The following is a 69,786-nucleotide window of genomic DNA, read 5'->3' as shown; positions in this document are numbered from 1 at the left end:
TCTTTTCTTTTCTGACTCCCGACGCGAAGACAAAAACACGGCAAACACACAAGACACGTTTCCTACAGCGGTGAGCCCGACCTGCTCTCAGAAATCACCATCAGTCGGCTGCGGTGCACGTTGGAAATTCTAATCTTCCATCCATATCTGTTGCCTAATTTCAAAAATCCTCTGTGCATTTCCAGAACGTAGCACACTTAGCCCTCTGTTTGCGGCGGCCTGCGAAAACAGTTTGACATCTTCTTGCTAAAGCTGCCGCTTTTCCGGACCTTTGCCGGACGAAATGAATGAATGAATGAAAAATGATGTTTTTTTTTTTTTTTGGTGAACTGTCCCTTTAAATGTGGCCATGTGGCACTTTCTGAGAGCATGCCGGACGGACAGACGGGAGGCTCGTCTGCAGGGAGGTTAACGTGGTGGGAGGAGAGAGAGAGGAGGGTCTCTGGTCGTTAGTCTGGCGGGGTGGTGGGGAGCGGGGGGGGGCGGGGCACAAACAGCAAAACACACGGCCGCACGGCCGACACCTCGGTCGGGAGGAGGGTGGTCTCTACGGTTACTTGCAACAGCGGTGCAGGGGAGGGGCTCTGAGTCAGCGACTGGGGGTGGGGCTCGGGGGGCGGGGGGCTAGCGCGGTCCCGAGCGCGACTGTTCACGCTCCAGGTTACCTTCTTGTGAAGCGGTCTGTTGACCGACAACAGATTCCTGTTTAGAGCGCCCCCCTGAGGAGGCAGACACACAGGCCACGGGGCCGTTAGCTTGGCCGTTAGCCGTTCTGTCTCTTTAGCTCGGGGGTGTCAGACTCAAATACACAGTGGGGCCAACATGTAAAATTTGTATCAAAGTCGCGGGCTAACATTGATAGTTATTGAAAAAAAATCTTCCTCCAAATAGACCAGTGGACCTTTTTATATGGACCCAAGCAATGTTTGCTTCCACCTGAATATGGAACAAGCAAACCTTAATAATATACAATAAATAACTTCACGTTGCACACATGCAAAATCGAATTTCAAATTAAAATGTCTGCGGACAGACGACTCAAAAGCGCGACACCGTGGTTTGCGTCCGACGCTAACTGAGCAACGTGCTAAGTGCTAAACTTTACCTTTGCTGTGAAATATGTCAGACCACAGCGTTTTGTGAGCCACTGAGGCAAAGGCGGTAAGAGCTTCAATGGCGGATAAATCACAGCAGTTTAGAGCTGCGAACTGCAGCAAAGCAGTTTGCAAGATATACATTTACGCTGCCTGTTCCTGTTTGCTTTAAGGTGGGGATCACCTGACGGGACGGGAGGCTGAGAGTTCCAACCTGAGAGGGACTGCTGGTGAGCTCGATCTTCTCCTGAGACTTCTCTTTGGCTAACCGCGCCGCCTCCTTGAACTCTGCAAATTTCTCCGCAAACTGTGAATAGAAAGAGGAGGCGATGCAAGGGTGGAAAGTAAGAAAAGAAACAACAACTGCTTTTGTTTTTCCGAAATGCATTAGCACACATGTCAAGGCCTAATTATTAAAGGGCAAGTCCACTCTTTTTCATTTTTACCAACACAGCGATGATACAGTTTCACAACTACAACTCTGCGCTAAATTTGCTTTGTTTTATTTTCTTACGGCAAATGTGAGAATACACACTTAGTTTAAATTACAAGAAAAGCCCTAAAACTAAAGAGAAAAAAAAAAACAAACAACAGAAAGTCATTCATTATATATTCATTAAAATGTCCCGCGTGCGAGCGGCGGTCCTCACTTTGGACAGGTGGCTCTCGGACGAGAAGCCGAGGCCGTAGACGGTGTTGGCCCGGCTGTCGGCCCACTGGCCGAACTTGTGCGACGTCTTGGTGAACGTCATGTTGGGGGTGATGGTGCTGTTGATGATGGCCTGCGCAAGACACACAAAACGCCAAAACAGAAAACAAAACTGCGTTAGAACAAAGGCTGAGCTGCTCATAGAAGGTCATAATAATGCAATGATGATAATAATAATAGCAAAGGTAGGTGGAAACTCCTCCTGTGTGTGTGTGTGTGTGTGTGTGTGTGTGTGGAGGGAAGGAAGCGATCGTCGACGAGGACCTCTGACGCCAGTCGATTATTGCGGAACGTTATTGATCGGCTTGGGAGGACTCGCTGGCAGCGGGGAGGAAGGACGCTGATGGAAAATCTTTTCCCGCCTTTCATATCCCATAGTGCAGCGGTTCTCAGCTGGTGGAGTCCCAGCACCCACATCATTTTTTTTTATTTTTTTATTTTTTATTTTTTTTGTTTCCTTCAAAATAAATGGCCAACATTTTCTCTCTCTGTCTCGTTGTATCTATAATGTATGTACATATATATATATATATATATATATGAATGCTGCAACAGTTGTTCAAAAAGGTACCAGATGAGAAAAATGAAAAGGCAGCGTTAATCTAATCAATACAACGTTTAAATAGGTTAAAAATAATTTGGTACTTTCAATTTTTTCAATAAGTTTCAATTTGGACGAAATTTTAGACCAGTCGATGTTTCGGTGTCGGCAACTCTCCGCGCATTGGAACCCATTTTGCTTGACTATTTGGACCCGACGCCATCGATGCATTATAAGAACTGGATGCCGGACTGGTAATATGGCGACGTAAGGATTTTTCCCAGTGGCCACTCGAGGTACTGCAGCAAATAAAATCCCATGGGCCCAAAAATCATTTTCCCCATAGATTGCAATACAATGACTTCATAACGGCTGACATGACGGCTGTGACCTGAAATGCGATTTACAGCAAATCTTTGTATTGTAGATTTTTCAGTTATGGTCTTTTAGTCGTTAAAAAAAATGATTCTCCAGAATCGTTCTGATTGGCCAAATAGATCATGTGAGTTACAGAGGCATGATGGGAAGTGACACTTCTGCGCAGGCTCTACGGGCCCATTAATGCGGAAGTCAAAGACTTGAAATGAATGGGGCCGCCGTCTCGGACTCTCGGCTCGCACCTTAGATCCGTCCAGGCTGATGATCCGATATACATTCCTGGTGCTGTCGAAGAAGTAGGAGACGGTGACAGCGTGCTTACTGGTGGGGACCCAGTTCTTCTTGGTGCTGGGGTCAATCTGGAAGACGTGGGCCCGCGTGCTGAAGATGGGCTGCTCTCTGTGCAGGGGGAGGGGGAGGGGTGGGAGGAGAGAAAGAAGCAATCAGGAAGTGTCTGAGGTGACGCTGCCTTCAAGGTCAGATTGCAGAAGAGGGAGAAACAAGGACAACAAACAGGATTTTGTCGCAGCGTGCGACCACAGTTTCTTTTAATGAGGACAACTTATCTATTGACGCAAAACTATGCTGAAAAAAAAATTAAAGTGAAGAAGTTAATGGGAAAGAAAAATTTGGAGAAAAAAAAAAATCCCAAAAACACAGCCGTCTCATTTTTCTCGGACGAGCGAGCCGAGTCTAATGCTTCGGGCGAATGACGCAACAAGAATATTTAGATTTGTGTGCGAAATAAAAAAAAGCTTGGCGCGATGACGTCAGGCGTGATTAAACACCGCTGACGAGATCGAGAGGCGACGTTTTGTCGTTTCAGTCGACGGGAAACCTGCGTCTCAGCTGCGTCGGCAAGACAGAGACTCCAGCCTCGAAGGTCTGTAAAAACTGTGTTTTTGTCCTTGCTTTTCTTGTCCTGAAACGTCCGCCAGAGGGCAGCAGTTTGGAAAGTGAGTGATCTGGGTGGGAATGATTAAACCCGGCGACAGACGCCCGAACTAAAGGCGACCTGGAAGCGTCACCGGGCTCAGAAAGCACAGGAAACCATTGGCGAATGAAGTCTTTTCTATAGACCGGAGCTTCCCAATTTCCCAAATTCACTGGACTTATTTGGCGCATCCATCGGCTAAACAGGCTGAAGATAATGTTCGTTAAAGCGTCACTTCCACCCATTTCAAAGACAAAACTGCTTCTTCTGTGATTCTTCAAGGGCTTGAGATTGAAAGTTTGTAAAAAAAAAACAACTATAGGCTGGCTACTCGACTCTCCGGTCGAAGCAGAAGAATCTTTTGTCAGTCTTGTTTCTCCCAAGGGCGCCGTCAGTCGATGCAAATGCCTTTAATATCCTTCAGGTGCAACCGGCGGCTGCTGCTGCTTAGATCATCTTTGCCTCAGTGACCTTGAGGAAACTGTTCTCGTGTTGGTCTTGACAGGCCGGAACACTCTGATCTTCGTTATTCAGCTCGGTAAAAATCCAGACCTTAACACGTTCACACAAAACACTGAGTCCGAAATGCAAAGCGCGATCACTGACTGACCTCGGGACTATATAACTGTGCTATATAACGTCCAGGTGGTGTTGTAGTACTCGAGACTGGTCTTGGTCTCAAGTCGAAACCACTTTCTAAGGGTCTTGGTCTCATCTCGGACTCGGAGGCATTTTTACTTGGTCCTGTCTCAGTCTCGGACTGACCCTTTATTTCCAGTTAACTTGTTTTTTTAATTTTATGAAGCAAAGTTTTTTTTTCTTGATAATGTCTTGGGTCTCGGTTGGTGCGGTCTTGACTACAACACTACGTCCAGGCGAGCTTGAACGACGGCTACGCAAAGGATTTTGTTCCCTTTCGCAGCCGATCGATTCAACGCAGATCTGCCGAGATCTTTTTCTCAAGTCCCTCTCGCCTGGTTTTCCAAGGAGCAGCAGTTTTAACCGCTCCGCTCGTGGCTGACCAGTCTTCGGTCTCTTCTGGGACATAGCGATTGTCTCCAGGAAACCCTCTCGTCTCGCCACAGCCTGTTAATTAAGTCGGAGCGGAGGCCGTCGATGCCGTTTAAAGATAGACGCTCTCCAAGCGGGAGGCCGTGGGCGCAGGATTCACACAGTCCGCTACGTACAGTGCGATGTGAGCTGGAAGATATCTGGCTTTTATTTATCTTAGATATAGATTTTTTTTTTTTTGGACAGGGCTGCTTGAAGAACCACCCTTCAGTTTTAAAATTAAACCTAGCGCCTCAGCAGCCGATTAACAGCCGATTAAGACACGCGATTTGACCTTTTCAGTTTATCTCTGCACAACCACTGAGATGTCATTCAAGTCTCTCAAATGACAAGCTGCGTGCGTTTCCATTACTCCTAGAATTACGCAAAACCTAAATATCGCAATAAAAAAAAATGGTAATGGAAACGGCTAAACTTCGAAAAACCTCTAAAATATCGCTTGAAGGTTTTTCACGCTCTCATGGGGTGGTTTGTACGGGGTCGCGAGCCCAGTTCACTTAAAGTGAAAATGACGCGTTAAGTTTGGACGGAGGAGGAGACGGAATATTTTTCACGAGTAATCAAAGGGAAAAACATAAGAACCATTCTTGACGGCAAACAACGTGGAAAAACTGAATTAGCTGCTCCAAAACGCAAAATGTTTTGTACCTCCATCCTCCTCAAAGTGTGGTCTCGCGGGACGAGATCGTACCGGAATTACAGCTTATGCGCTTCACACCAGTCAATGGAAACACCAGCAAATTATACTTTGTAGAAATCTTTAGAAATATCGCTTTTATTTTGCGAAAAACTGCAACGGAAACGCAGCCAGTTGATGTGAAAAATGATTAAAGATGCTGTGCAAAGTTATGACCTTGTTGGGGTGATTTACTTTCCAAACGACTTCAGTGCTGTTTTTTTTATGTCTCTTTTATCACTGAAATGTTGTCAAGTTGCAGTCAGACCGACGATCGCAGCGCCCTCTTGTGGGCACCCATATTAACAAGCGTCGAGCCCCTTGAGTCGACTTGAGATTTGAGTGGTTCGGCTGCCTCGCGAGCTCCCGAACGAGCTCTTCTTTTAAAAAAAAAGAAAAATCAAAAAGGCCGTAGCCAAGATCAAGTGAGTCATTTCTTGATTAAATGTGAGATGAACATGAGTCCTGATTAACGCCGTCAAGTCCTTCACCGACTGATTTTTTTTCCGAGGGGGTCTCACTGGTCAACAGTATGGCCTCTGTCACAATCTGCTACTGTGTGTGTGTGCGTGTGGGTGTGTGTGTGTGTGTGTGTGTGTGTGTGTGAGAGGCAACTGTTGCCCGCTAATCCCCCGTCACAATGAAGCGAAACGCTGCATTCAAGTGTCAATGACGAGCGCCGGGACAGAGGAATCTGCCCCACAGATGTCATTGGATCAGCAGTTCCACGCTTCCAATGAGCACAGCACAAACGCACACACGCTCAGACACACTAATGTTCCGAGCGCAGATGATGGAAGATGTGAACTGTGTGCGAACATGTCCAGATAACCTTCTAACTGTGCTACTAATGCACAACAGCGCCAGAGGACAGTGAGTGAAAGATCTAATCTCCACTAAGCCACAGCCACTAAGATTCTGAAGAACCATCGCTAACATTATGACAGTAACTTCAGTTATTAATGTTTTTCTTCCATTCACTTGATCATTTTGCCAGCTACCGAGCGCACACACACACACACACACACGCGCGAATGTGTGAATTTTGCCGGCAGCCTACTTATCCATATGTGTTGAAGCTACATCTCGACTGCACGGCAGCACTTAAGCGGAGCCTTTTCATTTACATGGCGCACCGACAACAGGCTGTTGACGTCGTAACAGCAGTTGCCTGACGCACACTCCAGCGCTTCAGTGTGTTCCCAACGCTGTGCAGGTCTCAGCTTGCCTTCAGACACGAGAGAACGCAAATCAGGGTCAGATTCAGGCTCTCACCAACTTCACTTTGGCGCTGGATAGAAACATTCAACCCGAGCCACTCACTAATCTCACAACGAAGTTCTGTTACGTCGTCATTTTTTTTTATCTCGTGACAATAAAGCAATAACAATTGCAATGGAAGTCGGTCATTTTTTTGTCAACTTGGGTTTTTACCTGTGCCGCGCACCTGCCCAGTGGTCAGGTGACCGCGCGTGCTTCCTCCCCTCGACGCAGCCCGATTGGTTAATGGTGACTGCGCGGTTGCGGAGAATAAAAAGCAACACATTTGCCACAATTGCAAACGGGCTATTTTTCCTCATGTAACGTCCTGCTCCCAAGTATTAGGGGTGGATGACTTTTCCATGTGTGTTAAACTACAGCAGTCATTCAGTGCCACCGCCCTGCCTGTCTGCCTGTCTGCCTGCTGCGGTGGGTTTCCAGTAAACACGTGTTGACTCCAAGTTTCCTTCTACCCGCCTGGGTGGAGGAACAGGTCTGGGCTTAATTTAGCCACGGTGCGAGCGAGGCTTTAGGGCAGGACGGCTAGTTTGCTAGCATGAATTATCCAGGGACAGAAGCCGGTGAGGCGGCTGAAATCTGACTTGCTAATGAGGGGGAAGAGGGCAAGTGCAGGGCAACGCTCTCCTGTCCCCGTCTGGGATATCGATTGTTTCGACCGGGACTCCAGAACCATTGAGAACTGCGCAGCGCGCGAGGACAAACGTACACACACACACACACACACACACACACACACACACACACACACACACACACACACACACACACACACACACACACACACACACACGCACGCACGCCCTCCAACCCCCCACTTACTACGACCACAATATGACAACCAACCAATCCCGTGCCTCATCATCATCATCATCATCATCTGCCTTCATCTGGAATAAGAAGTAGGTCGCCCGTGATCGGGAGAATCGCATCTGCAGGTTCATGCACGCTTTGCACTACACCCTCGGCCAAGTGAGATCCTCATTTACTGGCGGGGATTTACAGTAAGTAGGCAGTGCTGAAGAAATTATTACGGCCCGGTTTAAGACATATCTTCCTAAGGAAAGATTCTTATAGATTCAATTTAAAACAAATTACAAATACACTACAATTACACTAATAATAATAACAATTATAAAAAAAACTGTAATTATACTGTAACTCTCAATGTTCAGGACTCCAGAATTCAGAGACAATAGGCTTTCCCAAAAGCAATTAAACTGCCACTGCCAGAGTCCAAATGAATTCTTGAAAATTCTATTTAATTCTAGAATTCAAGAAACTTGTATCGGTGTGCTTTCCATTCCGAGCTACACTGAGCAAATTTCACTCGCTTCTTCCGACACTTTTCACAAAGTGTGTGCTAAAGTAGTTTTGTGACCATGTTGGGCAAACAGCTCCACATAAATAAAGGTTGTTTTCACCACAGCTGTTCACAATAAACACGTAATTGAGTTGACCCTTGACCTCCTCGCCGGCATTAATTCAAAAGCCCCCTATCTCTTATTTGCCAACTCACAATAACAGTTATTACTGCGTTCATTTGTCCAGCTTGACAGCTTGTGTAGCTGGCGAGGGGCAACGTCCATGCCGGCTTCAACTTTGCATTTTCCGGCTTCTTTTGACAGCAGGCTGTCACCAAATGCCAGCAGCGCCGCTGTCAGTTAGCCGAGGGAAAGCTAGCCTAGCAGCAGCTGGAACTCTGCTGTCCCACCGAGACATGCCCGAGGTGGGGAGGCGGAGAGGGGACTGGTGAAAGCCACCGGCAAAATAACAAAAACCGAGCTTGACCTACAACACGAGACTCCAGTGCTCGCCAGTCGGTCGGGAGCGGGCTTTTTTGTGTCTACGTACCCCATTTCTGCTGGTATTTGGAGTCCCGAGGAAAAAAAAGAAAGAAAGAAAAAAAAAAAAGATCCCGCGTCTCTGTTGATGTGTGTCGGGAGCGCGGCGCGAGGCTGGAGGTTAGCTTCAAGCGCTTGATCCCCTGCCTCTCTCTCTCTCTCTCTGTGCTCCCGGGGGTTGTAGTGACTTCACAGCCGGCGGGGCCACCGCACTGCCCTCAGTCCGACATGACCTGGTGTTGTCACGGCCCTGTTCATTATTTTTTCCCGCCCCCCCCCTCCTCTCCTCTCACTTCATCAAAGCCAGAGTGTCGGCGACTGCATGCTGATGAACGGTGGTGGGGGGGCAGCGACGATGCTAATGTTGCTACTCTTAGCTAGGAGCAGGAGGGGAAGGAGGAGGAGGAGGACGAGGACACATCTGCTGGCCACAAAACCGGGATTATCGAGCTGAACTCGGGGCGCCGAGAAGACGTTTTTTTAGTCATCAAACCAAGCTTGTGAAGTTTTCTTTCTTAATGCTAAAGTCTTGGAAAGAACCATCCGAGTCTAAAAAAAAGAAAAATAATTAAAAGAGTGACTTAAAATAAGTGAGTTTTTAAGTCGTCCGTCCGTCCGTTGTTAGCTCGACGCGAGTTCTCTGGAGCTGGAGGAGGTGTGTTTGTGTATTTGCGATCTCCACTGTGGACTCTACGCTGAAATATTACCACAGTCAGTTATCCCCCAGACGGGAAGAGCAACAAGACGGTCGATAAATCCCACTTGTCGCCTGCGGCCGCTCCATCAAAATTCCTTCAAGCCAGAGTTGTTCCCCCGAGAGCCTGAACGCCGCTGGCCGACGATGGGAGACATCTTCCTTCTTCCACGGAAAGCCCCATCTCTGGGTTTTTTTTTGTGTTTTTTTTTTGGGGGGGGGATCAGACACAAGCCGCTCGGTGCACACTCCAGCCTTCCCCCGTCATTCCCGACCCCAGTTTGACGGATTATGGTCGGTAACCGACGAATTGCGGGCTAATGAGGCGCCGGCCCCGAGCTGCTGCGTTGGAGTTATCTCATCGATTCCATCCAGCGCGGCGCGACGGTGATGATTCGGGTGGTGTCAAAAGTGCGACGCTTAAAGCCCCTCCAGCCGCCTCATCCTCTCATCAGCCCGCCGCGTCTCTCATTCATTTGCCCTGCCCGCTCCATCCTCCTCCTCCTCCGCCGCCGCCGCCACCGTCGCCTCTCTGCGGGGAGCATTAAACTACGTCATCACGTCGCTGCTTGGGCTGGGCGTCACTGTTTATGAGGCATATAGGCATGGCGCGCATATAGTGTTGATCATCTTTTTTTTTTCTTCTTTTGCCGATGCACTCAAATTTGCTGTAGCAATGAATAATACAAATAAAGACAATTTTCAAATGCAGCCAATCATGTGAGTATTATTTAAAGATGTTGTCATGACACCTCAAAAATGGGGGCATGTAAAAAAAAAAATAAAAAATGTCCCATGCATTTTCTCTAATAAATACATAAATAAATAAATATGTCACTGGTTTACAGAATTTTTTTGTATCCTACATGTTTGTGTGCTGACTATATTACTAACGCTGTTCTATATTTTCCCTGTCCAGAGTAATCTTTTGGGGATGTGAGGGAGAAAGTAAAGTCTTGATTCTTGAATTTCCACCTAGTGTGTATTTCTGCATTGGTCCACTGGAAATTCATACTCAGCTAAATGCGCACGTGTATGAATCCACAATCTGACCACTATAATCATTCAAAACAAATAGCGTGTTGGATGCTACTATATTTTGAGAAGCGTGAACTTTTAGGATCTGGCTGGGCTTTGCCAGGCTGGTTTATGCAATGTTTGCTTTTGCCTGAGTACAACCTGTTTGCAGAAAGCAAACCCCTTCTCAACAACCCCAGTCTTAAATTTCAAATTTGCTTTATTTCCAGATGGGCATTAACAGGTGTCCGTGTTGATTCTTTTCTGTCAACAGTTTAAAAAAAAAAAAAATACATCAAATGATTCTTTTTTTTTAATTAGAGATTAAAGGTCAACATTTATTATTAATGTCTGTCTTATTTCATCACGTCTTATTTCATCAGCTTTTGATCCCTGATAAATAAACAACACAGACTAATACTGGCCACTCATACTACATGCTTAGACAAACTTGTGACATTGGATATGGGCTCGCTGCAAAAAATATATATATATTTAGCCGAGGCACAGTGGGAAAAATGCATTGGCATTCACTTCATGCTGTTGCATCATGGTTCAAAGTTGCCACAGTGAGAGCAGATTGCGTTATTTATTCCAAATGCAAGAGTTCTCCCAGTCCAGTGTGAACATATGTTAAAATGACCCCTCCGCATTTTGCACATGCTTGACACGAAATATGGTAAGAGCAGTTTTATGTTTCACGATTGCGCTGAGCTTGAAAACTCAACTCGGGTACACTTGCTTTAGAGCGTGGCCAGCGGAGCAGCACTTTGTAGCGGCGAGAGGCTGAGATAAAAAGCAGCAGCGACTTCCAACAATGGATACTTTATCACAGAGTGTGGTGGGGTCAGATATGGACACTGAGATGACAGCGCTGACATCAGAAGATATAACTGAAGAAAGTCTCAGTGGTGGAGATGAAGTGGAGCTCCTTCAAAACAGGTAGACATTTAACTCTGTCACTCTGTGGTTTCGATGCACTAATACCGGTGCATACTGATTAATAATAGTGTAATTTCCAGACTATTTGAGTAATTTGATTTATCAATCTCACAAATTTGTGTGTTGTACAATCAAGTCTTATATAAACCCACGATAAATGACTGAAATACTAAGCCAAAACAAAAGCCACTCTCCCTATTACAATTTGGTGAACCATAAAAATGATTTTGAAACTATCAATGTAGAAAAACACTGTTGTTGTTGTTTTTTTTTCAAACATCACTGCCCAGTCTGATAATTTTTTTTTTTACAATGTGTCTTTCCAGCTTACGTGAAGCCATTCACGATGACAGCGTTCAGCCAAAGATGCAGTGTCTGATGATGGACTCTTCTTTCTCCATGGTAACTATGCAAGGTGAGGACAGTGGGATCGCATGGGAGACAACCTCCAGTCGGTGCAACACACCATGGGCATCCGAGTCCGGGAACTCTGCAGTAGATCTCAGCTCTCCGGCTGTCTTTGGATCTGCTGCACCTCCTGGATCCGTTCCAGCAGGAAAGATTATCTTTGTCATGGATGAAGAGATGATTTCTAAAAGGAGAGCTAAAGAGAGAACCAAAAGGAGCAAGGCAGAGAGACAAAGAGAAACGCTCCTGCACAGTATGGAGAACGTTTCAGAAAGGCCAGAGTTGGTAGGAGTCTCACAGCCCAATGTGAAAACTGAAGAAAATGATGAAGAAGAACCATACGATCCACTGGTGGATAAAGACCAGAGGCTGTTCAGCTTGGTGTCTGAGGGTTCTGAAATACTCAATATAGTTGTTCCTACAAAAGTGGCCACGGTGGATGAAGAGGAAAGCAAAGAAATGGTGGACAATCTTTCTTACCTGGAAGATGTTCTGTTACCTAAAGCCAGCGAAGAGACCAATGTTCACGAGCTTGAGGTCTCGACAACAGAACCAAACACAACAAGAATTCAACCAATAAAACCCTTACCTTCACATGTAATGGATCCACCTGGTGCTCCAGTGGTCAGACCTCCAGGCAGGGCAGCTGCTGGCAATGTGGACTACTTTGAGGCATTCAACCTGATTGATGTCCAAGCTCCAGGGGGGCCTGCTGTGGTTGCACATGAACAGGATACTGAGGTCACAACCAATTTCCAGGAGACAGAGAAGCTTGTGCTGGCTAAAGGGAAAATCGATATCATTACACCTTTAAATCATGACAAGTCAGACACCGTTAGCCTGGATCATATCACTAGTGATCTTCTGGATGAAGTATTCTACAGTGGCACGGACAGCTATGTGAAGAACCTCTCAGGAGCGGATGGAGCGACCGAAGGTGCACCAGCTAGGCTTCCTTCCAAAGCAACTGGTACACCTTTGTTTGGAAGTCAAGAAGACATCCTGACTCCCATCTTTCTACCAAAGGGCCCTCCAAAAATCATTGATCCCATTTTGCTTGAGGAGCCCAAAGCGATGGCCTTTCTCTACACAGACTTGTACGAAGAGGCGGTTGGCACACGGCAAAAAGAAGAGGATGTGGAAAGTGTTAATTCTGAGAAGTCTTTTCACAGTCGTAATTCAGACCGAGAAGCCAGAGGATACTTGGAGAAGTATGCCCTGATAGATGAGACTCCTGTGGTGGAGGTGGAGCCCACTGACAAAGGGGAGCACGCACCAGAGGGTCAACGAGTGTTGTCCCAGGATTACTACGATTTTGGCGCCAAAAAAGGTGCGCAGCTGAATTCTGAAGAAGAAATTACAGACTTTTTCAGGTCCAGCTGTAATTCTTCTCCATGTGACATTGAACCTTTTGCCCGATCACATACAGAAGAAGAAGACCAGCCAACAACAACTGAAAACAAAACTAAAAAACACATTTCGATTACAGCACCAAACGTATCTGAAATCCAAACCCTTGCTCTTGATATCCCAAGCTTTGACTTTCCTCTCGAGGAAGATGACTTTGGAATCACTGATGATTATTCCAGAACTGTGGATGAGCAGCACGGGCTTAGTGATCCAAAACTGCGGAAAGATTTCGAAGTGCAAAAGCCAGTCGCTCCTCCTAGGAAAAAGCCCCTTGCTCCAAAGCCATGTCTGGATCTCACACCTCTAACTCCAGTTGATGTTATCGTAGTTGAGGCAGGTGGAAAGGAACAGCAGGAGGAGAGGGAGAAAGAGACGGCTTCACTTCCAGAAAATGCTGACAAGGGAGATGGAAAGGAGATTGTCCAGACCTCGAATTTAGTTCCGTCTGTGTTAGCTTCAATTGAGATCTCACAAACTGATAGTGAAGGACCCACCACTACAGACACCAATTCAGCTGCAATGGAAGAGAAAAACACTGCAACACAAGAACCAGAGGCTGACGATCCTTCAAGAAAAATGGAATCAGGAGAAGCAGACTCTGAATTACCGGACATAAGACAGTTTTCCCCAGAGAAACCAGACAACAGTCAAACTGTCTCACTAACAGAACAAGCTAAAGACAAAGGACAATGTATAATCCTTTAAGCCAGTCACCCCTCTCTGGACTCTCTTTCTTCTGAGATGACATTCAGAGTCTAAAAACCAGTCACACAAAAATATTGTTTTACGTCAGTCTATGGGGTTTTATAGATTGCTAGTGCTCCTGTTGCATGCATTTGGATTTTCACTGTCTAAATCGCAACAATCTCCTCTGTGTTTTTAATTAAGCCAGGTTCAGAAGAAGAGGTTTATGCCATGAGTGTTGCAAAGTAGGGGTGAAAGTGTGTGCGTGTCTCCGAGTTTGAGTCACATTACGCTGCATCCCCATCTATAAATAAGACCCACTGGCTATAACATGACACCTTGTCTGGAGGACTCTGTGAACTGTGTACTTTCTTCTTGTAAACAGTAAAAATAGTATTTTACATAACAACTTTCCTGTTGTGTGGAATGTATTTTATGTATATATTTTTCCAGTTTGTAAAATATTTCTATATTGATGTTGCTGCGCAGGTCCTTGCATAGTCTATATCAACTTTGACGACTTTATTACAGACAAAAATAGACCACATTATTTTATAAGTAGCTGTTTGATAAATATATGTAAATAATTACTTTTAAAAAATCGTCATGTTTATGATATATCAAGTGTAAATCCTTCCGACATACACATTACGTTATATGTAATTAATTTTACGTCCATAAACCAAAAACAATAATGGTCGCTACTTTCAACCGTAAAAAAAAAAAATCACAGCATTTGGCTTCCACATCGGCGTCCGTAGTTGGGGGAAATGACGTTACGAGGAAGTAGGCGGAGTCAGCCTCAATCCTCGTAGTCTCCTTACTGACACCGCTAACACTATAATGGACAGCGTCTCTAGTTTTTACTCGCTAGAGGCTTCTGAAGGAGACGAGTTAGAGCCATGCGAAGAGTCGTCAGACACAGACGGATTAGTCGACGCTTTTGGAGACCTCGCTGCGCTTCCAGTCGAAGCCGACGGTAGAAGACCGACGTGTTTACGGTGCTGGTGAGCCCATTTAAAGTGCAGCTAATGCTAGCTAGCAACATTGTGGTCTTGCCCCCCCCCCCACCCCCCCTCCGCAAGCTGGGGAGGCAGAGGGTCAAGGGAATCACAGAGATGCTACTACTAGATTGGAGCGTTGTTAGGGATTCACAACCTCACGCCTTCAACTTTCTCTCCATGTAGTCGCCCTGAGAAGGTGTGTCTCTGTCCCTTTTTCCCACCGCAACCACTAGAGGTGTCAACATGTTTGTACGTGGTGCAGCATCCTGCAGAGGTAGGTTTCTGAAATGCCAACTGCAAATAGAGTTTTAGGGAGTTCAAACTGCAACCCGTTCTGCTTTTGTTAAAGTGTCGACAGCGCATACAGTTTGTCTTGGGCCGTTAAGAATACTCTATTGTATACTTTGTATGTGTATCGCAAAAGGCAGTACAGTAAATTGCTGAAGGAACAGGGATGTCTGAGGGACTGTAGGGCCCAAACATCATTAATCGTCATGCTTATGTTTGACCGATAGGGATTATGACCAAGATAGAGCACTGGAAACTGGGCTAATTTAATTATTGTATTTATTTATATATATATGTTTAAAGGAAAGCCGAGTACTTCGCACTGTTCCTCTACTAGCTGCTTGTCTGCCACAAGAAAAATGCAACGTTATTGTCGGAAGGAGGTTCAATGAGGCAAAGTAAGCAGGATTTTCAACCTTTTCTAAAAAAAACAAAAAACAAACCCCAACAACCAAAAAACCAAAACAAACTACTACATTGTTTTTACAGTTGAGTTCTCTCTCTCTCTGTCCCTCTCCCTCCATCCATCCATCCATCCATCCCTCCCAATATTTCATTGTTGTCAGACATGCAGATCTTGCTGCACTATGTCAGGACCCCAGAACACTCATCTTGTATCCAGGTCCTAAATCCCAGGACTTGGAGGAGTTGGTACAAAACCAAGAAGTCGGCACTGTGAAGCACAATGTAATCATAATAGATGGCACATGGAGCCAGGCAAAGAACATATTTCTCAAAAATAGCCTGTTCCACCTGCCAAAACAGGTGAGTAACTCTTCTTGTGATGAATAACATGAATAACAGCATTTAAAATTATGCTTTCTGTGAATGGCTCACAATTCTATTTGTTTTGTGTCTGTTCTGAATAGCTTTTAATATGAAGTGGCAAGTCTTATGACTTAAGATGTTGTTATCCGGTGATGAGAAAACCAATACTGCGGATCTCCTCTGCTGTGGTATGTTAGGTGCACCTCAATAGGACTCTGTCTAGCGAGTACGTGATTCGAACTCAGCCGTCCAACATCTGCTTGTCCACGCTGGAGAGCGCTGCTGTGGCCCTGTCCATTCTGGAGCAGAATGACAACATCTTAGAGGTAACTTGCGCATGTGAAATGTTAACATCCTCTCAGATCATAGAGCAAATTTTAGTGTAAAGCGATGGACTTTTTTAAATATATAAAAAAAAGAAGAAGAATGAAAGAATGTTTTTCAATTTTGGGGGATAGATCAGTTACCAAACCACACGTCTGGTTTTTATCTTCATCCATCCAATGTTTTATTTTTTTATTTTTTTATTTTTCTAACCAGGTTCTTCTGAAGCCCCTGAAAGCCCTGTGCTCATTCCAGCTGGAGCACGGTGCTCAGATCCATCACAGCAAGGAGCATCTGCTGAAGAACGGCTTGTATGACAAACCCATGCCCAAGAACAAAGGCAAGATCAAGAGGATGGAGAAACTCATCTCTGACCGCAACATCTGCCCCAGATGAGAGACAGCTTGATTAGGTCATCTCTGCACAGGACTGCATTGTGAGAGCAGCACCATCAGGGTTCCCGCACAAAGACCTCTAGAGCGATTTTGTATTTGTTTTTCAAAATACATTTGTTACTTTTGAAAATCTCATTTTATTGTTTACATTTCAGGAAAAAAAAAAGTTTACAATGTGTCTCTCTTGCACTTTAAAACATTTTGTTGGTGGGTGTTTCACTTTTAGAGTTTGATTACATCTCGAAGGGCTAAATGTTTGTATTTAACAGATCTCTAGTTCAAAGTAATTTCAAAATAAAACACACACAAACATCTCATACTTGCTGTGTTTTATTAACTTTCTAAACAATGAGGGAAGCCATAATGTATGACTGTTTTTCTTTTGTTGATTAGGTTTAGATTGTAGCTTTTTGTGGTAGGCTGTCAGGTGTACAGAAAGGTAGAAATGAACAGTCACATTAAATACCGAAGCCCAACGTCTTGATTTGGTTACTCATATCTCTTCATCTCCTCTTCAACATTGGAAGGTCATTTCTGTGTTTAATTCAGGAATTTTGTATTTTGTACTTGATCCCTGTGAAAACAATGTCTCGACTGTGACTGTACACTTCTGTCTTCAGGAGACCGTTTTCAGCAGCCAGTACAGCAATGAATATTTAACACTTTGAGCTGCAGCGCTGATACCGTTACAGTTATCATCGCTCTGAAAAAGGCATTTCATTGCATTTTTGAAAAGTACAACGCACTTTGTGTACCACTGTACCAATGTCCAATAAGTTTAGGAAAACTTAGATAAACTGGGAAATGTAAAAATGTTTTGTTGTTGTTGTTGTTTTTTTGCGCTAGCTGTATTTGATATGTGATTGGATAGTGATAATATTCTTCGTGTAGAGCAGCAGAATGTGTTTACGCAGCATATTTACTCTGCTAAATTCTACGTGTCATCTTCGCGGACTGGATTTTGTAACACGTTCAGGAGTTGCCTGTAGCGTAACTGTGGCGCATGCGCGTCCAGCGTCGGTCCCGGTCGGTCCGCCATCTTTGACGGATATACCCATTGTTCACTCTGGAGCTAGCAGCAGTAGCAAATCACTTCATACTGCGCCACTAAATAACTTGACCGTGACACGGGTCTTTGCCGGTGACAATTGTGGAATTTTTTCTTCCGGTCGCGACTTGTTCTCGGCCAACAACTTAAATAAAATGGACGACGACCAGGCTAAAACCCTGTAAGTGTTTGCCTGCGTTACTGTTAGCTAGCCACTTGTATCAGTCACGTAGCTAACAGTGGGCAGCCTATTATGTAGGGCGCACTCTTGTCCTAAGACGAGATATTTATGGACATTTGGTCATTGGAAGTCAATCTTGTTTATGGTTTTTCATGGTTGTTCACGGGTTTGCGCTGTAAGCAGTGTCAAGTGACGTTTTAAATCAATAACCATTGTGATGTAACCGCCTGGTAAATACGGTACACTTGGTAGCCCTGGCTAATTCCAGAACCATCTCTAATTAGCTCTAAATGCAGACGCTCATGTTGCCAATGAAGCTTACAGAATTGTTTTAAGTCAGATTGTTTTCGTAAAATGGATACCAGTGAGTGCTTTTCAGTTCACAATAGACATTTTTGGTATCTATGAAATTGTCATAGAACGTTACTATGAACAGCGATGAGCCGAACGCGAAAGTGCCTGTTTTTCTCCCCATAGAGTTCGCTTGTACTGATAACCGGTTATTGATGTAAAGGCCCATGAATATTTTTTCACGGCTGATTTAGGTACGCATAGTGTTGTTAAATGTTAATGTGTCATTTGGGTTGCTGTCCCATTGACAAGGGGGATTTTTGTTTCCATGATTAGGATTCTATAATATATATATTTTTAAAAAAAAAGCAACCTGGCGTGAGCACAAGGTCAACAGATCATATATACATATATATAAAATGTGTTATTACACTGTGATTGGAATCGTATTTAAACGCATGCTGCAGTATCTTTTCATGGGCAGCCAGGGATTCATTGGAAAATTTGGTTTGGTTTTAAATTCAAAGAAATCTTTATTTTTGGTTTTGCATAGCTGCTGAATTATTACGTTTGATCTCACTGTGGTGGTCATAGGAGGAAAAAATAGTTAGCTGTATGAGTACAACTGCAGTTTTATTTATTTATTAATAAATCAATGATTGGTATGCATGCTTTTAAGCTTAAAATTCCGTTTTAAGAGCTCCTGGCGATATTGCAGAGAATTTGGAAGGTTTCCTGGCGTTTGTGTCGCCTGCAAACAAACTTCATTCATTGAACAGAATTCTTTTTTTTTTTTAAAGCCAAACTTGTTATCTCCACGTCTACCCCAGGTTTCATAGGTGCACATTAAATGTAGGTTACAAACAGCAGCTGTTGTTTTTTCTTAGAAAATTCAGAATTTCCCCTTCAGTTGAATGACGGTTTTTAAAACAAAACAAAAACAAGGAATGAATAATTTGCAATGTAATTTCCCTGTTTAATGGTTCCCCTGGTCTTTTTCTGTCTAGGTACGTGGGGAATCTTTCCCGGGATGTGACAGAAGCCCTCATCCTGGAGTTGTTCAGCCAAATCGGGCCCTGTAAGAGTTGTAAAATGATAGTAGACGTAAGTCTGACCTGCTAAACTCCACATAGTGTGCATAGGTTTTGCTAAGTCAATTCCCAGCCAAATGTTCGACCTGCTAATTAGATTTGTCAATTGCATTTGACTCACAGGCTTCCTTTATACCACAGAAATTGATGTTAATTGTGGAAACAAGCATCAGCAGTTTGGCATCTAAGACAAGTTTTTTTTTCTTTCTTCCCAGGTTAAAGTTCTCACTTTAACTTGAAATGAAAACACGTGCCAATTTTAATTAATAACAAAACCTGCATCAACCAAGAGTTTCCCTTCAGTGCAGCAGCCATAGCAATCTTAATTACATCTCTGGTGGAAACAGCACATCCAATTATTGTTTTTTCTCAGGCGGCTTTTGGGTTCTTGTAGCTGTGTTATTCAATTACAAACCTTTCTAAAAAAAAAAAAAAAAAGTAAATTTTTGATTATATTGTCAACCATTTTAAAAAGTTATAAATAATGCTGGGGAAAAACTGACTTGAACTCTTGCCTCTCTTGTCCACTTCAGACACAGGGTCATGACCCATACTGCTTTGTGGAGTTCTATGAGCATAGGCACGCCACTGCCACAATTGCAGCCATGAATGGTCGGAAAATTCTGGGTAAGGTAAGCAATCATATCTCGTGGGTGAGTCAAGTTGGGTAAGGTTGGGTAGAAAGACCTTTAAAAAAAAAAAAGAAAGAAAAAACAGCAACTAATTTCTCCCTGTTCACACTCAAGGTTTTTTTTTTTTTTTTTAATCGGTCTCTCCATTTTGTTCGTCTTCATCGCCAACAAAACTGGAAATGACTCCAAAATGTGCACTTTTGAATTTGTTTGTTATTGTTTCCTCAGAACAATCGTAATGCGCCTTTAACAATCCCTTTGGATTTAAAGTCTAAATGCCTTCAGTAGGTATCTAGGTTAGTCATTTCAAATTCTTCTTCTATCTCAGTTGGCTTCCAGGGCTGCAAAGACTGATTTTTTTTTCTCTCCCCAAAACGAAATCAAATAAATGAATAAAAGATGCTTTTCCTGAGCAATGTTTCAAGTTTTGCTGTCTTTTCCATTGGTTAACATTGAGAGCTACCTAATAATCCGATGGGAGCGTTTGCAAAAATCTCTGTACGTGTTTCTCCCGCTGTTCCATTCTGTGTTTTCTTAACGGACAAACTTCCCCCGAGTAATTTTGCCATTTGTGTACGGATTGCTGTCACATGGCACCGCTGTGTAACAATGCTACTTGTAACATTCTTTAATCCACTTCAGTCCATGCTCTCTCTGACCCTACATCTTATCTTTGCTGCTGTGTGTTCTTTTTCAAAGTTATTGCCGCGCAAAATCCACTCAAGAGCACCTTGCAGACAAATCCACTCAGTTGAAAATATTTTATCCTCAACAGGTATTGAAGGACCATTTGAAGAGTATAACAAGTTCGTAAAAATCACTTGTTTGTAAGTCCCTTGTTATTTGGACCTTACTTTTTTGCTCCAAATTTTTTCTAGACTGAGACTGAAATGTTCCTGATTTAAGAAGCCAAAATCTTGATTTCCCTTGATGTCCTCCACTGTGTTTCTGCTGTTTGATTATTTAATGCACAGGTATATCAAAAGAATAATTAGCAATAATCATACATTTGTAGTGGTGGCCTGCAGAGATGAACCTTATTAATGCAGTTCTCGATCACAAAAGTAAAAGTGGTGTGAGTCAAAAACGTCTAATCACAAAGAAAAGAAGCTTCCTGTGTTCCGTGAGCGTGGCGCAGGCCTGACCTCCTCTTCCCTGTGTTTGCTTTCTCCGGCTTTCTTCTCTTGTGACAGGAGGTCAAGGTGAACTGGGCCACGACGCCAACGAGCCAGAAGAAAGACACAAGCAGTGAGTAGTCCCAGAGGCTTCTCCTGTCGCAGACGACGTGAACCAAGATCCAAGAGAGAAGCTGTTTCGCATCGTGTTGATCCGTCATTGCATCAGGGTCATTGTCTCTGTGTGACCCCCGCCTCCCCTTCCCTGTCTCCAGGTCACTTCCATGTATTTGTTGGAGATCTAAGTCCTGAAATTACCACTGATGACATCAAAGCAGCTTTCGGTCCCTTTGGGAAAATATCGTACGTGTGTTATTTCTAAACAAAATCAATATCTCTGCCGGTTTATGGTTCACCAGGCTGCATGCAAGCACACTAATACTAAACAATGCCGAATGTATATTTGCCTGCAGGGATTGCCGGGTGGTGAAAGACATGGCCACGGGCAAGTCTAAAGGCTACGGCTTCGTCACCTTCTTCAACAAATGGGTGAGAGTGCCAGCGTTTCCTCATGATTGTACAGCAAAAAACATGATGTTGTCATGTATTATGTCGTTAGTATCTGGTTAATAACACACACACGTTTTCCTCGTGCCACCAGGACGCAGAGAATGCCATCCAGCAGATGGGCGGACAGTGGCTGGGAGGGAGGCAGATCAGGACCAACTGGGCTACGAGGAAACCTTTCCCTAAATCTACAAACGAAAGTATGTTTTACTGCTTTACAGTCATGGATAATAATAATGCCTTTACAATGTATTCCAGTCCTTGAATTGTCAGATGTTTCAATGCCTGTGCGTCCCCCCCCCCCCCTCTTTCACATATTAGCAACCAATACCAAGCAGTTGTCTTTTGATGAGGTGGTGAACCAGTCCAGCCCGAGCAACTGCACCGTGTACTGCGGCGGAGTCACAACAGGTCTTACAGGTGAGGCCGCCAGATCACAACCAAGTTTTCAGGAGCATCGCTTCCACTCACTGACATTGAATATTAACGTATTGCCCGTTTTGCAGAGCAACTTATGAGACAGACCTTCTCACCTTTTGGCCAAATAATGGAAATCCGTGTCTTCCCCGACAAAGGCTACTCATTTGTGAGGTGGGTCTATTGGCCTTCTGGTCATTATTATCACTTCTACACGGTGTCTGACACAAAGACCGTGGCGTTTCCCCCCTCTCCGCGCTCAGGTTCAACTCCCACGAAGCGGCCGCTCACGCCATCGTATCTGTCAACGGCACGACCATCGAAGGCTACGTCGTCAAGTGTTACTGGGGAAAGGAAACGGCCGACATGGTCAGCCCCATCCAGCAGGTGCAGATGCCACAGGTGTGCGCCCGACTCACCCCGAACGCAGTCTTAGCATTGTTTTGTTTTTTTGGGTACTGAACCGGTCCCTCCATTCCGCAGCAGAACACCGTGAGCTTCCCAGCGCAGCCGTACAATCAGTGGGGCCAGTGGTATGGCAACACGCAGCAGATCAGCCAGTACGTGCCCAACGGTTGGCAGGTACCAAGCTACGGAGTGTACGGACAGGCCTGGGATCAGCAGGGCTACAAGTGAGTTTGCCACGAGCAGCCAGTGGAATGATCCCTTCCTACAACCCTCATGAGAGCAGATGTTTTATGATACTTACTGGCACTACTTTTTTTTTTTTCTTTTTTTTTTTTTTGTGAATTTACTGATTTAATTTCTGTGTTGTTATGGGCGACCCTCTGGTTCTTATTTGTTTGTTCACTGTTCTTGTGAACTGGTTGACTCACTCATAATTTATCTCAGTCCTCTGACCACTGAGTATCCAATACAACTAACTGGTACATGCTTAAGGAGGAGGAAGTTTGCAGTTTTCTTAACAGTGCAGGATACCAGGATTTAAACAAAACAAAAAAAAAATATGCAAGGACATCTCGATTACCTTTAATTCTGCTGTGCTGTGCAATTTGCCTGTCCATTCCAAATAAAGATACAATTAAAAAAAGAAAAGAAATTATTCCTTCCATCCACCTTCTGTACCTGCTTTCTCCTGCACTCAGGGTTGCAGTGGAGCCTATCCCAGCTGTCATTGGGTAAATGCAGTGTTACACCCTGGACGAGGACCCAGTCTGTAACACTTCTATAATTCTATAATAATGTCATTTCTAAGTCGACATACGTACGGTCTTGAGAAAACAGGAATTATTATTACCACTATTTGCAATATGTTCTGTCTGTTGGATGCTGCCAAGTTTAATACACGGAGGCTTTAAAAGATAATACAAGGAGTTTTGAAGCTGCACTACAAAGGCACCTTTTCTGACCCTTACTTCATATATTTACCAATGTTCAGCGGAGTGAAAAATTAACAAACATACCAGCTTTTTGTTCGGTCTGTCGGCCTAATCTGTTTTTTTCCCCCCTCCTCCGTTTCAGTCATCTACATGCTGGAGGTGGCTGGACCGGCGTGAGTGCTGTGAACAACGGGGGCATGGTCGAGCCGGGGCAGGGAGTCAATGGGACAATGCTCACCAACCAGGCCGGCATGGGCACCGCCGGCTTCCACACTCACTGATGGACGAAGCCCCTTCGAAAGCTTCTGAGGACACAACCAATGACTGTCTGCTGGGGGGAAAGAGCGCGTCCGCCCGCCGCGCTCCGTCTTTGGCCACACACACACACACACACACACACACACACACACACACACACACACACACAGACACACACACGCAAGTTATTCTGTTAGTGGGGTGGTACACCATTATATCGACCTTGCTAGCCCATAACCTTATCCACTGCCCGACTCTGCAAAGTGTGAAGAAAAACACGATCCACCGCAGAACACACGAACACTGTTGAAACAGCCATCGCCAATGCACCTCGCATTCCTGGCCCCATTTTTATTGTTTGGCGTATTTTTGTAATGCCTGCAGATAACCGGCCAAATACGAATAGAGCGATCATATCTGTCAACGCAGCCGCCTGTTAAGTTCAAGAAGAGGACGTCGTCAGATAGTCATATCTCTTATTAAACACCGGGTATTGTTTAAATTTCAGCCTCTCTGAGCCAAAGAGCAAAGGCAGAGTTTTATACTTAGGTTTAGCAGTCAGACGGGGAGAACAGGCTTTGCCGCCGGCTTTTGAGCCAGAGAGCGCCCACGTGTCCAAAGTACAGTGTAATTTTTACATCTTCGGAATCGAAACCTCACAATTGTGGTCTGTCCACTTGCGAAACACAAGTTCACAGGCAGTGAAATGTAGAAAATCACTTAGACGTGCACAGAAAAAAAAAGAATTTGGGAAAAAAAGAAAAGAAAAGAATCTCAGCCTTTGCTTCATCCCCCCTCCCCCGAAAGGAATAAGATTCTAGTCTGTGGATAAGAGACTGAATGCTTGGGTGTGTGCATGAACTTTTGATGCTTTTACACACGAGACAACGTCCAGTTCATCTTCCTCAAAAACAAAAAAAAGGACTATGCCATTTGTTGTTTTTTTTTCTGTTGTTTCTTTAAATGCTGACATTGTATAAAGAGCTTTTGCCTTTTTGTGTTTAATTTTGGGACAGTCTTATGAAGAAATGTTGCCACAACACCACGGAATCATGACATCCGAGACCTATTGCGTTTGTTTAGAAAAACATGACTGTCAACTTTATTTTTAAATTCAATTTTCAATATCTCAAACAATTGCAGGGATTACTGCCACTCTTATCTTACTTATAGGCAGATGAATATTGCACAATACTTAAGATCATCTTTTCACAAAATTTGATATGCTAGGGTTTTTTTTTTTTTTGTTGTTTTTTTTTTTTTACGTTTCTGCATTCCAGTTTCTTTTGTATAAAGGCAACGTGTTATTACAAGAAGCGTGCTTGCTTCTGGTTGAAATAATGGTTTTCAGAAACAGCTATGTGACAGTAGCATCTGTGTCCAGTGCTGGTCTGTGTATAGTAAAGGCAGTGCAACTTTTGGTTCTTCCAGAGGCTCGGGGGTTAACGCGGCATTGCTATGCAATGCAGAAGCCTTTTGATTGACAAGTACTACACAACGTAAATTATTCTGTTTTAAAGCTAAACGGCCATTTTTTTTAATAGCTCACCAAACCTTGTACGGATCAGATCAGTATGTGCATATATGTAGTTGGAAAAAAAAATTCAATGTGTTGCCTTATTTTAAGTTGATGTTAAATGAACCACGAACCATGCAAAAGTAGGTGGTGCCTAAGAATGTTTTGAATTGAAGTCATGTTAATGCTTCAGTAACATGGTTTGATTTTTTTTTTCCCATTAAAATGCTGATGCTGTAAGTTCTGGTCGCCAAATGTATGTCATCTGCTACTTATTGTAGTGTAATTTGAATGTGATTAAGCAAAACTTAGTTCAAATGGTAATTTAATACAAAATAATAAGTTATCTCACTAAATAGAGTAAAAAAATAAATCTGGAAAATAGTTTATAGGCTGTATTTGAAGTAGATCATTCTTAATTATTAGCATGAGAGTTTAACTTGCATGTCAAGATATTATCTTTTTTACATAGGGGAAATTCCTGACCGTAAGTGGCTGTTTAATGTCACTTAGTTCAGAGAAGTTATCGGTTTATACTATTATCAATGAGTATTTTAACAATTGGCGTACATTCATCTTCTAGACTTCCTGTTTCCTGCACTCAGTGTCTTCTAAAACTACTGAATATACTAGAAGTATCTTGTCTTCGGCGCCCGCTTGCCCGCCAAACAACGCAAACTCCATCTCCCACAAGTCAGCGCGCTTGGCGACGCCACACCCTTTGTTTACCTCACGTGATCGCCTCTGACCAATGGCGAGTGTCGTTACAGGCGCATTGCGGCTGTCGGGATGTAAGGAGGAATGGCGACGGTCGAGACGGCGGAGAGCTGAATTTTAACCAAACAGAGCGGAACAGAAGGTAGTTCAAGAATTTGAACATCGTCCTTCGAGAGAAAGAACGGAGTTAGGGGAGGCGACATGAACAGCTGTGACGCAGGTGTTTTGTTCCGTTGTTTAGCGGTGGCTTTTTGTGACCGAGACTTCAGCAGGAGGCTGCAGACGTAACAGTTACGTGTTAAAATAGAGAAGTTAAGGAAGCTTGTTGGAACAAAGTTTAACAGTACATTATTATTATTATTATTGTTATTATCATTATTATTATTATTATTATTATTATTATTATTATTATTATTATTATTATTATTCAATCAACAAGCATATCCGTCTTGATTATTTTTGACCTGTTATAACATCACAAGGGTCACTTTCCTCTTTCATTGCCTAAAATGTGCACTTGTCCTTCTCCTCACCGTTTCCAGCCGGACTGAATGACAAATTAAAATAAAATAAAAAAGTCCCGTTATGAAAACTGAGACAACGGTGTCCTCCTCCACTTCCTCCACCTCATCCTCCAGCCTGGCGTCACAAACCTCGACCCCCCTCTCCAACCTGGCGGCCAAGCAGAGGGATGGCAGGAAGGCCGCGCCGGCGACCCCCGCCTTCCTCTCCAATCTGGGCCGGGCCACGCTGCGGGGGATCCGCAAGTGCCCGCGGTGCGGCATCTACAACGGCACCCGCGGCCTCAGCTGCAAGAACCGGGCGTGCGGCATCTCGCTGAGGAGCTCGGCGCCGGCGCCGGCTTCGTGCCGCAGCGGCAGAAGCTCGGCGGTGCAGGCGGTGAAGGTGATCATCGACAGCGAGGGCAGAGGCGGGAAGGAGCGGGAGGGCGGAGCCGGCGGGGTCGGGGGCGACCTGGCGGCCGGTGGGGTGCAGGTGTTCTCCGTGTGCCACCGAGGACGAGGCTCGGCGCTCACCCAGCTGGGCTTCGTGGAGCTGGTGCCCACCGACACGGCCATCGCCACCGACGGCGCCACCCTGCTGACCCGCATCAACCTGGGCCACTGCTTCGTGCCGGCCTGCTGCCAGGGTCAGAGGCCAACCGGCGGCGAGTCCGAGGCGCGGCCCGCCGCTCCCAAGCAGTCGTCGGACAGCCTGTGCGTGCACATCAAGCAGGCGGTGGAGTGCCGCAGCTCCGCCACGCCGCTGCCCTTCAAGAGCTCCGTCCTGGAGGGGCTGCGGGCCTCCGTCGGGGCCCGCGAGGAGCTCTGGAACCTGGCCACCGAGTCGCCGGGGCCTCTGGTGCAGCGGGTCTCCAGGGACACGCTGGTGGTCAAGTGCCACGCCAATAACGATCATCCCCTGGGGCTGCTTCACCTCACCGTCGGCGCCGGCGGGCTGGCCAAGGGCGGCGCCAAGGGCGAGAGGAGGAGCCGCGAGCAGAGCAGCACCCTCTTCCAGTGCGCGTGCCAGCCGGGCGGCAGGAAGAGCAGAGCGGGCCTGGACGCAGGAGGCGGGTCGGCCAACTCTCAATCGCCGCCGCCGCCGCAGCAGCCGCAGCCCTGCCTCCACTTCTACGCCTGCGTGTGCGCCTTCGCCAGCGACGAGCAGCTGGCTTCGGAGTTTGCTGCGTTCATCAACTACAGCTCCAGCGGTACAGTGGCCGAGTGCCAGACTCCCCTCAGTGTCCTGTGTCAGTCATTTCAATGTAGTTTATCTCCCAGAGAGGGTGTGCATCACCATCAAGTACACCACCAACATCAAAATGTATTGTTGTCGAGCTTTGCCACTCTTGTATCTCACTGAGGACAGCGAAATGACTCCGCTGGATGCTAATGCTATCGTAGGACATGGGAGCTGTGCTGTGGTGCACTTGCTGTGCAAAACTATGACATCTAGTGGCTGAAGTGATAGAGTAGTTAGCCCTTTAAAGAAATTCCAACAACGAAAGAAAGATTTTGATGATGATTTGATGAGATATAAATACATACATATATGTAATTACACTGTTTTTGAGCTATAGTAGATCAAACATCCTAATAAATTCATTACATTTTATTTTATTTTTTATTTTTTTGCAAAAGTCAAGTAATTTTCTCTCTGTAAGACCCAACTTCCCCTCTAGCAGGCAGTATGGATAGACAGATAACAAGGAAATTATCTTTATTTTAATGTCTTCAACACTATGTGTCCTGAAAAAAAATCTTACCTCATATTAAAGTGATGCTATATGTCACCTCTGCAAACCATTTAGTCCAATGCAAATTACTACTCGTTGTCATTCCTGCCAGGCGTTCAGCAGCGGAACGACTCGAGCAGAGTCCCCGTCCGGGACGAGAAGCCCCTCCTGCTGCAGGCCGAACCGCTCAGCCCTCACCACAAGACCAAGAGACCTCGTCCGGATGAGCCGCCCCCTGGTGGAGTAGTCGTGCTGCGCGCGGCACTTTCTTCTCCACCTCTTACGATGCGCAGGCCAAGCGTGCCCGTCTCACTCCTCCCGCTGTCCTTCCTTCCTCTCCTGTCACTACAAACCTTTTCTTTAAATTTCCAGCCCTCCCAGCGACCTGCTCTCCCTCGTGCATGGCCAACGAGGGGGCGTCTGCCTCTGGCCCGAGGAAGGCTGGTCAGAGGAGAACCCATGGCGCTGGTGGGCCGAAGGCTCCAGGTGCTGCATGCCCCCCACCCCCTTTATTTTCCCCCTGCTGCCTTTTTCATCTTTCTCGCTGCCTCAATCTGCCTCACATCGTCTTAGACATCTGCCTTCGTCTTTATCATTGCTCTGTCCTAATCCCGCGGCGCTAATCCTCACTCATTGTCGAAAAGAGCAGGGCTGAGCTGCACCAGATATTTTACTATCAATTACTGGCCAACAAACCATCCTCTTGCTTTTAAAATGAATTTTGTCTGGCAAAAGTCTTGATCCAGACTCGGTGTCTGGTGTAGGATGTAGGTTGCGTTATGTCATTTTCTGTTGGTTTTTTTTGTTTGCTAAGGCGGTACTCAGGCCGTGGATGAGCGGATGGTGGTAATGGGCTTCCAGCAGTGGCTGGCGGGCGTCACTGAGAGGATTCACCAGACGATGCACTACCAGTTTGACGGTAAAGCCGAAGTTCGTGTTTAAATGTGTTGCTTTGTGCGAGAGAGGATGGACGGAAGTCAGTTTTATCAAACTCATCATCCAACATCTTCCAGCCCATGTAAAAATGTATTTCTAAAATGTTTAACTCTGTATAGTAGGGGATCTTTAACAATCCTTTTTTTTTTTTTTTTTTTAATTCAATCAGGGAAACCCCAGCCTCTGGTGTACCACATCCCCCAGGAGTTCTTCAACGCCCTGCAGCAGCGTCTGTCCCTGGGCTCCAAAAAGAAGCGGCTGCCCAACTTTACAACAGGTGCAGCAGCAGTTTCTGATCGTTAAAACACATTGTGTACCTTCACAGTACTTTTTGCAGTGTTAATCAAAGACATTTTTTTTTTGTTAATGTAGAAAATTTAAGCCAACATAATTGAGGCCCTGTTTGTTTTGTCAGCCTTTGTGAGGGATGATGGGCTTCCGCTCGGCTCCGTCCCCAAGTACACATGGCACATCACCAACCTCATGCAGGTCAAACACATCTTTGACACCCCAGAGGTAAACATCGTCTGATTGTGGGTTGATAATGTTTTAACGTGTTTTGAGAGCAGCTCGGCGCCTCCTGCCTCTTTATCTCTTAAAGAAGCTGATTGGTTATGAAACCCGCTGAAACATTATTCCCAATTTTAAATTGCCTTTTTCTGTGCACTGTTCAAAAGCAGTGCCGTCATATGTTTGAACACTTTTTTTTGTTTTTTTTAACCTTCATCTCAGCTTCCTCTGGAGCTCTCCCAGAGTTTTGTGAAGAACATCGACGGCTCGTACTCAAAGTTCCACTGCCCCGATCCTCCGCCTGAGCCGGACCTCCCAGAAGGCCCCAGGCCCGATCGACCGCAGGCCATACGCCCCATGGAGCTGCGCACCTTCCTCAGAGTTGGTAAGTGTCTTTAAAAAAACATGCGACAGATTATCAGTGAGTGAATCGTCACAGGCTGCTTGCGCGCCCGCTGCAGGGACAGGTGCTGGAGATCCGAAGGAGGCCGACCCCTTTGTCATCGAGTGGATCCCGGACGTCCTCCCGCGCTGCCACATGGGGGAGCTCAGGATCAGCTTCGAGTTCGGCCACCAGCAGAGCGGTCAGCTGACTGCTGCCAGGAAATGAGCCCAGAGGCCCCGATGAATTGCGCATGAGTGGATTCCAGACGTATGGGAGGTGATGGCCTGATGACTTTCGCTTTGCCTTGCCAGTGGCTCACTGACTGTTTGCAACTTTCACATTCTTCCATGTAAAATTATGCAAAATGTGGACAAGATGTTGGTTAATGGTATTATGTTGGTGCCATTCTAATGACACGTTTTACTAAATAAATAAATAAATGAATAAATAACTAAATAAATAACTAAATAAATAACTAAATAAATGTTTACAGCAGAAAAACTGTTTGGTTTGGTTTGTTGCTTTATTATGGCTTTATTTTATTTTACCTGTGTCACGGCTCATTGTCTGTTTGGTCCAGTCTCCTCAGCTCTTTTGTTGTTTTGGCCATTGTGGACTTTTATTTTAGTTGTTTCAATGCTTTTAGAAGAATAAATATTTTTCAAAGTGGTTGCGTCTCCTTTTTTTGACGCCAGAGTTTGAGGCTCTAACAAACACACATGAAAAATAACAAAAGTATGCTACTTATAATATGTACATGGGGGTTTTCTGCTGTGCAAGCATGAAAGAAAGCGAACTCAACAGATAATGGTCTTCATATCAAGCTGAGTGATGTCGCTGATGGTGATTCGGGAAAACAAACAAGCGCAGAAAAAGATTCTGAACAATGTCGCACTCGACGAACTTCAGAGGAATCAATTCTCATACACGTGCTTAAAAAAAAGAACACTTTAATGGCTTCAATTCCAGCGAGTTACCACGCTACCACCAGGTGGGGCTGTTGTCTCTGGCGGTGCGTCTCAGCATGAAGTCCTGCTAAAGAGTAGCTCAGCTAGTCTCAGTCGTTTTCAGGATTTGATAAGAACAGTTTTTAATTGAACGAATTTAATGAAACGTTTGGCGCACGCAAACACTTCAAACTACATACATTTTGAAAAATCAAAGTAAAGTGAAGTTTCCCGACAGAGGGGAGACCAATTGTGGATTGAATGCGCTAGCCAGCAGAGGGCGCCATCATTCTTCGGTAACTTAGCAGTCAGAGAAGGCTAGAAGTCGAGAGATAATAAAGAGGAAAACGCAACAAATGGGTTGTCGCTCTTATTGTAAATCACTGTCAGGTGTTTCCAAGTTGTGTTCGGGATTGATGAATTAGTTGATATTTTGCAAGCGAGAGAAGATTCTCTGGAACGCTGTCAGCAGCCGCTAGCCTGAGGACGCCAGGGAGGGCTGTTGAGGCCCAGCGCCAAACTGTTCTTAGGTTAAGCAACACTTTCTTCTTTTCCTTAATATTAAAAAAAAAGAAGAAAAAAAAAAGACGGCCATGCAGTCTGTCAGTCATGGAGATGGGAGACATATCAATCAGACAGCAGCGTTGTGACAGAGGCTTCCTCCTTCATTTCCAAGACGTGATGCAGACAGATGGCAAAGGCTAGAGCAGCAAAGGCGGGGGCGGTGTGTGTGTGTGTGTGTGTGGTGTGTGTGGTGTGTGTGGGAGGGATGCATAACTGAGGAGGACATGGAAAAAGAAGTTTGCCTGTCACGGCAGATAAGTATTAGGGAGAGTTTGTCAACACAGCTGAACTGACTGGAGCCCTCTGACTTTTACTTCCACTGGTTAAGATATATATTTTTTTGTTTTGGCAGGCTAATAAATTTGACAATTCTACAATTTCATTTAGTTGAGGCTTGTATCCAAAGAGATGCACGACACAAGCGATAATTTAGACTGGAGGGACAATTTAGAAAGTGCAACAACTTGAAAATGAAGATTGGCCAATATAGTTTGTGCGTCTTGGCTTTTTTTTTTTAAAGGTGTTTTCTATTAAAGAATAGATTTTTTTTAAAATGATTCCATTTGACTAGTAAAATAATAAATATGATTCTGTGATAATAAAGAAATCTCCCACACTCCCTCAAGGTCGCACGGACTTAAACAAACCGTCACGCGGGCCTGGTGCATTTCCACATTTGGACTTGAGCTAATATGCTAGCATTACTGACGGCCTCGTCATGGATGAGTCGGGGGAAAGGCAATTAAAAGCTAAAACTATGAAAGGCAGAACGGGACAGAATGAAAGAAAGTGAACCAAAGAGAATTTGGCAGATTGTGCAGACAAATATCACAGTGCAAATTAAAGCAGAGAATTCAAGTACGGTCACGCACTGGTCATGTCGTTTTGTTGCACTAAGCTTTTGTTGCTTAGTGCAACAAAAGCTAGCAACAGCGGCAGGTAAACCGCAACAAAAATTGTTCACCTAAATACTTATCATTTGACCTTTTTGACCTCTGGTGTCGTCTTGGTCTCATGATTTCAAGTATGACTGCTGCTAAAAACATAGTTGGAAGAGTTTTTATTTTCAAAGAAGGTCAAAATATGTTCATAAGTAAAGGTTTTGCAGGTTATGCATTTTTCATCTGTTATCTGAATAGCCTCAACTTTTTGTGACGAGGGTAAATATTTGAATCAGTTTTCCCTACCTGCACTTAAAGTTTGAAGTGAAATTGAAACATAATGTTGAACATCGCGTTTAAGAGTTGCTTCATGTTGTAGCTAGAATCCTACAAAGGTGAGGAAAAAACAACTTCTGAGCTTATGAAAAAGCATTGGATGCGTGAGCAGTTGTGTAGAGCAGTTGGCCCTTTGTGCTGAACTGGTTTGCCGCCCTGATGTAATTGACTCACACGTTGGCTTCATTCTTTGCCTGTCCGACCACTTTTTTTTTTCTTTTTTTTTTTACCACAAGGTGGCACTTGAGAAAACTTTTAGAAGGAAAACAAAAGCCACCAGAGTCCAGTCTCTGGGTAGCAGGAACAAATGCCCGTATCCACTCTGTGTGCTCTGAAAATCTTCAATTGGAAGCAGAGTGGTGAGCCGAGGTTCATCTTCAGATGCCTCGAGCATCACAGAAAAACAAAATTTTGTGATAATAAATACAAGCGACAGACAGGCTTTTAGCAATCCCCTGCAACTTTGTGCCAAAGTGGAATGTAAATTTCATGGCCGAGTCGGCCCGCTGTCAGTATTTATATGATTGAGTGAATGCAGTTGTGATCGAGCCCAACTGCGTGTCTGTCAGCAGCTGACGTCTCAGATCAGAGGGATAATGTTTAGTGACACAGATTGTGATCTCATTGCCACACTTGCCTTTCACAATGGTGCGTGCCGTTTTGAAGGCGGGTTGCGTCATCTGGAAGTGACCCATCACAGATGTTTTATTTCAGTTATGGCTCCTCCCTCCACATATTAATCACAGTTGGACTGTGTACCTTGATCCACTGGTACCTTTCACAATCCCTCAAACCCAAATTCCACACTGGAACACTTGATCCAAAAATCTGCGCAAACGTGTTCCAGCAGCGTTAGTGTTACAGTTGCAAGTCAGTGATTGTGTTGCATTAAAAGATGCTGCAAGCAGAAAACCCTGCAGAATTCTTTCCAGCAGTTTGAAGTTCCAAGTTTGATTTTATGGCCCCAAACGTACCATTTTTGTCCCCCCCCCCCCCTTTTTTTTTTTTTTTTACCTCTTTCACACAGATTTACAGCCTCAGCAATTTTCTGTTTTTAGTGTGAATCCAATACTGACCATTACAGCACATGCAGACTCCAAAGGGCATCATCGGTTGGAAATAGCAGTAGTAACAAGACGTGAGGGTAAAAAAAAAAAAATTACACAGCAATCCTTTATTGGTTTGCCTCAATTATGTCAGGCTATCCGGTGTTTTGACTTGTTAGTGATATAAAACACAAAATTGTTGTTCAGAGGTGTCAAATAACTTGATGGATGTCAGTTCATCACAGAGGGACCACAGGAAACCGTCTGTGTTGGTGTTGCTGGTGTTTCAGTGTGTTGTGGTTATCTATACCATGTGTTGTTGTTCCATTTGTATGCACTGACTGAGTTTGTAAGTATTGGGAGTGAGTCACATGGCTGCAGTTGCAAAAGTAGGCATTTAAAAACGTTTCCATTTAGGGATGTCGGGACCTTTCCAGGCCGCTGAACCCTCTGCATTTTGTATGGAAAAACAAAGTCGCTTGGAGCGATAAGATGGTGAAAGTAAAATGAGGAATATACACAATATGTCCGGGCTTCTGTTCCAACAGTGCTGGAAGGCATGAATCCATTCTTGCTCTGTCTTTGGTATATGGAGTTTCTGTGGCCCCCAGTCGTGAAAGTGTTGTTTTAAAAGTTTGAGTTGAGCGTAACTGGGGTCAGCGCTGTGAACGTAATGTCAGGAAGATCACAGAAAGCCGTGTGCAAACAGACGCTGTGCTTCGCGTCCCGCTACTGAGGAGAACTCAAACATAAAACGGGGAAAAAAAGCTGGAGGAAATACCGATCGTCGGTTCCAAGGGTCACAGTGTCCTGAGCCAAGTGAACAAGGCAAAACACATTTTTCACTGTGCCTGGCAGGGTCACACTTATTAGACATGCATGCCCGGCACTGCGCGAGCTAATCGGACTTGCTGCCGCTCAGTGCAGAGGAAGGAGGAAAATAGACCTGCTGCATGCCAACTGGATGAGAAAAAAAGGCAGACTGACGTGACTCGTCGACACTTTAATGTTTTCGTGACGACGAACTGTGACACGCAGCCCGGATATAAGCTCCGCTCGCCACCCTGGACGGAAAGTCATTATCTGGACGCCATGCAGAGGCCATTCCCTGACTGAGGAGTGATCAGGAGACAAGGAGCCGATAGACCGTTTAGCCAACAACCCCCGAGCCCCGCCTGTCAATCCTCGAGTCAGCCAGGCAAGTCCAACGTCAACCCCTCCAACAATCCATGTCTTAATTCCCCCAACTGCTTCTTGTTACCGCCACTGACTGCACAACAACCTGCATTGACTCTCACTAGGAGGGTTAAATCACCCCTGAATGATGGATGAATTTGCGGAGTGAGTCGATTCTTTTTTTTTTTCCCGTGGATCGTGTCAATCGTCAAACCTCTGGAGGTGTTTGGGTCATACAGAGGAGGGGTCTTTGACAGGGTATCCCCAGAGTGGTTAAACTGGATGACCGCAGCCATTGACAAGGGCTTGTAGAAGTGAACGCTTGCAGTGTTCAGGCATTGCCATTTCAACCGCACAACCCAAAACGACGGATCGGAAAGAAAAAACAGCAAAGGATCTTATTCTAATTTTAACCCAAATTGCCACTGAAAGCCAGGCTAACCATGCCGTCCTACCTGCAGCCCCCTCTGCTTCCTGCGCGTTGGGCTGAGTGGAGTAAACAGCAGATCCATCAGTGATCATCATATCATTGCCAGAGGAAACGTTGGACCAATTATGCACATAAATAATAATGAGAGAATGCACCTGGCACGATGACGGATGGCGCCCTCTTACAGCTCATTTCCATGATTTTTGTGTCATCATTAGCTGCTTCCATGGAAGCTAATGCTCCGTGGAAGAGACCTGCAAGAAATGTCTTGCAACGAAAAAAAAAAAAGAATTCAACGGGGTGCCAGAACTGTCTTTCTTACCATCACAAGTGTCGGTATCTCGACACTCTCTGTTGCCGCGTGGACCTTCACTGTGGCTGCGTGTTAAAGAAACCCAAGTCCATCCATCAGCATCACTTACCCCTGACATAGAGGCATCTCAATTGTGCCTGTGTGGTCCGATATAAAAGCAAGCAGCTGACACAGTCGGCTGACACACACTTCCTGGATACCTTACCTGCACCTGTCAGACAGGTACCTGCCTGCGTGGCCTCCTCTGTGCCTCCCATATCACTTTACAGTGCACACACGTACGAAAAAGAAATGTAAAAATCGTTATTCCAGAGCAAACCCTAATGGTCAGTTTTTTTTAATCTCACAGGGTAGATATAAGGCGAGTTCTGGGAATCCGTAATCTGTCCTCTGGGTTGGTGACACCGCGGAGCCCAGACTCTGCGTTCTGCTGACGTGTGTCCCCGGAGCTGATAAGCCTGCTTGTTAATGGCGTGAGGCTAGATTTCATTACCTCCTCCAGACTGTTCTCATTAAATAAACATCGTCCTGTCACATCGCTCACCCCGCCTGCAGTGGAAGAGTCCGGGCGGCAGGGGTTGAAGTGAGATCGGGTATTAGTAAGATAGACAATATAGTAGAATGTTAATGAACAAGCTGTCAGTCTGTCAGTCAAAGTCGGGAGGGGGGGGTGCCGGGAGCCAAATGTAGGTTGAGCATCTGGTGGAATGTACTAGCAGGGTGTTTGTCAGAGCCGATGGGATGTCGTTGTTGGCCCTCAGGCCGCTCTGTCCGGTTGTCTAGCTTGTACTTCGTTTGAGAATACTGCTCAACAGACTGATCCGTTTGGGGGGAATCGTTCAGGATCCTTGGAGGGTAAAGACCGGATCAATAACTTGAATATGTTACCAACTGAACTGCCTTAAAGTCCCTTGGGAACTAGGTTCGGTGGCATTGATGATCCTCAGAAACGCTAATATACTTGTGACTTTTTGGATCCTCTACTGCCTGCCTGTCATAGTAGATTGAAGTGTGTAAATTTTTGAGTCTGTTCACTGTTATTTTGTAGCTCATAGTAGTGAAGTAAAACCAATCTTCTACTCTTTTTACTTTCCAGTGTTGGCACGCCATATTTCTCTTCACAAGTCATCAAGGTCTGGAAAATGACAGCAGAAACTCAAAGCTCCCACTGATTTTCTTTTGGCAAGAAAATAAACTTAACTCTGCCAGTATTTGACTGCAGGCAAAAGTTATCTTGATTAATCTTCCTTCTCAAACTCTGTTGAGGTACAGGCTGGATGTCATTGTCAAGAACGTCAATCCGACATTTTGGGTGCTCGATCAGCTTGACATTGTTTTTTTTTTTTATTATCATATTGATCAACAGGCTTCAGTATAAGATGACATACGCTATCAGAGTTTTTCTCTGATAGAGTAAAAATTACAATATGTCCTCTCTGATGAACAATAATCAGTGTATTGTATGTAATACTTTAAAAACAAATGAAACCTTCAAACCACCAATGGAAAAGGCAAGTCAAAAAAAATGCAAACATCACAGTAAATGTATGTTGGGCATCCATACTGCATCCATCACGGCGTGGCAGTGGCTACAGTGCCCCCCACAGGAGTGGAGCTTCACTGCAACAGATTTTTTTTTGTTGTTGCCAAGATCAGTTAATTTTGGTCTTGTGTGAGACCCTGCGGACCAAAGTTCTGGTCCTCGAGGATCACTGTGATAAAGATTGATGGGACCAATCAAAGGCGACCTAAGAAGGCAATTCTCAGGGTCATAAGCTCCTGCGTACGCTAGTTTTATTCCCTGGCACAGTTACTCTTCTCTAGTTCCTCGGCCCATACTGGCCTCCTCTCAGCCTTGCTCTCCGTCTTGCCTTTTGTTTTTACTTCTACAATCACTTTCCTCAATGTTATTCTTTGACGCCGACCCTTTCGCTACCCGCTCTCAGATTTTCTGACCTTGTAGGATTTTTATTTCCCTCTCCCCTCTCTCCCCTTCCCTCCTCCCTCCCTCCTCTCTGACTAATCTATGCCATCATGCTCTCTTCATCCATCAGAGTGCTCTCATTGTTTTGACGTCTAGTTAATTCTCGGCTCATGATTTATCAAATTCTTATTACCGCTTGCTGAAGGCCTCATTTATTGTCCTGATGTATGGTAATGATAGTCCCGGCGTGGCTGCTCGAATTGCAACAAACCCACTCATTCATTTTCTTCGTCTTCTTTCTCCCCCTCCCCTTTCTCCCGCGTCTTCTTCGCAAAACTGTTTTCTCTCGGCTTTGCCCTTGCCGTCGTCGTCGCCCACTCGCCCGAAAAAACAAAACAAAAACCAAAACAAACACAAAGTCATTTGCATCTCTGCGGAGATGAAACACCGTTCTTCTTAGGCAAACTTGAAACACAGCCGGGGGAAAATCGAAAAAGCCGTCAGTCTCTCTCGGCAGGCTGATTGTTGACAAGCGCGTTTAAGCCCGCTGCGGGGAATTATTGACAGCGGATTCCTTTCGTGAGCAATATTCGGCCGCGGCAGGCTGTCTCCAACGCAAAGGGAGCGAAACAAAAAACTCCTGTCGGCTTACCTGCAGCCGACGCTGACTCAGCGGTGCTCAGACAATTGAGTATTACAATAAAAAAAAAAAAAAAAAAACGCAACAAAAGAAAACTGTCCATTCGTAAAAAGGTTCAGGGTAGAAAGAAATAAATGGTTGCACTTCAGGTTGGCAATAATGAATCTGCTGTACATCATTGTAACAATGTCAGTCTGTGAAGTCAGCCTCCACAGAAATGTTCCGTGGGTGACACCCGGGGGGGGGGGGGGGGGCTGATGTTCCGTCTCTTAAATTCTGGGATTTGTGTTTCGCCCGGCAGTAGTTGGATGCCTCCTTTCTTTTCCTAATCTCTGCAATCCATATCGCTTTGTGCACCGAGAGACCTCTTCCTCTCGAATCCGACAGCCCGTAAGCAGTGGCGACGTTTTGTCTCGTTTGCTTTACAACTTTCGGACAAATTTTGTAGCATTTTTCACCATGATATCCTTTTTCATCTTCGTCCCTCGTCTTTCCACACTTCTTATAATGCTGCAACGGCACCGACGCCCGAAAACCAGACTCTTTGAAGCTGTGAAGCGGAGGTATTCTACAGAAAAATTGGATTTTAAATTCAACAGCTGCCCCGTCCAGGCTGCCAACGTTGGGCTAGCTCCGCTTTTCAGGCACAGTGGCACCGTGCCTGGTACATTTCTTAACACGTTTTTGACGTTGTAGGTATGCCATGCAATGTAACGCAACCTAGCGGGCTTGACGGGGTCTCTGACAGCGCGGCCTCAACCTGCTGCGCATTTTAAGAAGCACCTGCCAACCGAGGAAAAAATAAATAAAAAAGAAACCCACACGAGAAGCCCACGAATATTGAATATTTTGCGGAGCTGTGTAACATTTTCTCTTTCTAGACACTTACTAGTTTCACATAATTGAAGCTTACAACATTTTAATTACCTCACTTAATGAATGATAGAGGCAAGAAGGCAAAGAAGAATCATAGAAAAATGCCGATTCATCTTTCGAACGGGGTGAAACCCGTCGAGGGCATGTTTCAGTTTCTCACTCTGACGCGTCCGTGCATTTTTCAGGTTCTTCGATGCTCGAGCTAAGCTAACGCTCACGTTTCCGCCGCCAGGCCCCGTTCTGAACCGATTAGCGTGAGATCTTTTGCGGCTGCCGATGTTCCTCTGTTGCGAGTCCGCGTCTCACTTCGAGGTCTCCACGCCAGTGCGGACCCGTTAAAAACGTGCTGATGTAGTGCCGCTGCGGCCAGACGGTCCAAAATTAGCCCCACCCTCCCCCCCGCCCTTCCGACAAAACCGTCTCCCACTGCTTCCCCGAGCGGAGGCGAAGGACAGACGCTGAGCTAGCGGAGGTCAAGCATTAGCACAACTATCTAATCACTGGAGCTCCTCTATTTTTTTTCTTCCCCCTGCACTGACAGGTCATCTGTCAACAGGCTGGCGGCTCCGGCTTCTCCATTAGGGGCAGTGGCACATGAGTATTTCTCACTTCGCACGCACACACACACACGCGCGCGCGGGATCAATGCCGCCAGCTCTGCGCACCATTTGTCACCGCGCTGCCCTCTCTTTAATGAGCTTGTCTGGCTCTGGCTCCTCCTCTTCCTCCTCGCTCCTCTCCCCTCGCTCGGCGCCGTCCGTTTTTTTTTCCGCGCCGCGCTGTAACCCGACTGCTGCTGCGGCGCTTTGCACCCGTCCCACTCGCGGCCCCGTTATTTAGGCAATGGTCGGAGGGGATCGATCGATTGATCGATCAATCAAATTTGTGTAACCCAATTTCTCAGCATTGCCGCCGGCCTCAGAGGGCTTTGCGCCCTGCTCGCCCTCTACCCTTACACCCTCGAAATGAAGGATGAGAAATTGAAAAAGCAGAGACGGGTATAAAGGAGAGACCTCAGAGGGAAGACGGCCCAGACGTGCAACGGCTGTCGCAAATCCTAATTACAACAAAAATAGATTCATTTGCCTGATTGAATTTCCCCTTTATTTTCACCTTGTTTCAAAGTGATGTGTTCAAGGTCTCCCTCTGCAGCCCTGTTCTTCCCTGAAAGGTCCGCGCTGGCTAATTCTTGAAGCAGCGTGTACACAAATCACCTCCTGGCGGCTTGTTGTTTTCGTGCGTAGCTGTCGTTTGCTCCCCTTATCTTTTTGACACGGCTTTTTCACAGAAACCTATCGTGTATCACGTCTTGTGGATATTTAAAGGCAATTTAGCTCCAGGCAACCAGCCTTTTCTTTTTTCTTTTTTTTTTTTTAAACTTCTTAAATTACCCTGATATAACTTATTTTTCCTGGAGCCATTTGGCTATTTCCTGCTGTATTTGTCTCCTCCAAAGCGGTGACTCATTAGGATATTTTTAAGCTAATTTTAAGGATATTTCCAGTCACCAAATACATCAGCGGCTGTCAGTTTCTTGGAATCAAAGGGCCGTTTTGAATAGCCACCTTTTGCATCTGTACGAGCAGTTGAGAGAGCTACATATCTCTCTGTTGATAACAGCCTCTAATAGCCGAGCGCAGAGCGGGGGCCATGAATCACTGGCTGAGTAAATTCTTTAGACAGCCTTTCCCACATGCACTCCAACCCTTGATGCGTGCTTGTTGTTGCAGTTGACTCATTTCAGTGATGAATCATTATCATCCCAGGCATTGCAGAACTCCTTTTTAGCATCTTTCAGCCCATCGTGTTGGATCGACAGAGCCCAACATAGTAGCTGGGAAATGTTTTAAGTAGAATTTTTGCATGTTTGCCAAAACTCAACCAACCTACCAAACATAAATACTATACTACATAAACAATCTCAAAAACGTTTTGCTAATGTGTCCCAATGAGATGATCCGTTGTGGCCATTAGCTAACCCACAGGGAGTATTAGCTTGAGCTAACAAATTTCTTTGCGCTAACATGACGTGAGTTTTATTTCCGTGTTGGATAGATTTTGTCATATCTTCCTGGTGTCTGCACCGCCGTAAAGTCTTCTTTGGTCTGGGTTCAAAACGGCCACACTGATTACATTCCGCTTGCCATTACAGACCTCCCCGGTAAATACAAGAAGCAGTTGCAACACTGTTATATCGTCAGGCTCGCTGTCAGCGTGGATGCTTATTTATTTATCTTTTCGCCATTTTAGCTCGTCCCTGCGCCAAGCGTCCTCTCTCTACTGCCCCCCGCTGGCCGGCTCTGCTCGCTCCGACGTCGGCCACGTGCCTCTGCGCTGCTGCTGCTGGATTTCACAGTGCTGGGAGGGGCAAAACGTTGTGTCTTCCCTTCGTCAGCCCCCCCGCCCGCCTCCAATCTCACTCATTCCCCTATTCATCTCTCTCTTTTTTAATAACTCCCTCTCTGCTCTTTGGCCATTAATAAAGATGAACTCACTCTGCTGTTGCCTCCTGCCCTTCACATCTCTCTCTCTCTGTCTCTCTCTCTGTCTCTCTCTCTCTCTCTCTGTCTCTCTCCACGGGTGTCTCTCCTTTCCCTTTTTTACACCTTATTGACCCTCTTCCTAACCCTCTCACTTACATTTTCCCCGATATCCCTCATCTCCCGCGACGCACCCCCCGACTCTCCCTGCCCTCTGCAAAAGGCTCTTGCCCTCCCCCTCTTCACCCCCCTCCCTCCCTCGTTCCCCCTCACCTCCCCTTTTCTCCTTCAATTTCTCCGGGCCTGACAGGACAGTCCATCATGCACTGGGCTCAGGACACTGGCCTCCTTCAAGATGGTCTCATTCATCAGGACGTTGAAAAGCAGAAATCACTCTCTTCTCTCCTCCGCCGGCCGCTGCCACTTATTGCGCTATCCATCACACCTGGCGGAAGATCGATACCAGGCCTCCCCTCACCCCGCCCTCCCGGCCCTGCCTCCCCCTGCCTCCTCCCCTCCTCTCTTTCGCCACATCGCCACCTTCTCCTCCCTCCTTTGCGCCGCTTTTTTCTTAACATCCACCTCGCTCCTGCTGCTGCTGCTGCTGCTGCTGCTGTGGTTTACAGGAGGAGAAAAGCTTGTGCTTGTCAGAGCTCTTTAAGAGAGGGAGCTTCGCCTGGAACCTGAAAAGATCAGAGTGGGATGTGTACAGAAGTAGATTTTCGTCTCTGACGCAGACATACAATATGGGGGCTGAAAAAGTGCTCGAGACTAGGACTACAAGCTAATAGCATCCAAGATGTGATTATTATTACTAATGCTGGGCCGTTAACGGCGTTACTGTGCTGCGTTACTGCAAGACTCTTATCGCGCGATAAAAAAATTCTCGCCGTTAATCTATTCTCAAAGTTGGGTCTGGGCGCTGGGTCTACATAGTGAGCAAGCAATGAATATTTTGAGCACGGCGGCTTTTTGTCTTTTCTTCTCTTTTCTTTTTTTTATGCCTGGCCCAGTCTGTCCCAGTTACGCTGGGGGGGTGTAAACAACGCGTTTACATCAAATGCCAGCTGACATGGATGCCGTCGCATGGTCCTGCACCCTCTGTTGGTCATTCCAGGGAGTTCATGAAAGAACTTTGCCAACATAAGACAGACCTGTGTGCCTGATGGTTACATGTCGCCCCAGCCAGCTTGCCTACTATATATGTTTATTTTGAATAATAAACAGAAAGCCGTCCTCGAGGACTAACTTCCGGTCATTATCTATGTTGCACACACATATTTTTAATGCCCTTCGGCAGACTTCAAATGAGCCATTTTAATCGCGATTAATCGTGATTAACTCCCCGATTGGAGTGCGATTAATCGCGTTTAAAAAAATGAATCGATGCTCAGCATTAATTGTTATTGTTATTACTATTATTTTTTGCACCATCCATGGCCTCCATAGTCTCTTGAGGCTTTTTCTCCTCTATCCTTGTTGGAACTAAGCTGTCGCCAGGCAGTTTTCTGGGAAGCTGCCGAGTTGCCACATCTCTTTAAATATCATCCGAGACTAATGCAAAGAATCCACTTTTTTTTCTTATTGAACCTCTCCCAGGGAGCAGCTCGCAGTCTTGAATTGATGGTGTTATTTTACAGATCCCTCTCCAGGAAGGGCCCGTTAATGGGGCCGGGCAATAAGACTTGATAACAGAGGCCGTAATTCTGCTGAGAGCAGCTCTGCTTAGCGAAACTGATTTGTCGAGAACAGAGGAGTCGTTAAGCAGCGCGGCCGAGCCTCCCGGATTGTAATGTCCCTCTAATCTCCTTTAGCTTCGCTAATTCTTTACCTTCTCCGCTGCCGTTACACTTTTTCCCCGCTGCTTCGTGGCGCCGAATCGAATTACGCCGGACGCGCAGCGAGAAGCGAGTGTAAAGCGGCTCCGCGCGGCCGCGGCCGCCGTAAAGCAGGAGGATGAACTTGTTAACTGGCTGCCCGGTTGCTGCGGGTGCACCGACAACGCAATAACACTTGGCGCGATACGACGCACAACACGACTCCAGCCGCAGCAGCTTGTGCCACAGGTTCAGTTTTTTTTCTTTTGTTATCACAGTCAGATGACATTTTTACTGCCAAAGAAGGACAAAGAACAGCACTGAAGGCTTTCCTCAGTGCGGAAACGTGTTCAACTCACCACGAGTTGTTATGACTGTTGCTATGTGGCCAAGATGGCAGCAAGAAATCTCAAAGTTGGAGGTGACGGTCCAATCATCTTTCTTATAGAAAAGAGGCAAACCGCAGAATTTTTTTTTCCCATTGTCCGGCAGCTTTTTCGATACCAAGGAAAAATAAAATTGACAAATCCAGTGGCTAACGCAAGGCTGGGCAAACCTTTTGACTGGTGGGGCCAAAATGGGTTCGAAAATGCCACAGAGGGGCCGGAGCAGGAGCAGATGGATGGAGAGTTTTGGTGACCCGCCCCATAGGAGAAAAAATACATAATGGGATATGTACAAAACGTGCTTTAATGTCAATTGGAAATCAACAAAAGCGAGCCTCACGGCATTTCGCTCTTTATTGAAATGACTTTTAAAACACTGGATGAAATACGGCTATTTTATGGCTTGCTTAGCATCAATGTCGTCTCTTCATGTTCGGTGGGCTGGATTGAAGCCTAATGGGCCGCATATGGCCTGCGGGCCGTAGTTTTCCCACGCCTACTCTAACAGAAAGACAGAGAGAGAGAGCGAGAGAGCAAGAGAGAGAGAGAGAGAGATGATATGAAGGCCTAAAGAGACTGCGAGCTCCGCCCCCTCCCTCATCCACCCACCCGACCCCTGCCCTGCTGTCCGTCACCTGTCAGGACGCTGAGTGAGTCGGAGCCCCCCCCCGCCCTGACACGTGGAGATCAGGTGGAGCAGACGTCGCGGCGGATGAAGGACGAGAGTGACGGGCGAACAGGAAGTGACACAACGGGGGCGAGCTGCTCCCCGCTAACGCCACCCCCCCCCCTCACAACGCCCCTCCAACCATCACCTGCAGGAGGAAGCCTCTCGATTGAGAGCGACAAGCTCAGACACCGAAGGTGGCGGCGATCCAAATGAGAGCTGTCACTCAGGCGGGCAGGGGGAGCCGTTAGCCCAGGCATGGGCAAACTACGGCCCGGGGGCCATACGCGGCCCGTTACGCTTTTTTAATCTGGCTCGCCAAACTTGAAGAAATTAAAATTAATAGTGAGCAAGTTATAGAATAGATGTATTTCATTCCAGGTTTTCAGTGTTTTAAGAGTCATTCCAATAAAGGGCCAAACACCGTTGGGCTTTCAAGGCAGATGTTAAGTCGCTTTTGTCCATTTTCAATGGACATTAAAACACAAGTTTTCTACACATCCCATAATATATTGTTACCTCCTATGAAGTGGGTCACAAAAAACACACTCGATCCATCTGCTGCTGCTCCAGCCCCTCTCAAATTTTAGAAGCCATTGCGGCCCATCAGTCAAAACGTTTGCCCACCCTTGCGTTAGTCGCTGCTAGCTGCTGCAGCTAGCCGTTGCCGCCAGCCACCGCCGCTACCGAATTGCCTCCTAGTTTGTGTGGTTTCGGTGTGTTTCTACTTCTGTTGACCGCAGCTTGTTTCGACTCATTGCTAACTAAATGACTTTGATTAAGTTTCTCCCGGAGTAGATATAAAAAAAAACGGATTTTTGCTGGGGTTTTTTTCTGACTTTTGTGGCTATTGTGTTTCTTTGTTGCTTTATTGAAAAAACAACAACGGCATAACTCTCCTTTGGAGGCGTTAAGCAACAGCGCAGTTCATTAACGTCTGGCGGGCCGAAGCCAGGCCTGCGACGAGTGCGCGAGCGACGTGACTGATTCGCCCACTGTTGAAAGGGGCAACATCAAAAAAGCCTTCGACTGATCAGCCTCCGTCGCTCGTGATGTACAACGATATTCAATCATGAGGGCAGCGGCGCGCGAATGGAGTTTGTTTAAACCGCGCACGCAGGCGATCCAGATGTCCCCCCCCCACCCCCCACTCTTTTATTTCACGTGTCTTAGATTAGTTTTGTTTAGTCGTGTTTATTTCGAGTTTGGCAATAGAATCAAAAAAATCGTCAATTCAAGTCATAGAGAGAGGCTGACAAAATGAATAACAGATTAAAATGGCAAAAAGAAGCAAAAAAACATTATAGAAAGAATCTAAACATATCCAAAAAAGTGACTTATTAACAAACAAATTAATGCATGTTGACTTCCATGCTTACATTACTATTCATAAAAAAAAAAGCTGAAAAAAACTATTCCATTTTATATACATTTTTAATATCATCATTTAATATATATATATGTATGTATATATATATATATTTATATATATAGACATCCATAAACATCCATATCATACACTTTACAAAATACTATCCTAATTAACATAAGCGTAACGCAACAAAATGTATACGCAGTATGACTACATGCACATCAACTCTCCACTTTGAGACTCACTGTTATCCTGTGAGCATCGCACTTTTCCAACCGGTGACACCCGACGCCCAGTGAGCGAGGCGTCCAGGGTGATTCTATTCTCAGCCCGATTTGTCGAGGCTCTCCGTGGACGTTCCCCACTCTTAGTCATCGCAGAGACTTATCTACATCTCGGAACCGTCCAGAGTGGTGCCGCCCGGCGACGTCAGGGGTTTTTCCACCACTGCACGCCCCCCCCCCCCACCCTGACTCTAAAGACATGTGGCATCGATTGTGTTTTTTGGCCGGATTCTCCCACTTTAATCCTTCTCGCGGGCGCAGAAATGAGAGGAAGAAAGATGGGAGTGTCAGCGAGGAAGCACACAGCAGCTGAGGGTCATTAATCACTGTCGGGGCGCAGGGAGAGAAGAGAGAGAGAGAGGGAGGTAGGTAGGGAGAGAGGGATGGAGGGGAGTGCGGCGGACATGGCAGGAATCACTTGCCAGCGATGAGATGAATCAGGCCTATTCAGCAGCGGCAGCAGCAGCAGCAGCAGCAGCAGCAGCAGCTCCGCTTTGCTGTTGAGGCGCTGAGCCCCTGACGTCATGCCCCCCCCCCCGCCCGGTGGAGACGGACAATGAGTCAGTCAATGACGAAGAACAAGAGGGGGAGAGAGACACTTATGATCCTGTCATGGCTATTCTAGCTAGCCCACTAGCTAGCACAGGGGTGGGCAAACCCTTTGACTGGTGGGGAAATGACTCTTGTTGGATGAATTACAATTATATTATACAACCTACTTTCTACGGCAGGCTGGATAAAAAGCTTAATGGACCGCATATGGCCCCCGGACCATAGATTTCCAATGCCCGAGCTATAGCAGCTGTATTCATCCCCAACGTATTTACGCCCCAGTATGTAGCAATATTATGCGGTTTGCTGAGTCACAAGGAGCCAATGGCACGGCTGCTTTTTACTCACTCACGAAGAATAAGGAATCTAAGAGGAGGCGGGGCCAGTGCTAGTACGTAGAATATATTCACTTATATAAATCCAGCCAAATGTGACCCTGGTATTTTGCTCCTCAGTTTATTATCCCTCATGAGTCCACACAATGCAAGTCTGGCCAGAGGACAAAAGTATTGAATAAATATCTGAATAGCTTTGCAACATAAGCAAGTCATTTTTATCCGTTCCCGTTGGTCTTGATTGTATTTACCGATGCTGCAGCTTTTCCAACCCCCCCCTCTACCCCCCTCTGCGCATTCACGCTCCTTCCATCAAGCTGTGTTTACACCCACGTCCAAATCTTGCGCTTGTTAATGTGTTGATGTTTGCAAAAAAACAAAAAAACAAAAAGGAACACACACACACACACACACACACACACACAAATACACCTTCATCAAAAAACCATTAGGTTCTCGGGAACTGGTTTCTCAGCAATCAGCGATTTATATTTACCACTATTTATTTATTTATTTTTTTAGGAATGCTGCGGTTTAATTCCAACCGGTGCTCCGCAAGTCTGGCATTTGTGGAACGGGAATAGCGAAAAGCTCATGATTAATGTGGCAGCGCTGTCAAGAGGCAATCTCACAATCTCTCACAAGGAGCACGAGTTCTCGCTGCCTGACTCGGCTGTCGACGGTTGTCAGTAAAGCTACATCTGAAAGAGTTTCACCAGCAAGCGACAGCGCTAACCAGGAAGGAGTCTCGTCCTTCCCTCGCCTATGAAAAGCTCAAAAACCAGCAGTCTCGAAAGCCCCACTTGAGGTAAACTGGCTACTCTCACTTTGCAAACTCCATAGCTAGCGTTAGCTAAACTGGAGTAGCCTGTTGTGCACTTTTATATATGTTTTTTCTCCTACGAGGTGGGTCACCGAAACACTCCATCCATCTGCTCCTGCTCCGGCCCCCCTCCGTCAAATTATTAGAACCCGTCGTGCCACCACTGGGTTAGACGCTTAGCAGCTTAAAGATCAGGCAGAAAACTGGCTTAGACCGCACATGCGTGTGTGTACTCGCCCAAACCAGCCAAGGCGACTTGCTAACAGAAGCCCTTTTTGTCTCCTTCTCTACCGCCGCTGCATTTTCCTGCGATTGCGTTGATGTAATCGAATATAAAACAGAGCTCCGACTTCGCTCTGAGTATACTGCACTCGGTGACGGAAACACGTGGCTGCGCACTCACATAGGTGTCGATAGCGAGTGGGCAACCAAAAAAAAAAGAAAAAAAAGAGAAAACTCCCGAAAGACTTCACCCCTCCTGGGATGAGCGTGAGCGAGGGGAACGAGAAACAATGGATTTTCTTGACAAGTGGGTGTGTAGCGGCGGCGGCGGTTGCAGAAGTGCAATTTAATTTTAGTCAGAGGTTCAGCTGGAGGGAGGGAGGGAAAGGGAACGCGGTGGAATGAGTCAGATGGCACTCGGCGAAGCTCGGCCCCGCACTTCGTACCGCAGCGCTGGCCCGCTGCGCCGCGGTCGGCCTCTCAATATAAACCAGATACTTTTTTTTGGAAATCCTGACATTTTGGCCGTCCTGCAAATCTATAACATCCCTTCTCCTTCTCCTGGAACCACGTCGTTGTTTGCTCTCCGAGTATATATATATGTTTTTCCTTGCCCGGCGGGCTTTAGATGTTGCGGTGGAAAGAAAGAAAGAAAAAAAAAAGTATATAGAGAGAGAGAGAGAGAGAGAGAGAGGAGAAAAAGTTGAGAGTATGATGAATGTGTTCTGGCCAGAGGAGAGTGGGTGGTCCGTGTCTGTCAGCGCTGCTATAACAGCAGACGAGCGCAGTTACAGGCCAATAAGCCGCTGCTATCATCACTGTCATCAGCAGCGGATCCCCTTACGACAGTTCTCAGCTGTCCACATCACAAGCCTGACACAAGCCCCCCCACCCCCCGTCCCTGTCCCACACCCCCCAAACCTCACTCTCGACTCCATCCATAACCAAAAAAATAAATAAATAAATAAATAAAAATAACACATGCACGGCACAAAAAAACGGTTGTTTTAAATGCGGGAGGTGAAAGAGCAAGAGTCACCAGATTGTAAAGGATTCCATCCTCACTTGCTTGGAAAACAGTAGCCAACGCCGTGCAGGGACGCCGGAAGCAGAGTTGCAGCGGCTAACGTCGCTAACTACACGGTTAGCCGTTGGTTTGGGCGGCGACGAATGGCCCGTTTCAAGTTCAGAGGATATTTACTCTCAGCTCGCTGCAGATCTGTGAGGCTCGCCAGCGTCTCGGGCCTCGTCAATGTATTCCTGACAAATGAGGGTGGGGGGGGGAAGAAACACACCCATTAGGAAAAGAAGGCATTCGTCGCGCGCGGCTCTGGAAATGAGCCCTTTGTGATGTCACAAAGGACACCGCGACGCGTATCCTCCGCTCTCTAAAACCAACCTCCTGGCACTGCGATTGCTTTTCGTCCACTTCTGACCCTGTGGAAGGTGCGGAGTGAGTGTATTTGTTGTTTGGCGGCCTAAACGCGCTCTTCCCTCGAGACCTCTGGACTGCGGGTGCTCCGTCACGCCAGGCTGCTTCACGGGGATGCGGGAGGAAAACAGTTGCATTATGGGTGTAAACACGGGGGCGGAACCCTAGCTGCCAAACTCCGAGCAAACTAGGTCAAGGTCAGAGGTGTCAGCATGTGATCAATTCTTCTATTTTCTGCATTTCCTGGATCCTGCTAATTGCCGGCTAGCGTGGTGAATCGGCTCGTCCAAGTTGACTTCAATGAAAACCATCAGAGCCGTGAGTGAAAGCACTCTTTCTGTCTGTATGAAAAGTTTTATCTTGAGGAGTCAAAGGGACGTTTGTGTCTGGAGGGAATATTTCAAAGTCGGGGGCCAGCAAAGTGCAGCAAACAGTCCACACAGAAGAGAAGAAAAAGAAGTTTATTTTGCTTTCCCTGCGGGCGATGAATGTGCAGCAGTTGTAGTTCAAAAATAAATAAATAAATAATAAGAAAAAAAACTCACAATAAGGGGCCAAAGGGAGGGGTAGGGTTCAAGGTCGGAGTCTGTTCTCATTACGCTAACGCGCTAGTTTGAGGTCTTGGCCTCCTGTGTGGGACTGCACTAGCTCCAAGCTAGCTATAGCCGCGTGCCCCTCATGTTGATGTTGGAATTGCTAATATCCCAGTGTGGACTCCCAGTCGGTACATTTAGAAAATTACACTCTACTCGCAGGGGTGTCAAACTCAAATACTCAGCGGGGCCAAGATTTAAAACTTGGACAAAGTCGTGGGGGCCAACGTTGATATTTACTTAAAAAAAAAAAAAAAAATCTTCCTCCAGACAGAACAATGAACCTTTTCAAAGCCTCTTTTTTTCATTTGCAGCCTTGATTTTGATTTCAACAGTAACCTTTTTTTTCACAGGCTGATAATAAATTTAAAGATAACATAACAACAATAAACCAATTTAGTGATAACAATGATATCCTTCAATTAATATCCTATCCTGATTGATGTGCCAAAATACCAGCATAGCATTCTGGGATTTGTAGTATTAGAGGTTAGATGTACGATATAATAAAAAGAAAGCGTTCATAAGTGAGAGAAGTGACGGTCCTGCGTCTCGTTTTCCTTTTTGCAGCGCCGTCGCACTCAACTAACTTTGTGTTTAGCTATGTTTCCCCTGGAGCGGGGGGTGTGGGCGCTGCAATTACGGCGCTAAACAGGGGGAGCTGCTATCAAAACAGCGCGACGTCGCTTTAGCGCTGATTCACGACCCGCGAAAGGCAGAAAACACAAACACATGCGCCTTCAACTTTTTTTTGAATTTTTTTTTGTAAAAAACTAAAAGAGTGAAACAAAGTCCGTGAAGACCCAAGTGTGCTTCGCATCAATTAGCGAAGGGGGTTCGGTGACGGGGGAGGGCAGTGGATGAGGGGGCCACGCGGCCTCGCTAACAACCCCGGCATTAACTGTCCTCTGTCACAACATCTGACGTTGGCGGGGAGCCAAAGATGAGGAGGAAGACGAAGAAGGAGGACGAGGAGGAAGAAGGAGGTGGAGGAGAAAGAGGTGTTGGGGGGGGAGGAGGAGGAGGAGGAGGAGACGGGTGTAGCGCCGAGCGCTGACAGCTGCGACGCTCTGTTTCCCCTCCAGCTCGTGTTTAAACTCTCTGACAACTCAGCATTGATTTATGACTCCTGCAAACAGACACAGCCAGCAGCCATCGCCGCAGAGGAGCGCGTGCGTGTGTGCGTGTGTTTGTGCGTGTGCGCGCGTGTGTGTGTGTGTGTGTGTGAGTTTCGCGCCTGTCTGATTGATGAGCTCGTCCGTCTTGTCCGTTGCGTTTTTTTCTTTCCTTTTTTTTTTTTTTGAAATGTAATCTCACTGAACAGCATGAAAGGTGCGAGACCCCAGAAGAAGACACCCCTCCCACCCTCCTCGCACCCCCCTCCCCCACCCAGAGGCTCCACCCCCCCACAGCCCCTCCCTCCAGCTAGCTTGGCTCCCGTCGGATTCCCCCCTCGTCTGTGTCGTATTAGCATTCCTTCTCTGTGGCGTGGGGCGGGGGTTGGGGGGGGTGGGGTGGGAGGATTGAATTCCCACCCTTCCCTTTAAAACTCCCAGGGATCAAGCTGTCTGCCCGTTATTTACTGTGACACTTTTATAAACGGCCGACGTAAGCTGCCAGCGGCCCTGCGTTTTCTTGGCATTGTGTACTTTACTTTTTTCTTCTTTTTTTTTTTTTTAACACAATGAAGTATCGTGTGTCTGGCGACTGTGGTATTTTAAAAACAAGAGGAGGCTAATTCATTCAACTTGTTATTGCTAGCATGAATTGCTAACCAGGCTAGCGTCAGCTAAATTGGAAAGGAAATTAAAACATATCTATATTTATAACTCGTCAGCGCACATCGAGCTTTCCAACCTCCTGTTTCTGTTTCCGACTCCTCTGGCTTGGGGTTTTTTTTTTAGGCTCCGACTCCTGCGTCACAGAGAGCGTCATTTAGCGGCTCCTCTGGCGAGCGAAGCCATCGTGGAATCCAGACGTCCATAAATCAGTGTGTGTTTGGGCAGAGAACCACGGAGGACGGATCAGCGCGAAACCAGAAAAATGCTCGCGATGTGAAAGAAAATCCGATTAAAAGTGCGGTAAGTAAAGCTGCGTGTTTGTCGTTTTCTTTGCGCTCTCCCACGCTTTGCCGCGCCTATCCAATAGGAAGCGCGCAAGCTAGCGTCGGCGGTATGAAGCCGTTCAGGATACTCCTGCGAGCGCCCCCTTTGTTTTTAGCTGGCGTGTTAGCGTTAGCGCTGCGAGCGCTAACATTTCCAATTCCACGCTGCCGTCACATGAGAAGCTATTTGCGACTAAAACCAGTGGAGTCGAGTTGAAACAATCCGGCGAGAAGTTCTCTGCCTATTCCTCACCCCCCCACCCCACCCCCCCGACCCCCCACTCACCCAACCTCCCCTCTGCGGATAGCGGGTGATAAATGAGCGGCGGCCGATCCTCGGAGAGCTCTGCCGAGGGAAGAATAATGGGTATTTAAGCACACTTGTAAATTACCAACACATTTGTCTTTGAGTGCCCCCCCCTCCCTCCCACCTCGCAGAAGAGTGAGGATGTTGGGGGGGGCGGGGGGTGGTGGCGGTCGCGTCGTGGCGGGGGGTGGGGGGAGGCTTCTTGACAGCGTTAGCGCACCGAGTACATAAAGCTCACGCAACATCTGTTCCGCATCGCCTTATTGGACGCGCTGACATCGCTTCAATACAAAGGCCGCCGCTCCGCGCTCCCTAACTCATACGTTTATGACAGCGCTCGTAAAGCAGGGCTTCGCACCTGCGTTTGCGTGCGTGCGTGTGTGTGTGTGTGCCTCAATGATAGCCCCGCCTCAGCAGGTGTGCTGCACCGGGAGGCGAGGGAGGGGGGGGGGGGTCACGCAGAGTGCACACCGTTGTGTCTTACCCTCAGAGACTGCTGCATCCGGGAGCTCCGGACCACCTGCAGGGGGAAAGTGGTGTTGTTACTGCTTTTTTATTTATTAGAATAGAATAGAATAGAATAGAATAGAATAGAATCCTTTATTTATCCCACATTGGGGACATTTGTATAATTACAGCAACAATATAGTGCAACAAAGGAAGGAAAATTATATTGATTAAAAAATAAAATGACATGCAAGACATTTACGTCATACGTACCATGGGTGTCAAACCTCTGGCTCGCGGGGCCAAATTTGGCCCGTGGTGTCATTATATTTGGCAAGAAAACACTCATATCTGTCAATATTATAACATGTCCATAACTTAACAATAAAATGATACAACTGTATATACCGAGGGTGTCAAACTCAAATACGCAGTGCGGTCAAAAGGTAAAACTTGGACAAAGTCGCGGGCCAACGTTGATGTTCACTGAAATAAATCTTCCTCCAGTTATGAACCTTTTTTGCATGGAGCCAAACAGGTTTTGCTTCAACATAAACATGAAACAAGCAAAGCTTAATACTACACAATAAGTAACTTTATATTGCACGAGTGTTAAATTTAATTTCGAATTAAAAAAAACAAAAACAAAAACTCTTCAAATTAAATATAACGACGCTGCTGGCCAAATTTGGCCCGCGGGCCACAGTTTGACACCTATGGTTTATTCGCTAAGCTATGGCTTTATCGTCCGGAAAAAAGAGCTCGACGTCAAACTCGGGGCTCCGAAACCCGACCCTTCCCCCCCCCCCGCCTCCGTTTGGACGGCGTCCCGCCGAGCTCAGCGTGGGTTTTTCCCGACCCGCTCGCCAGCGTTCGGAACCGTCGTGTTTCTCCGACCGCGATTTGGCTGAGCAGCATCCAACAAGTACAAAAACAGAGGAGAGGAGAGGAGAGAAAGAGAGAAAGAGGGAAAGAGGGAGAGCCACCGCGGCGTCCCAATCCATCATCCTCGTTCATAAACAGTCATCAATGTTTATGGCAGGTGTCGTGACGTGTTTACGACGGCATTATGTCTGCTTTTTACGACGCCGCTGTCGAGTCGGGTTTTTTTTTTTTTTACAAGCGCGAGAGACGGAGGAGGGTGGGGGGGTTCGGGGTGGAGGGGTGGAGGGGTGGCGGACTCTGCTGCTTGCCAGGGTGTCCAAGAGGCTCTGGAACGGGCGTAGGGCACACTACGGCCCGGGGTCCGTGAGCGGCCCATTAAGCATTTTAAACCAGGCCCGCCGAACTTGAAGAAATTATATTAATAGTAAGTAAGTAAGTCATAAAATAGCTGCATTTCATTCATTTCAATAAAGAGCTGAACACAGTGGGGCTTCAAAGACACTGGTTTTTGTTGGAACTTTGTTCTTGTTCATTTTCAATTGGCATTAAAGCACATTTGTACACATCCCATGATAGATGTTGTTCTCCTATGAGGTGGGCCATCAAAAGTCTCCATCCATCTGATCCTGCTCCGGTCCCTCCTGGCAAATTTTACATCCCATTGTGGCCCCACCCAGTCAAAAGGTTTCCCCACCTCCACTCTGTTTGAATGTTTAATTGCCTTTACTCAAACGCTCTTTGCAGTTAAAAGACAAACCAAATGGGGCGGGGGGGTGGTGGTGGCGGCAAGGTGGGGGCATCATTTGGCTCGGAGGACGCCCGCTCTCATCAAACCCGCTCCTTAAACAAGCTCCTCCCCATTCCTGAGGGCTGTTTTTTTTTCTTTCTTTTTTATAGGAAAATCACTATTCTCAATTTGCTAGCTGTTGTTAAAGTCGTGCTCCAGGTGGCGGTAATGGCTGTTGGTGGTGGTGGGGGGTTGGAGACGAGCAACACCGGCGAATCCCACCACCCGGCCACCCGCCCGCCTGCTTTACGGCACGCCGTAAAGCTGTTGGCAAAGTGACAGAGGCTGTATTTTTTTTTTTTATCCTCCCCTTCCCTCCTCTCCCCTCCGCACCGGACCTGGCTGCTGTCGTATTTCCTTACGGGGGAAGAGGAATCGTATTTGTTTGCCAGGTTGTACCGAAAGTCTTCTGAGTAACTTGGTTATGCTGACTTCATCCCTTGGGTAAACATCAGCAAGTGTTTGTCTGGGGCTAAATCTTCTTCCCGAGTTAATAATTTTGTTAATAATCCCGCCCGAGTGTTCGTAATTTAGCAGTTAGCGTTCATCAAAGTATGATAAGCTTTAAACATTACTTTCCAATAAAAAAAACAAAACACACTGTGAATTACATTTGCTAACCCTGCGAGCCTGAGTGTAGGAGTAAGCTTGTATGGAAGATCGATGGAATTCTAATAAAAGTACTACAATATTTGAAAACTAGCTTTTGTACTGATTTAAATATGCTAGCTAGCTTAACGTATGGCTACATTGCGCTCGCTCTACGTCGCAGGGGCTCGGCAGTAGAAGAAGCTGCCACAGCATGATTGCAATTGTCGAGACAGGTGCTGACTCCTGACGTGTCTGTGTTACTGTTCCACACAGGTAAGATACACCGAATGTGAAGCCAGAATTAATATCAGAGCGATGTTTATGTTAGAACCCTGGAGCGTGTTTGTGAATTGCTACTATCCAGAACGTGATACGACACGAAGGCTAACACTGATAGAGCCCGCGTGCAGATTGTTGCGGACCCTGGTGGACGGCGTGCAACTTCCTGTCGGTTTTCAAAATAAGAGTTAGCGCTTTTTCTGTTACATTTAATTGTATTATTTTTGGTTTGGTTGAATTTGCGATTTCATTTTCGTAATTGATTAAAACTGATAAAGTTAAGTTGAAAATAGTGTAAAACAATTAATTTGATAAACACTGTGCTTCAAAAAAGGTTTATTGATTTGGGAGAATTGATTTAAAGAAAAGGTTGTCTAGTTAAATTTACACTGAGTTACAGTTACATGATCACACTGTGAACTATTTGAATGTGTTTGTTTCCTTTCTTGAACGAATATGCATTGCGACAGCAGTAGAAGAAGCACAGCCACAGCATGATTGCAATTGTCGAGACAAGGTGCTGACTCCTGACGTGTCTATGTTACTGTTCCACACAGAAATAAAAACAAACATTAATGTGCTGCACAAAGAATTGGTCGGGTGCCATTCTTTTCTTAATTAAACGTGTAACACCACTTTTGTTGTACGATGCCGAAGTGGAATGATGAAAGGAGAAAATAATAGGAACCTTGTTGTGAAATATCTAACCCACGTGCTGTTTTTTGTTGCCTTGTTTTCAGCACAAATGTCAAGCCACGTGTGTACGCTGGTGGGTGACCCTGCTGACATAATTTTAGAAATTAAAAAAAAAATGGAAAAACCTGCCAAAGTGGGGGCACCACGTCGCCGTATTTCATCGGACTAAAACTAATCACGCAGCCGCACGTGGCAGCAACATCAATATCCGGCGTCGTTATTATTATTATTTTTTTTAACGCAGTTCGTCTCTGGCCACTCCGGGCAGTGAGAAAACAACCCGAGGTATTAATAGCAAAAAAATCTCTCCAGCCGACGGTGGTCCGTCTGTGTGTTTTTTTTTTTTTTTTTCTGGCTTTCGCGCTGCCCGTCTCCGCGGCCCGGCAAGCACTTTACAAACAAAGCTAAGCAGTTTATTGATAGGGTAATCCTAGACTGATGAATGGCCCAATAATCAGCCGTAACCCGCAATAAATCAGCCTTCCTCGCGATCAATGCGCCCCGTGCTCCGCTGGCCGTGGCCGGATCATTACGGTGTCACTGTATATCCACCATTAGCGCGAGGCAGCAGGGCCCGGGCGCCGGGAGAAAAAGTGCTTCCTCGTCTAATGTGTTGGAAATGGGATTGATAGAGAGGTCATTTTTTTCAAAATTTCATTTGTCTGCGCGTTCGCCACTCCCCCCCCCCCCCCCCTTCCTCATCCTCCTCCTCCTCCTCCTCCCCGACTTTTGCTCTCGGCGGCGGCTGATTAATGAGCGGGCAGCCGCGGCGGTGATAAAGATGGAGAGGGGTGAGCAGGATGTTAAATTATGGTAATGACAGCGCAATTAATGGCAGGCGGAGACATTCTTCTTCAGCCTGTTGGCACATCGCAGCTGTTGGATGTGCAGCGCGGGCTGCGCACTTTGGAGAACAGTCTGTGTGTGTGTGTGTGTGTGTGTTTTGAAGAAGAAGTGTTAGCTGGTGTTATGACAACTTCCTGTTTATTTTAAAATACCATTTAGGTACAGGGGGGTCCAACTCGAATACACAGTAGGGCCAAAAAGTCGTCAACGTTGATATTTTGCAACACTGAATATGGAAGCAAAAGCAACAAGAAAAAAACCTTCATATTGCACACATGCAAATTTCAAATCAGAAAAACTCACAGTAAAAATAGAAATTGTAGGGCTCTTTTTCATATGCAGCCTTTCAACAGTAATCCTTTTCCACAGGCTAATAAAACATTTCAAAATAAACCAATTAGGTAATATTATTATCCTTCAATGAACATCCTGTCCTGATTGAGCAGAGCATGATGGGATTTGTAGTATTGGTGCTACAGTATTGCTTCGAGGACGAAATATGATGACACCGCGGGCCAAATTTGGCCTGCGGGCCAGAGTTTGACACCTATGAATTAGAACTTCACGCTTCTTGTGAGGTCTGTTCTCTGTGTGTCGGACAGATCCTTTGGGTTCGGGGGTTCAACTGGGACAAGCTTTTTTTTTTTTTCATCGCGGGGTGGAACAAAGCAAAAAAAACAAAAAAAACAATATATCTAAAGGTGCCAGATGCATCTGTGTGGACTTTTCCCTGCCTTTTCCTGCCTATTGATTGTTAAAGGCACCGTAGTCTCATGTTGCAAGTGACGGAACGCCATAGCTCTCTGATGTGTTGCCCCCATTGAGTCTTTTCTGCTTCACTGGAAAAACGTAACTGTCGGAAAAATGGTGTAACATGGGTCCTTCAATAATTCATATCCATACAGCAGTGATCAGAGAGTACATTTTTCTTGATCAGCTTTAATTATTTAATTCCTTTTCCCTCCCACTGATACCAACCACATATTCAGACATATGTGAACCACATATTCAGACAGTCTCTATGTCTCTCTGCACTTGTTTGTGTGTTTAGAAGCTTTTGGATACACACACACACACACACACACACACACACACACACACACTGGGATGAGATTTTTTTTTTTTTCAGCGCATGGTGGAACGTGAAATGTTCCAGCAAGACGGGACCATAAACATTTTGCACCCACACGTAATTCAAGGACCGAAAACACATGTTTAAAGGTGTCAGGTGCATCTGTGTGGTTGTGCTGTTGACTCCTAATGGCGCCATATTCTCGCATTATATGTGATGTAACTCTATATATAGAGTTTCATGTGTTGCCCGGGAGTCTTTTTCTTGAAGTGATTGTGTGAGACTGAAAAATGTCTGAAAAGTGTCTAAAAAAAATGATGTAATTTGTGACCTTTAATAATGTAAAATCCGTAAAACAGCATTCAGAGAGAATCATTTTCTTGATTAGCTTAAATTATTTAACTCTTGAGCTCTTTTATTTCACATTTTTTCCGTGCTTCCCCTCCGACCCTACTGACGCCAACAACAATTCAGACACATCCCTCTCCAGAGGCCTCTTTGTTTGTGTGCGTATCAGCTTCCCCCGACACGCATTGGGTAAATTAGCGGGTTGCGCGGGGATCAGAATGCGTCCGACGCTGATTGCAGCAGCAGCAGAAAAACTCTGAGGTCAGGATCCGGTCGGAGCCCCCGCCGCAGACCTCTGGAGGAGGAGGAGGTCCGTCCTCACGCCGTGACGGGTGGACAGAGTCGGGTCAAGGAACGAGGACGAGCGCGGCTGGAGACGGCCGGGGTGGTGGTGGGAGAGGTGGGGTTGGGTTGGGGTAAGGGGGGGCAGCAGGAAGTGGGGATGACAAGGTACACGCAGAGGACGAGCATGTGGCCAGATAAGATAGCGGCGAGGTAGAGACAGGAGGAGGATGGAGGAGGAGAAGAAAGGTAATTTGAGAGAGACTAGTGGAGGAGGTTGAGGCCGGCCTGACAGTGGGCCATTCATCCTGCATGCTAGAGGAGACAAACTGCTGGCAGAGGAAGACAGGCCCCATAAATCACCTGGAAACACACACACACACGCACACATGCACACAGGCGCGCGTGCGCACGCACACACACGCGCGCCCTGCTGGAGGTATTGTTTGCACTATTCTGAGGTTCTTGTATTTCACACGCCGCGCCGTCCTCCTGATCTACAAGCGGCGGCCCTGTTCACACTCGGGTCAACGTGTCAAACTTGAGGCTCCGATTAAGAATTAATGGACTCGGCGAGTGCGTCCGTTCATTGTGCCTGTTGCATTTGCTTTGGAAGGGCAAACGCATCGATGGGAAAACGAGTAAAACAGAGGAGATAACGACACAGTCGTTGACTCAAAACTAAACTCTCTGAGTCCCGGCGCTTAAGTTTGAGATTTGGCGCCCCCTCTGGTGGCGTGCAGAGATGATGAACGTACTTCGGCATCATGCCTATGTGACTCGTGATACATCAGGACGCATCGGCCAAACGATTTAAAGTCCTCGACTTAAAAACAATACAAATATTTATTTGATTCGATTTATTTAAAGATTTATCTACAATAGAAAGATTTATTATGAACCGCGTTTCAGGTCAAAGGCATCCTGCTTACATTATTTTTGGGATACATAGGGTCTTTGGCTGCAGTACCTCGAGTGGCCACTGGGAAGAAAAATTCAGAAAGTATTCAGTATCCTGATTGATGCGGCAAAATATTAATACAGCATTCTGGGATTTGTAGTATTGACTGAGTTTGACACCTACGCTTTGAGTGCCACATCACTTTGGGAAAGATTCACCAAACTGCCGTCCGATCCGACACCTAGCGCCTTTTAAACCAACATCACCCCACTCCCGCCCCACCATCCCTCCATCCTCTTATTTCCAGCGACACGTTGCCTTCCTCTTGTTTTGATCGCGTCGCCGGAGGGCCAAGGGGACGAAAACGTGTTAAAAAAATCCTCTGTAACCCTTTTCCGGATTTTTTTCCGCTGGCGCTCCAGCAAAAAAGCGGTGGTCAGTCGGCCAGCGTTGCCAGCTCGCCCCCCCCAACCCCCACCCCCGCGGCCAAGGCCGCCCGCCCCGTGGCACTTTGCCACTCTCTCTGTGGGCTCCGTCCGTCCGTCACACAAACATTCCAACTTTTTTTCCCCTTCCCGCCCGGGCGAGAGGCGAGGAGTACCAGTTCCTCTTCACCCAGCCCTGACCTCTTGTTGTTTTGACAGCGGGGCCACGCGCTCACCTCGGCTGCCGGCCGGGTCGCCGAGCAAACCCCCCCACCCCGCCTCCCCTACTCGTGTTTTCCGCCGAGCCTCTCTTTGTTGTTTCAGCGATTACGGAGGTCAGACCTCCTTGAGACGTTTAATTAAACACGGCGACGATTTGATTCCTTCAATGGCCTCCTTCTTGACTGCGGATCCCGACCGGAGCCGCTAATCCGCTCCGACTTGTTTGAGGGTGAGGGTGATTATCGATGACTTTCAGCGCCCGGTTGGGATTTTCTGAACTGGTTAGAACTTAACCGGTGGTGCTGAGGGGCTGAAGAAGCCTGTGAGATCTGGCCCAGTGGAGGGCGCAGAGTGACGTCGCTCTTCTCTGAAGCTCACCCAAAGGAAGGGAAGGAAGATTTTTCAGCACAAACATTCTAATGCACTGAAAAGTTTCGCTGGGGCTTTGAAATGTCAAAAATATCTGCTTTAACTGTGACAACAGCTGTGTTCATCAGTGCCTACAATAAAACATTACAATAAAACTATAAGTCAGAAAGTCAGTAAGAAAGTCAGCCGGTCTTTGTAATGTCTTGTAAAATACTGCGAAAAAACAAACCAAACCAAAAGCGATTCTGCATTATGCATTTTTCTGGTGTAAACGACAAAATGAATAATAAAAGTGAAACACAGGGAAACCGCTATGACTGTATGACAAATTTTGTTTTAACAAGTTTTTAGGGAAATGTGGAAAAACTGTTCGACCGCCTCAACAAGGTCGCCCAGACCACTAAAAAAAACACCCTGGAAACGTTGAAAGAGATGCATTAATAATTACAGTAAACTGTATTTTTACTGTCCTCCTCTTTTTTTTCTTCTTTCTACAACGCTGTATAAATAGATTGTATATTTGTGAGCCTCTGTCCAACTCGGGCACTGAAAGAGTCAATAAAACGCTGCCGTTGTGTCTGAGAAAGAACTGCGCGGATGCCGTAAAAGCTGCTTGTTTTAATGTAAATTATGTGCCGGCCCCTCGGTTGTGCATCACGCCGGCTTTCACTCTTTGTGTTCACAGAAAACACAGTCTGTAAATCGCTGGCGTGACCCGGGTCATACTTATCCTCTGCGCAACATCCCTATAGGCATGAGTGGTCGGCAGAGTGAATGAGACTCACATGGGCAGCGCTGCGAATAGTTCAAGGCGTTGTGTTGTGTTGTGTTGTGCTGTGTGCGCGCGCGCGCGTGTTTGTTAACATTCGTTACATATAATGTATGTGTGTGTGTGATGGTTGTAAGGAAAGAAAAAAAGCCCTGAAGCTAGAAGTTACAAAAGCTGTAAAACTAAGACATATTTCTCTATAATTAAAAACAAACATCATCTCCAGAGAGTCGAGGAGGAATAAATCCTGCTGCAGCCTCGGGGGGCCTTAGGCGGAGCTTGGTGTGATCCATCGTTGCTCTTCAACACCGTGTGCACTTCGGCAAATCCTGGCGAAAGTGTGTCTAGGAAATACGAGAGCCGTCATATGCAAATTCTGTTCTGCGTCCATGCAGTAAATAACAACCAAAAAAAAAAACCCAATAAAAGTCAAACATCATGCAAAATAGACTTCGCTGCCGTTCACCAGCAATAACTCGTGTCTGCTCGTTGCACATTTCAGAGGACGTGTGAGGAAAGATTGGGGAAATCATCCCTTTGTGATGTCACCGAGAGACCACTAACCTCACTAAGCTGTACTTTGCCAGCTTGTTGACGGTTCTACTTTTTGTCTTCGCTGCTCGTCTGTCCGTCTTTTCCTCTGGCTGTGAGGTTCCCCTCCCCTTGGGCCTTCTGGAGTGCACAAGTCAGGTGGGGTCAAGGCTGTCGAGGTCGGTTCCCACCCGAAGGAAAGTTTTTCCAACTTGACCTCTCCACCTTTCCGCCCCGGCTCATCGCCATCACACTCTGCAGGCCACCTCAGGCCGATGCCGTGACCTCTGCGTGTCTCAGCGGGGCGGGAATGGCGGGCGCCCCCGCCCCCACCCCAACCCCCATTGTGTTGTAAAATATGAATCCCTTCAAGCCTCAACTGCTCAGGGAGCACCACCGCTAGTGCTGCCAGCGCCGTCTTGCACATTTATTGCCGTTATTTACGAGCGCGCCTGATAAATCATCTTTGGAAAAACTGGCTCTGTCATCCGACGCCAACCCTGATGTGATGGAAAAAGTAGATGTGCAGACTTTATCAGCTGGAGGTGGCTGCGTAATTAAGATAACCCCGTCTTCTGAGAATGAAGTTCGGTTTTATAAAAGGGAAAAAAGGGAAAATGACTCAAGGTGGTGGATATTGTGGAAAGTCACTCATAAAAAACTGGTTATGAAACAGCAGTGGTGGGCCCTCAAGGCTTCTCTGCTGGCCTAAACTTACTTTGAAAAGTAAATTTTCCGATAAATATGATAATAGTTATTCCCCGCAGTCTGTTCTTTTCACATCATATAACATTCACTTGGTCGCGTTGCTTCCATTGTTGTGAATTACGGTCGATGAGATCTGCCTCAGGCCCGCAGAACCGACATAGCAGCTCCTGTCTGCTGTCAGTGAACGGAAAACTGCTCGCTGCGATATCCAATCGGATCTCGAGTCTGCGATGCCGTGGCCAGCTAGCTGGCTTTACGCTGAGCTTCACACGTCCTGTGATTGGATGAGCCCTGAGAGCCTGACAGACTGAACCGATTTAGTTGCCGAATTATCTGCAACTCATAATGTAAATAACGTGGCGCATTGGCGCAGCTGCTGCGTCAACACGTTCAATTGTTTAATGATTTAATAGTTCAAAAGGTCGTTCAGTTTTTCGTCTTGCTGGTCTCTCATACGAATCGGCGACAATGCCCACTTTATTGGACAAGCGTTGAAGCTCTCAGAGTGTAGTTTTGGAGGACTTATTAAAACTTTGTTGAGGAATCTCTTAAAATTGCCTTTTCGTCTTAATTGTGATTTGAATGCACCAGGAACTAATTTTTGCTTGACTAGGTCCACAATATGAAGGTGATGTAATGTGAAAATGTGATTCTCTATGGATTCTCAAACCTTGGAGTTATATTGAGGATATTAAGAGGTGTATTCATTTTGGGTGGACTAAATTTGATTGTATCCATGGAGGCTGTAAACCGCAAAGCTCAAAGCTCAAGTTACTCTGCTCACGGTCTTGGTAGTGTAGCTTTCAGGTGTAGGTTACAGACTGGTTAGCACCAGCTGCTAATTGCAAATTCCATGATTAGAAGGAAATCAAAGCATTTTATCAATCAATCAATCAATACACTGCGCTAAATCACATTCAGAGGTATCTCAAATGGCTTTGCACTATCAGAAGAGAAACCCAACAGATCCCTCTGGAGCCAGTGGTGATGGCCATGGCAGGGAAAACTCCTGCAGGTGGGAAGAAACCTTGAGCAGGCCTCGACTTCTGTATTTTATTGCACTGACAAAACCAGGTTAATCGACTGACTGAACACAGACATCATGTCCTCAACTTAAAAGTAAAACCAGTGGTCTTAGTGTCAGCGTCTCCAGTGAGCCAATCAAATCAAACCTCAGGCTTTGGTTCCGACTCAAAAGGCAGCAGGAAGGACTCTGAGAATGTTTGCCCGAGTGCCCGCCGCCAATTCACAGGGCCAAGGAGGCATTAATCAAATCTTTGGTGTCGTCGCAGACATCAGATCGAGGGAGCCCGCAAAACAAATGTGTCACTGTCAGTGTGGCCATGCGACAGGCATTTAGGGGATTGCATTAAGTCGATGGCTCAGCTGCAAGCTAGGCTAATGTGGAACAGGGGCCTCTGGGAGCTGTTTGCCACGGTGAGAGTGTGGAGGAGTGAAGCCGCTTTCATTCTCCCATCCCTCATTTTCCAGCTCTTTATAATTCTTTCTTTCTATCTTCCACCTTTTGTCTGGTCTATTTAAGCCGACAGGCCGAACCTAGAGGGCGTGGGACGGCCGGTGGGAATAAAGATGAGAAGCGCGGTGTAAGAGAGGGAGGAGAGGTATGAGACGAGATAAAAACAAGTAGCGGGCCAAGGCGCGATAAATCTCGCAGGAATGTTGAGGAGCCCTTGCGTAAGGCATAAAACAAGAGATGAAAACAATAAGCGGGATATGTTGTTTTTGTGAAGATTCAAAATGCCCTTTGTTCTCTTTGTCTGTCCATCGCAGGTTGGACTGATAAAATTAATATAATGTCAATAAGGTTTCAAGAAAGATCATCCTTTGTGTTTGTGGAAGCGCAACCTCGAAAGAGACTCAATGAAGGAGGTTGTGGTTGATCCTCAGAATCATTACCTACATTTCATTAGAAATGCATACAATCTATAATGTGTTGGGTTGTATTGAATTGTTTCAATCGGCATATTAAATTTGGGAACCTCCCCCACTAAGTGAATCACCTACTGAGCACATTATGACCAATTGTTTTACGTTGGATTTATAAAATTTTTGGGCCAGGATTGAATGAGGTCACAAATCCTCATTGTTGGCCTGGATGCAGACCTTCCAAAATCCCTTGTGAAATAAATTAGCAAGATGCCAAAGGAGCCTTCAAATATTTTTTAGTATGTGGGTATAATGTGCTGTTGTAGCTCCAATTCGTACATTCACTGGGATACGAAAGAGGAATAGGGCCACAAGAAGAGAAAAAGAAAATATTACAGGAAGGAAACTTTTTATCTAAGTTTTCATTTCGAGTTTTAAGTTGAAATTTCGTGAATAAAGTCGAAATTTCGTGAATAAAGTCGAAATTTCTTGAATAAAGTTGACGCAAATGAAGTGGAAATTGGCGAGTAGACTGGATGAATGGTAGATTAACCCAGTTACTCACAGTTAAAAGTAAACTGCTGAAAACAAGTGGATCCCACAAGTTTCACCCACGGCAATGAGGAAACTGGTGAAAACAGAAGGACTCCACTGGAATTGCGCGCAGAGCCTTTCGACTTTATTCTCGACGTTTTGACTTACGTCACTTTGATATTAGTTGCAAAACTTCGATTTTATTCACGAAATCTCATATTTTTTTTCTACGTCAACTTCATTCTCGAATTGGAAACAAACAAACAAAAAAATCTATCTTAAGTTTTTTCGCTTGTTGTGGCCCTAACCCTCTTCCATACTAGGAAGTTCTGTTGGGGATATTTTTTTTTTAATGCATTTCCTTCATATTTCTCCCACATTTCACAAAAAAATGTGTAACGGCCTCCAACCTTTTGACAAGTTGTGATTCACACCTCCCTCTCCTGGGGCACCAGGTGTGCCAACTTTAATCGACAATTTTCTTGTTCTCGATGTTATGTTTCATCTTTAGAGCTTAAAAAAAAGAGGAGCGATTGGCGAAGAAGGGAATGAAGGACCAGCAGGTGGCGGCAAGAGGGACGGCGCTGATGAGCCGGCGGCAGCTAGCGCACAGCTGGAGCACGGAGGCGGTGAGTAGCTTCGCACCGTCGTGTTTTCAGTCGCCTCTGTTCGGAGGGGGAAAAGAATCTTTCATCTGATTGTGTGGCGTTTTAAAGTCTGCACCGCAGGAAATGTCAGAGAACAAAGAGGAAGTGCCAAATTTAACCTTGTGTGCAATGTGTGTGCGAAAATGGAATGCTGTTTTGTAATAAAATATCTCTGTTAATAAGTGAGTATCTAATATATATTTATTTAGACTCACTCCCTCCCTCACTCACCCTCTATCTACCGCTTCTCCCTTTCAATGAGTCATTTCAATTAATTCCGACGCGCCGACTTTACATGAGATCCCTTGAACCTCGTCGGCGGGAAAATTGCCGGTCTTGAACGGAACCCGTGTCGGCGACATCACCTTGATGGTCACCCGCGATGGGGATGACACCAGATGAGTCAAACAGGGGAGTTTATGGATCAATAGCTGTCACAGCTTAGGACATCTGTAAAACCTGCTTCAACAGATTACGACTGCGCTGTGGGCGTCGGGGCTACTGCGGTTATACTGTGTGTGTGTGCGTGTGTGTGCGTGTGTGTACGTGTGCGCGTGCGCGTGCACGGTGAAGAATAAATTACAGGGTAATGATATTAAAGGCACAAAGTCGTTAAGATGCCAAGTTAAGACACAATAAATCCACTCAAGGCCTCTACAGCCCGTCCCCACGCTGGGTAATTAAATAAGATTTATAAGCCATATTACATCAGTGCGAGATACTTCATCCAGCCTAAGCTCTGGCACCGTCCCTGCATTTTGTCCTCCTTTATTAGACGATGTGACAGGCGGCGGGGCGGGAAAAAGAATGTAGCCCAACGTTTCGGGTTCCCGGTGCCGCTCGAGCTCGGCGTCGGGCACTCGGTCTTGGCAGGGTGTCGGGCGTGTCCGCCCCGGGGATGTGCGCCGCAGTCCACTTTCCCTCGCAGAGCGGGGCCGGTAGTGGGGCCGCTCGCCGCACGGTCAAACGGTAACACGTTAGCTGCCTGCTTTTGTGCCGCCCCTGCTGCCGTTGCCTCGCCGTACGGTGACAGTCGGCAGTATTTGAAGGCTTCGCCTTCATCGCATGGATCATCGTCTCATCTCGCACAGTTTGGAAAGAATTATTCCTGCACAACTGGGTAGACGCTGTTGTGCACCTGCTTTCTGTTTAACTTCAACTGTCTAAAGCAATTCTTCTTTTGCTCTGACGGATGTTATCGTGCAGCGAATTCTTTTGTCCAGACATTTATACGAATGGTGTTAGGGATCTACATTATTATTTTTAATGTTTTATTTTTTTAAGCAAACATGTCACGTCCCTCGCTAAAATGACCTTTCCTTTTGTGAAACTAACAGAAAAATTGTCTTGTCAAATCCCTCTTTTGTCACAATTTTGCCCCTGTGATTTCAAAATAAGAGCTACACAGCTCGGCGTCAGCTGACACCACTTGACTGCACAGTTCAAGGTGTCCTCAGCCTTCTGGTGCGACTCCCTCCCCTCTGTACGTCACGGCTTTGGCTCCCAGATCCCAAAATAAAAGCATAGGCACGAAAAGAACAGGACCCCAGAAGTCACTGTAGTGTAAACAGGATATAAGACTATTCAAACGTGACGGGGAGCCTGTACGAAATGTAATGTTTGAAAAGAAATTGAGTTCCTTTCCATTCACATAATGAGACAAATGTGCACTTGTGACGGCCATATGTTTCCTTTTGCTCGACTGGATGGTTGGACTCTTTACTTTTTAGCCCAGAGTTAAAGCTGGAGCCGTGACAGGAACCGTTGCAGAGAAGAAAGCCCGGCCCCGACAAAGCCGAAGCGATTCAAAGGGTAAAAGGAGCCGGAGTTCAGTCTCACGCGGTTGATTTTAATGAGCTGTGGCACTTTTATTATCATTATTAATTAGCCGTTTTCAACCGGCGGCCTGCGATCAATAAGAGGGAGTGAAACAAATTTCAGCAGGCCATCAGAATCAATCAGAAAGAGTTTTCTCTCTTTTTTTTTTATCCGCATAACTGCCACTAAACCTCCCTCGTTAGGGCCAACATTAGCGGATAAAAGATGTGCAACATTTTTAATTAGGACGGCGTGGAAACAGAGCTGCCGTTTTTCTTCCCTCGCTCCCCTCTAATCTCCGCAATTATTTTCCCTTCCTTATATTTTCGACCGCTTGAGTATTTTCTTTTTTCCCCCGTCACATTTCCCGCTCACACGGTTTCAGATCCGCAGGAGGACGTGTGCATGCGCGCGGCACGCCGCACTCGGCGCGTTCACACCCCTAATCCCACTCACCTCTTAATCAGACAACCATTAAAATGGGATTAGAGTCGATCCGCTGAAATTCCACACATCCACGCGGGGAGATGTTGTCCTTATTTACTAATCTGCCATTCCTCTCTTTGGAAATCGACAAAATCCCCTAAAACTGCGCACGGGGAGAGCGTCGGAACTCCCGTATTCGACGACTTGAGCTGCGTCTAAATCTGTAGACTGTAGCTATTGTATCACAAACATGCTGAGGCTTCAATCCGGCCGCATTTCCTCTTTATATTTAATAATATTTGTATTGTTTTTCGCAGCGCCGGAAGTCATCTTCTATTTCTATGCAGTAATTTACATCGTGTTGATAATTTCGCTAAACCTTTGCTTGAAAATATCCTGATTAATTCTTTGGATTAATTCACTTTCTCTTGAGACATTCTGATTATGTTAAAATGTCAAATATTGACCTGTTTATTGTTAACCGATTTTTGTTCTACCACTTTGTTTGATTGATGGCGTTAAGACACACACAAAACAAGACAACATGTTATGTTTTTAAGGGAGTTCCCCAGAGGTTGGTACCTCCTCATTTAGTTTTTTTTTTTATATTAGCTTAGTACTGAAACGCTATTTACCCAATTGATCCAACCACTTTGATTTGAAGGCAGTGATTAATGATCGAATGAATAGTCATTTGGTTTAAAACCAAAGTGGCACCTCCTCGATATTCCTCCAGGCTTGTCCTGCTAAGATCTTGCCGCAAATATGTAGGCATATGCCACATGCCGTATACCATGCTAACAAGCTAACCTAACTTCCCGCTGCTGCTACAATCTAAGCTAGCAAGCTAAAACAGTCTTCAGGGTGTTTTTCATTACGCTTTCCACAACCGAATGTGATCATCTCTCTCTTTTTATCTCCCACCTCCTCCGTCATCCTTCTTTTTCCCTCCCCTCTTCTCATGGCAGTCGGCAGCAGAGGGCTACTTAGCACACACGAGCTAATACGTGTCTAATTTATTAGCCTCCTGCCCGAGCCCTGAAGGGCCATTAGCAACACACACTGACACAGCACACCGGCCTGTGTCGTAATTTATTGTCTTATTAGAGTGCTGCAGCGGCATCAATTAATTATCCATTAAAGCGCCGCTGTCCCAGGATTTATGAAGGCGGCTGTGGGAGACACGGTACGAGAGGAATGAGGGAGCAAGTGGGCAGAGGAGGAGGGCGACTAGATATATGGGGAAGAATAAAAGATGGAATGTTGTTTTTGGCTGCGCGTCGGTTTAAAAGTATTGTCTAAAAATAAAATTTCAGAAAAATTCCTGAAAACAAAAGCGTTGCCTCCTGGAGATTAAATGTTGCACGTACGCTGAAACAAATGCTCTCTTGCCGTGAGGTCATAAATCAAAGAAAAAAATCCATATTTTGCCAACTCTTTAATTTGCAAATGGCAATGCGTCATTTACCATTCATTCCTATAGTTTCCACATCCCAGTGAACAAAATGAATGTGTTCGGTAATATCAATTAACCAAACCAGTATATGCAGTCTGGGCAGTTTAATAGAGTGGGTTTAATCTACCCACCAGAAAATTATATTTAGAGCGGGAGAAATTATGAACCTCTTAAATTGAATCCACATTGGAATACCTGGATTTATTTCATCCGCATCCACAGAGTTGACTTCATTACTCAAACGCTGCCAGTTTAACAGCGGCTCCAGAGTGAAATAAGTTTGTACCACGGGTCATTTCGCCGAATTTACTGGTTGCTCTCTTCTGTTTTATGGTCTGTTTATGCATCATTCAAATCATTGTTATTCTAGTTTTCTCTGCTCGCTGTTAAACCTCAACCGGCTTTAAGAATGATCTACTGTAAGAGTCCCGGACTACCTGATATTTGTGGAGTTAGTCAAGAATCCATGACAAACGGGAGATGGCGCATGGTTTGGCTGACTTTTAGTTGTATTGTGAAATCTGGGAATGACATGACCTGATATCAATTGTTCTGGCATGTATGTGTCATGATCTTGGGAGATTAAAAATAGTCGAAATAAGGTTGGCGGTGTTGGGTGGGGAGCATTGTGGATGTTGACTCAGGAAAAGG

The 69,786-nt window shown here is 45.9% G+C and overlaps 4 protein-coding genes across 10 annotated transcripts in view; 3 read left to right on the top strand and 1 right to left on the bottom strand.

The window, feature by feature from the left end:
- homer1 (homer scaffold protein 1) overlaps positions 1–9,267 on the bottom strand; it is a 12,248-nt gene extending 2,981 nt beyond the window's left edge. Inside the window, exons 1-5 of one of the 3 annotated variants that reach the window (XM_076029495.1) lie at positions 8,536–9,267; positions 2,965–3,121; positions 1,745–1,876; positions 1,309–1,401; positions 558–719 (exon numbers count right to left, since the gene is read on the bottom strand). In XM_076029495.1, the coding sequence (XP_075885610.1) occupies positions 558–719; positions 1,309–1,401; positions 1,745–1,876; positions 2,965–3,121; positions 8,536–8,540 (549 nt within the window). In that variant the 5' untranslated portion in view covers positions 8,541–9,267. The remainder of the gene's footprint in view (positions 1–557; positions 720–1,308; positions 1,402–1,744; positions 1,877–2,964; positions 3,122–8,535) is intronic. The other 2 variants (XM_076029496.1, XM_076029497.1) reach the window with 2 other exon arrangements.
- Positions 9,268–14,456: 5,189 nt separating this feature from the next.
- Positions 14,457–16,776, top strand: dtwd2 (DTW motif tRNA-uridine aminocarboxypropyltransferase 2). The gene is made up of 6 exons (XM_076029494.1): positions 14,457–14,687; positions 14,868–14,958; positions 15,276–15,370; positions 15,539–15,737; positions 15,938–16,066; positions 16,281–16,776. Exons 1-6 carry the CDS (start codon positions 14,524–14,526, stop codon positions 16,458–16,460), a joined length of 858 nt encoding a protein of 285 aa, XP_075885609.1. The 5' UTR covers positions 14,457–14,523; the 3' UTR covers positions 16,461–16,776.
- A 700-nt stretch (positions 16,777–17,476) lies between these two features.
- tia1 (TIA1 cytotoxic granule-associated RNA binding protein) lies at positions 17,477–25,155 on the top strand. Of its 4 annotated transcripts, none has more exons than XM_076029491.1 (13): positions 17,477–17,688; positions 18,987–19,083; positions 19,604–19,702; positions 20,896–20,950; positions 21,093–21,180; positions 21,291–21,366; positions 21,479–21,584; positions 21,706–21,804; positions 21,891–21,975; positions 22,065–22,203; positions 22,288–22,433; positions 22,908–22,940; positions 23,284–25,155. In XM_076029491.1, exons 1-13 carry the CDS (start codon positions 17,663–17,665, stop codon positions 23,420–23,422), a joined length of 1,188 nt encoding a protein of 395 aa, XP_075885606.1. In that variant the 5' UTR covers positions 17,477–17,662; the 3' UTR covers positions 23,423–25,155. The 4 variants fall into 4 exon arrangements, with proteins under 4 accessions (XP_075885606.1, XP_075885605.1, XP_075885608.1 ...); XM_076029490.1 differs by having other exon boundaries at positions 17,481–17,688; positions 22,285–22,433; XM_076029493.1 differs by having other exon boundaries at positions 17,482–17,688; positions 18,987–19,057; positions 22,285–22,433.
- Positions 25,156–25,311: 156 nt separating this feature from the next.
- On the top strand, positions 25,312–30,288 carry cunh2orf42 (chromosome unknown C2orf42 homolog). Of its 2 annotated transcripts, none has more exons than XM_076029488.1 (8): positions 25,312–25,774; positions 26,271–27,346; positions 27,984–28,109; positions 28,686–28,790; positions 28,977–29,084; positions 29,223–29,323; positions 29,540–29,702; positions 29,779–30,288. In XM_076029488.1, the coding sequence occupies exons 1-8, from the start codon at positions 25,461–25,463 to the stop codon at positions 29,925–29,927; spliced, it is 2,142 nt and encodes a 713-aa protein (XP_075885603.1). In that variant the 5' UTR covers positions 25,312–25,460; the 3' UTR covers positions 29,928–30,288. The 2 variants fall into 2 exon arrangements, with proteins under 2 accessions (XP_075885603.1, XP_075885604.1); XM_076029489.1 differs by having other exon boundaries at positions 25,660–25,774; positions 26,175–27,346; positions 29,779–30,279.
- The last annotated feature ends 39,498 nt before the right edge of the window (positions 30,289–69,786 follow it).

This window comes from Nelusetta ayraudi, unplaced genomic scaffold, assembly GCF_046127955.1.
Source record: "Nelusetta ayraudi isolate G7.1 ecotype Tasmania unplaced genomic scaffold, CSIRO-AGI_Nayr_v1 ptg000026l, whole genome shotgun sequence".
Classification (NCBI taxonomy): Eukaryota; Metazoa; Chordata; class Actinopteri; order Tetraodontiformes; family Monacanthidae; genus Nelusetta; species Nelusetta ayraudi.
The sequence above is the reverse complement of the archived record's forward strand: the minus strand, read 5'-3'. Positions and strand labels throughout refer to the sequence as shown.

What these genes read in the sequence shown, in the direction of transcription:
- dtwd2 (XM_076029494.1), top strand. Translation starts at nt 14,524, where the DNA reads ATGGACAGCGTCTCTAGTTTTTACTCGCTAGAGGCTTCTGAAGGAGAC. An exon ending in TGTTCCACCTGCCAAAACAG is followed by an intron (nt 15,738 to 15,937) that starts GTGAGTAACTCT and finishes GTGGTATGTTAG; the next exon opens with GTGCACCTCAATAGGACTCT. An exon ending in AGAATGACAACATCTTAGAG is followed by an intron (nt 16,067 to 16,280) that starts GTAACTTGCGCA and finishes TTTTCTAACCAG; the next exon opens with GTTCTTCTGAAGCCCCTGAA.
- tia1 (XM_076029490.1), top strand. Translation starts at nt 17,663, where the DNA reads ATGGACGACGACCAGGCTAAAACCCT. An exon ending in GTCGGAAAATTCTGGGTAAG is followed by an intron (nt 19,703 to 20,895) that starts GTAAGCAATCAT and finishes CTCTTGTGACAG; the next exon opens with GAGGTCAAGGTGAACTGGGC. An exon ending in CCAGAAGAAAGACACAAGCA is followed by an intron (nt 20,951 to 21,092) that starts GTGAGTAGTCCC and finishes CCCTGTCTCCAG; the next exon opens with GTCACTTCCATGTATTTGTT.
- cunh2orf42 (XM_076029488.1), top strand. Translation starts at nt 25,461, where the DNA reads ATGAGTATTTTAACAATTGGCGTACATTCATCTTCTAGACTTCCTGTT. An exon ending in CAAACAGAGCGGAACAGAAG is followed by an intron (nt 25,775 to 26,270) that starts GTAGTTCAAGAA and finishes CTCATCCTCCAG; the next exon opens with CCTGGCGTCACAAACCTCGA. An exon ending in GATGCACTACCAGTTTGACG is followed by an intron (nt 28,791 to 28,976) that starts GTAAAGCCGAAG and finishes TAATTCAATCAG; the next exon opens with GGAAACCCCAGCCTCTGGTG.